This window comes from Nicotiana tabacum, chromosome 18, assembly GCF_000715075.1.
Source record: "Nicotiana tabacum cultivar K326 chromosome 18, ASM71507v2, whole genome shotgun sequence".
Classification (NCBI taxonomy): Eukaryota; Viridiplantae; Streptophyta; class Magnoliopsida; order Solanales; family Solanaceae; genus Nicotiana; species Nicotiana tabacum.
Genome location: NC_134097.1, coordinates 34,065,907 through 34,137,995, shown reverse-complemented (window position 1 = coordinate 34,137,995; position 72,089 = coordinate 34,065,907). Strand labels below are relative to the sequence as shown.

The following is a 72,089-nucleotide window of genomic DNA, read 5'->3' as shown; positions in this document are numbered from 1 at the left end:
TTTTAAATGAGCTATTTGAGAATTCAGATAAGCATATACTAAAGAACTAAAAGATTCTTCAGGAATTCTCATGTGTTGCTTGTTCTCATAATGAATTGATTATACTAGCTAAAGTTGGGACTAAGACCCCTGATTCTGAAATATATAAAAGGTGAATATGGGCCCGTTCACCTATCATGTGAACCACTTATATGTGCATATATGATATGGTTAAATGTGTAATTATTATCAACCTGCAGTTTGGCATTTGGAATTGTTTTTCTCGATTAAGAGCATAATTTTCATATTATGAAATCAAGACAGTTCATCTTGATAATGCTGGTTTATATCCAAGCTGGTTTAGCATTGAATACCTCCTATTAATGGTTAAACCATTGCTTATGAGAACAAAACTTCATGTGTTGGTCTAAGATTTTCTAAATTGCATATAGCAGCACTTGTATGCATCAGATCAACAATATATGATAAGTCCTCCCTTCACAATTGGTTTAGGATCAGAAACCAAATATTTTTACTATCTTTTGTTGCGTGGTATATGATTAATTTCTCTACCATAATACACAAAGATATGTTTCCCAAAGATGATTGGGGATATATGTTAGTTTTTCTAATATTTGGGGGATGGAATAAACAGTTGAAAAATATGCTATATGAATCGAATTATCATGATCCTCACTTAGAAGATAATTCAAGTCGAATGCCAGAAGCATTTGCTGATCCAAAATTAAATATCATATTTCAGCTGCAAATGCTCCTATTAAAATTAAAGTCCCTGAAGGATATAGTTTATTTTACGCATGAAGCGTGGTAGACCAATCGGTTCCAAAGGTAACAATCCTTGAAAAATAGTAGGAGCTAATGATCAAAATGAGGAGGAAATAAGCTCTAGAAGAGCCCACGACATAACATTTCATGAAACTCCTGAAAAAGTTCAGGTACCTGAAAATAAAGAAAGTGATGAGATCTCCACAAGTTATGTCGCTTCGGAACTGACACAAAATGATCGTCGACGATATATTTAATACAATATAGTGCACAATATTGTAAACGATTATGAGGATCAGACTAGCAGTCCAGACACTTGAAGATGTCATACCATTTAGATACAAGTCTTAACCTATATGACTTATTTGGCTAAATCTATATGAAGATCCTTGAAGGATTGAAAATTTCCGCAGCATATAATTCAAAGTCTTGAGAAATGTACTCGATCAAATTAGATCTTTGTACGGTTTAAAGCAATCTGTGCGCATGTGGTATAATCGCCTCAGTAAATATTTGCTGAAAGAGAGTTACATAAATTATGTTATTTGTCCATGTATTTTTATAAAGAAAATGTCATCAAAATTTGTTACACTTGCTATTTATGTTGGTGACATAAATCTTATTGGAACTCCGGAAGAGCTCCAAGTGGGTCTTAAAAATACTTTTACATTGACAAAGTGTACCCATTATGTACACCAATGAATATTCAATCACTTGAAGTGAATAAGGATCCGTTCCAACCTCTAGAAGAGGATGAGGAGCTCCTTGGTCCTAAAATACTCTATCTCAGTGTAGATGGTGCACTTATTTATCTTGCTAACGCTAACAAAAGTGGTGCAGATCGTATTGGTAATGCAAATGCAGGTTATTTATCTGATCCCCATAAAGCTCGATCTCAAACCGGCTACGTATTTACATATGGAGGTACTATCATATCATGGCGCTCCACAAAGCAATCTATTGTTGCTACTTCCTCAAATCACGCTGAGATAATAGTTATTCATGAAGCAAGTAGGGAATGCGTATGGTTGAGATCAATAATTCATTTTATTCGAGAAAAATATGGTTTGAAATGTGAGAAAAGACCCACAATTTTATACGAAGACAATGCTGCATGCATAGCCCAATTGAAGGGAGGATTTATAAAAGGAGATAGAACGAAGCACATTTCACCAAAATTATTCTACACACACGATCTTCAGAAAAGTGGTGACATTGATGTGCAAGCCGTTCAAGTGACAATCCAGCAGATTTATTCACTAAATCTTTGCCCTTCAACTTTTGAGAAGATGATATACAAGATTGGAATGCGGAGACTCAAATATTTGAAACAAGGTTTTCATCAGGGGGAGTAAAATACGCGATGCACTCTTTTTCCCTTACTAAGGTTTTTCCCATGGGGTTTTCCTTATAAGGTTTTTAATGAGGCACCTAGCAATGCGTATTACTAAATATGTGTACTCTTTTTTCTTCACTAGGATTTTTTTCCCACGTGGTTTTTCCTAGTAATGTTTTAATGAGACACATTATCTTTTAATGAACATCCAAGGGGGAGTGTTATAAATATATTATATTATGGATGTTCATTTAGTACTCCGTTATAAATAATTTTCCTGAAGAAGCTTATCCATATGAGACTCCACTGTAAATATGTTTATCTATTTAGTACAGCTATTAGAAATAAGCTTCCTGAAGAAGCTTATCACTTCGGTACCCAGTTATGGATAAACATTACCCTAGGTAGAAGATTATCCATATCTGGTATAGTAGCAGCTTACACAACAGCTTGCAGTAGCAGCTTACACAGCAACTTGCAGTAGCAGCTTACACAACAGTTTGCGTAGCATCTTACATAGCAGCTTGTAGTACCAGCTTACACATCAGCTTCTTTTCTCCTATAAATAGAAGAGATTTCAGTTCATTATGTACATCAATTTGAATTCGAATAATATATCAATTTCTCTCTATACTTGTCTTTACTTTATAGTCTTTATTTCATAACAAATGCAATTAAATGTATGACTTTTGGAATCCAAAAGGAGGGATATTTCATGTAGTTTAGGTTTTTTTAGAAGAATCTGGAATCAGACATGCTAATGTGTTGGGCTGATTTAAAGGGTTACTTGGGCTGCCTTGGAGGCTTAATTGGTGGGCTACTTAGTTGGTGTAAAATAGAGAAATTTTCGTAAAAATTGCATAGGGCGCCCTATTTGGTCGCCCACATTTAACTTAAACCCATTTTTTTAAAATTTTAATTTGTACCTACTTTTTAAACAACTTCAGCTCCCTTTCTCCTCCCCCTTCTCCTCCTTCATTTTCTTTTTTCTTCTTCTACAACGATGACTTCAACATTGCTCTCTTTGATTAATGAAACTTAAGCAAATATACTGAGGACTTCCATTTGGATTATTATAACATTAAAAACCAGTTTCCTCATTGTCTGGAAACACAACTCCGTCATCCATTGCTGGAAATTTACTTGATATCGTGAATGTTTCTGCACAAGGAACCCGACCTTTAACAGTAAGTTTCAAATTCATTCTTTCCCATGCACATGGAGTTTGTTCTTCTTTTTCTTTTCTCTTTTGAGTTTCTTTTTTTTTTTTGGCTATGAAACGTAGCTCTTGATATATTTAAAGCATGAAAGTTAACAGAGTACACAATAGATGGAACTGAACGATGGATCTGATTACATAAAATCTAATAACGGTAAACCAAAGTTGGGTGAGTTATCAAAAACTAGAACATCTTGATAGTGGGATTTCCCAGTTACAAAGATAAAAACTTTAGCTCTGGAGCTGAAGTTTCCCAGTTACAACACAAAAACTTCAGCTCTAGAGCTGAAGTTTTCCAGTTACAACACAAAAACTTCAGCTGTTGAAGTTTCTAGTTACAACACAAATACTTCAGCTCTAGAGCCGAAGTTCGCCAGTTACAAAATAAAAACTTCAGCTCTAGAGCTGAACTTCAAGCCCGACTACTAGAATGCTGAAGTTTTGCGTGATTGCCTTTGCTACTTCAGCCCCGTGTACTCTTGAAATTTTTTGCATAGCGGGCACAAGTTAAAATATGATACAAAAAGCGACTATAGATGCAAATGCCCGAAATTTTCATAAAGCACTATCTTTTAGTGGTAATTAACTATTTATAAATACAATTTGCTATATTACGGATTGTAGATACATTTTTTGTTGTTATAAGATGTATTAGATGTATTTAAGCTACTGTATTCATGAATACAGTAGCAAAAATATGCGTAAATCAGGGAAGTCCAGCTAATCAGTTGTTGTATTCGAGTGTATTCGACTATATTCATGGCGTGAAACATGAGATTACAATTGGATAGATTATTGTATTCGATTGTATTCGACTATATTCAAGGCGTGAAACAAGGGATTACACTATTTTTTAAACGAAAAGTGAATCAATTAACATAATAGACTCCTAATATAACTCAACAAACTCAATTATAACACATAAATTTTGTATTTCTAGTTATAAAAAAGATTCTCAACCGAAAAATACCCAAAAAATATAGCAATCTTCAGAGAAATTATATAATACATCTGAATACATAAATTATATTAATAAAAAATATATATGAATAAATTTATGGCATATAGCGAGACAAATACAATGAAATACATAGAATACATCGGGATACAATGAAATACAATTAAAAAAAAGACAGTGAATACAATGAAATACATTGAATTATAATGGGAAAAAAAGACAATGAATACAATGAAAGACAGTTGTTTTAGCTGCCGAAGGGTTCTCGATCTACGAGCAAGTAAGGCTTTGAAGTGCATTTGAATAATACGCGTTGCATCATCGCGTAGGGACTGACAAGAACGATGAGAACTAGAAGAGATATGATGGAGGGAAGATTCTAAGGTGGCAACGGAGAAGAGCAGTTAGGGAGTATGCTTGTTCCCTCGTCATTGCCTCCAAAACTTTCAGAGACAGCCTTACTTCACTTTTCCTTCAAAACAACTTCCTTCTTCGCTTTCTTCTCTTCATCAACATCACTCCTCATAGCACCAGTTCCTTCTTCTTTCGCTCAACTTCTCAGACAATTTCAAGTCTTGTATCAAAGCCAAACTCGTTGTTACCAGCGTCTTTTCACCTTTAGCAGACTCTACACTGAATGGCATGTATCAAAGTAAAAAGAGAAATAAATTAATGTAACTGAATAGCGTATTTAGTGGTTTAAGAATAGGAGGTAATCAAACATAAATATTTTGTTATAAACATTAAAAGGTATTTATAAAATATAATTTTTTTAAATAGTATTTATTTAAAATAAATAAGGTGTTAACTTTTACTATAGGAGGTAAATATTCTTATAAAATATTCTTTGGGTTATGAGAATATGGACTCATAAGAATCTGGTTGGCTCTTTTTATTAGAGCGATTTTAACATGGTTTTGGGTTGGTTTTGAACTTTAAACCCTCTCGTCTTTGTATTTCTTTGTGCTTCCAACTTAAATTAAATTACATGCAAGACAATAAGAATGGTTTGCTAGCTTTAAAATAAAGGGGACGTAAATTTATAAAAATAGAGATGTTGCTAAAGTTTAAAATCTTAATATATATTCTATAGAATAGAATGCATTAAAAGTCAATACTTTATGACAGAAAAAATATTACTTACTTGATAACTTTAAAGATTTTTCCATGATGATTAATAATAACAACAACAACAACAACAATAATAATAATAATAATAATAATAATAATAATAATAAAGATAGTAATATTACTACTAATAATAACAACAACAACAACAACTATAATAATAATAGTAAAAAAATAATACTACTGATGATGATAATAATAATTATTATTATTAAAATATTGGAAGTTTAAAGAAATAGTTTGAAAGAAAGGAGGGACAAAATTAGATGTCAACAGTAGATCCTCCCGGCCCACGAGGCTTCTTAGCCTCACTGACCTCCCTCTCCCAACCCTGCATGCCCTCTAATCGGCGAGCGATCTCTACCATCTGCTAAAATGGAACATCCGACTCCAATTCCCGAGCCATGCTGAATTAGATATCATGACTGAGCCCCTCTATGAACCTGCGTACTCGCTCTCTGACTGTCGAAACCAAAACAGGATGTCTGGACAAATCGCTGAATCTAAATCATACTTTGACACTAACATAGTGCCCTGGTGCAACTTCTCAAACTCCGCACGCCATGCATCTCGAAGGGTCTGGGGAACAAACTCCCTAAAAACATCTCTAAAAACTGAGTCCATAAAAGTGAAGGTGCATCGCTCGGCTACCCAACTCGTTCGCTCGCTACTACTGATATATATCGCTCCCTGAAGATAGAACGTAGTAAAAGCAACCTCACTTGTCTCCGCAATACCCACAGTGCGGAGAATACGGTGGCACTACATCCTCTGAAGCCAAATCACTGAAAGTATGAGGGTGATACTTCTTGAACCTCACAAGTCTAAGCTTTTCTTCCTCAGATTTGCTACCCTAATCACGGGTTGAACTGGAACAACAGGCTGTGCCGGCACCATACTCGAAGCCTGACCAATATGAGCCCGTTACTCTAGAGCATAGGCAACGGGAGTCTGAGCTCCTCCCCCGGTATGTGAAGTAGTTGGTGTAACCGGAATCAACCCCCGCCTGAGCCAATGTACCGAACATGCTCAGGAACTGTGCTAAAGTCTCCTGAAGTCTGGGGGAAACAACAGGCACCTCCGGTGCTGTCCCCTAACAGGAGCCTGTCCCTCAATAGGAGCTACTAGCGGCTCCTCAACTGCTGCTTGACAAGTGCTCTAGTTGCAGCACGTGCTCCTCATCGGCCTCTACCTCTACCTCTGTCCCTACCACCAGCAACTCCGGCTCTGAGGGTAGCATCATCAGTGATTGTCGCTCGTGTTCTCACTAACTGTGAGAGAATAGAATGACAAAGGCACAAACTCCAAGATCAATAAACTCGCACGATAAGAATGAAAGTAGTGAAATTGTCATAATAGTTCTGTAACCTCTCGAAGATAAGTACAGACGTCACCATACCGATTCGCAAGACTCCACTAAACTCGCTTATGACTTGTAGCACCTATGAACCTAGAGCTCTGATACCAACTTGTCACGACCCCGATTTTCCTCCATAGGATATCATGACGACACCTAGTCTTTAGGACTAGGTAAGCCTAATACTTACAAAAATAAGGGCAACATTTAACCAATAACTATAACTTTCGAAATGGAAATTTCTATACAAGCCAACAATCCCAAAATCAGTGGTACAAGTCATAAGCTCTACTGTGTAGCAACCCCTTTGGGAGGGTACTACTTAGAAAAACAAATCTAATTTCCTACTTACAAAATATTAAAAGAGATATTAATAAAAATATTTAGAATAATTTTAGTAGCGGAAGTAGGCCCATGCGAAAAGGTTGAAAGTGCAATATATATATATTTAAAATACACCATAATTTTATTTTAAATGAAATACAATGTCAAAACATTAACAGATTAAAACAACATCCTAACTGATTTATACAATCATTCAAAATCACCGCAAGTTTATATTGTACATAAATTTCAAACTATCGGGTATATATAAAAAACAAAGGAAACTAGTTTTCTCCTTTTCTACATATTTACAAGAGAAAGTGTAAATTCAGCATATTACAAGACTTGAGTTATTAAAACACCCTAATACAATAAAATAGGTTACAAATTCAAGCTACAAGATTTTGGTCTTTAAAATCCAACAAGCCTCCAAATAACATAAGTGTGACATATATATATATATATATATCATGTATATCATGTACACGTCCCAAAACTATGCAAACCAAGGTGCATATGCAAATGTGATCTCCATAAATTCTCCCAAAGAGACTACTTCACCTTGGCCATCTTCAGATTTCATCCCGAACATTTCCTACGATAGAAAACAACTATCGCTAAGCATAAAGCTTAGTGGTGTATAAACTTTAGGCTTGGAGTCATTAAATTCTCCAATTCCCCTTTTCAGTCATAGTTAGCTCAATTTAACATAATTTAAAACAAGTGAACAAATATATCAAACATACCAATATCAAACTTTGAAGTGTTTCCAAATATCAATATCAATAACAATGTTCAAGAGTCTAGAAAGTGTATACTATCAATTTAAGAAAGTATACCAAATATCTATTTTTCGCCCAATATGTACGTCATGCCATCACACTAAGCATAATGAGATATCAAGATGGACCGAAGCCCCCAATCAAGTAGGATCAAAACCCAATAGACAAGAGAATCAAGAACCATATTAAAAATGGCTTCCTAGTTCGTACTTAACACGGACAAGTTCCATAATTCAAGACGAACTACAAATCCAAAGTCAAGATGGCAAAAGATCCGAATCAAGAGGCATGCCAAGTGAGTGACCAAGTCACTGCCACAATAAGGACAAAGTCCCAACAAGAATGCAAAATGATCAAACAATCCGTACGAATGGGCGATTAAGCAAATTTCTTACAAGACTTGATATAATCCGAATATAACAATATAATTCGAAGACAAGAAAAATAAAATATCAGGTTATTTCAACATATTTCCAGCAAGCAAAAAGAGTACAAGTTTATACACAAACCTTGGTGTTTTACCACAAAACAGTTCAATCACAACTTGGGGACGTTCGAATCGTCTACGCCGTAAACAAACCAAATCTGTCCACTTCCTCAAACACTTCCCCTTAGATTTTTTTCAAGGGTTTATATACCTTAAATACATAATCAAATATCTAAATAAGTTCAGTGATTTAACAAGTCAACTAAACATGATATTAGTGAAAATTACCCAAAAATGTTTGAAACAGAAATTCTGGACAGTATCACTGTTCCGAGTTGTGACTCAGTTTTGAAGATCTATACGGACAAACTAGACTTTATAGTCTTCACAAAAGTTGTATATCTATGTCTTACCATTTTAGAAAATCTTGAATCACCACCATATCAATTTTGAAAAAAAGGTTATGCTAAAATTACTAACAGCAGTACATGGAGTATTTCAAGAACTGAAAATCTGGGCAGCACCTGTCCTGTATTTTTTGACCCTTTTTTAGGTATATACCCACAAAATTAGATTTTGATTCCTTCATAAAAATTATAGATTTATGAAATACCTTTCCAGAAAGTCCTGGATCACTTAAATCGGAGCTTTATACATAAAGATATGTAGAAAATACTAGTAGGTGTCTAGTATAAAAACGAGTTTAGAAACTTACCAAGAGGAGCAACTTGATCTTCACCAAAAACGAATTTTGTGCGTTGATTTAGTAGAAATCCATATTTTTTTTATGAAACTTCAGCTTCTTGTTCTTACAGAGGAGAGAGAGAGAGAGAGAGAGAGAGAGATAGAAAGATAGAGATAGAAAGAGAGAGAGGTAGATAGTTATTCTTTTTTGTTTATGAAGAGTAGAAGAATAGGGAGTTTATGGAAAAATATAAAATAAAATGGTTCCCCGACTACTAAATATTCTTAGATAAATACAAAAGGTTGGAAATCCAAAACTTAATTATATACTATATTTACTAACAACTCGTCAAAATAATATTAAGTGTTACATATAGCAACACCATGAAACTTCATTGTCAATATTAACACAACCTAAAGTAAGAAATTTTCATATCTTGACCATTCTATATTTAGGAAGTGCAAAGTAAAATATTTCCTCGTTATAAAAAAAATGCTCAATCAAGAATGCAATAATTGTAAATTGGGGTGTTACAACTCTCTCTCCCTAAAAAAAATTTCGTCTCGAAATTTACCTTGTACTAGTCCCGAAACAAATGTGGATATTGAACTCGCATATCCTCTTCTCGCTCCTAGGTAGCTTCTTCGCCTGAATGATTTCTCCAAAGAACCTTCACTAATGGGATTTTCTTATTTCTAAGCTCTTATATCTCACGCGCTAAGATTTGGATTGGTTCTTCTTCATATGTCAAATCAGGATTAACCTCAATAGACTCAATAGGAAGAACATGAGATGGATCTGAGCGGTATTTTCGAAGCATAGAAACATGAAAGACGTTGTGGATCTTACCTAATTCAGGTGGCAAAGCTAGCTTATATGCAACCAGACCAATTCTTTCAAGTATTTCATAAGGTCCAGTGAATCGAGGACTAAGTTTACCTTTTTGGCCAAATCTCATAATCTTCTTCCATGGAGAAACATTTAAAAATACCTTATCGCCCACCTTATGCTCAATTTCACGCCTTTTAAGATCAGCATAGGACTTTTGTCTGTATGAAGAAATTTTCAAACGATCCTTGATGATTTTTACCTTATCTTCAGTTTGTTGCACAATCTTAGGACCCACAAATTTTCTTTCACCAACCTCATTCCAACAAAGAGGCGTTCTACATTTTCTCCCATATAAAGCTTCATAAGGAGACATGCCTATACTTGATTGGTAGCTATTAGCGGGGAAGACAAGGTTTAGAATCTCGGTGTCAGGTGCAGCCCAGAGGAAGCTGCTTGATAATCTACTCCCGGCCAATTATAAGCAAATTCTATTAGGGCCAAATGTTTGTCCCAACTACCCTTAAACTCAATAATGCAGGCTCGAAGCATATCCTCCAAGATTTGTATTACCCTTTCAGACTAGCTGTATGTTTGTGGATGGAAAGCGGTACTAAAATTCACCTTGGAACCCAAAGCTTCTTGCAAGCTAGACCAAAATCTAGATGTAAACCTCGGATCTCTATCAGACACAATAGAAACAGGGATTCCATGCAACTTCACAATCTCATTAATGTACACTCCTGCTAAACGTTCCAGTGAGTAGTCCATTCTGATTGCCAAGAAATGAGCACTCTTAGTCAGTCTATCTACAATGACCCAAATTGCATCATGATTTCTTTGAGTGCGTGGAAGTCCAGAAACAAAGTCCATCGTTATCCTTTCCCATTTCCATTCAGGTATTGACAAAGGTTGTAGGAGACCATCTGGGACTTGATGTTCTGCCTTTATTTGTTGACATACCAAGCATTTAGAAATGAACTCTGCAATGTCTTTCTTCATACCACTCCACCAATAGTGCTCCTTAATGGTCCGATACATTTTATTACCTCCAGGATGCATTGCATAAGGTGAACTATGTGCTTCAATTAAGATCTGCTTTCTCAATTCATCATCATTAGGAACACACAACCTATTTTTATAAAATAAGGTACCATCTTTCCTTAATGAAAAATTTGATTCTCTTCCATTTTGGACTTCTTCAACCTGTTTCACCAGCTTCTCATCTAACTTCTGTGCTTCTTGGACTTGCTCAAGTAAGACTGGCTTGACTTGCAAATTAGCAATGATAGAACCATTAGAATTAAATGAAAGGCAAACATTTATGGCTCTTAATTCAAGAAGCAAAGGCAAAGGACTTAGAGTTAAACTTGCAAGAGAATTGCGACTCAACGCATCTGCAACCACATTGGCTTTACCAGGATGATAATCAATCGCGCAATCATAATCTTTGATGAGTTCAATCCATACACGCTGTCTCAAGTTCAACTCTTTTTGTGTACCCAAGTACTTCAAACTCTTGTGATCAGTAAATATGTGACACTTCTCTCCGTATAAGTAATGCCTCCAAATTTTTAAGGCAAAAACAATGGCAGCAAGTTCAAGATCGTGAGTGGGATAATTCAACTCATGTGATTTCAACTTTCGAGAGGCATAAGCAATTACTTTCCCTTCTTGCATCAAAACACAACCCAAGCCACGATGAGATGCATCACTGTATACCACATAATCTTTTCCTTCAGCTGGCAAAGAAAGTATTGTAGCTTGTGTCAATAAGGATTTGAGCTTTTCAAAGCTCTCCTGACACTTGTCATCCCATACAAATTTGGCGTCTTTCCCCAAAAGTTTGGTCAAGGGAGAAGCTATAATAGAGAAGCCCTTCACAAACCTTCTGTAGTATCCTGCTAATCCCAAGAAACTTCTTATCTCAGTTGGAGTTTTAGGGAGTTTCCAATTAACAATAGCTTGAATCTTACTAGGATCAACCTTCACACCTTCAGATGATACAATGTGCCCTAAAAAAGCCACTTCATTTAGCCAGAATTCACATTTGGAAAGCTTCACGTAGAGTTGTCTCTCTTTCAGAATTTGCATGACAATTCGGATATGCTTATCATGATCTTCTCTATTCTTGGAATAGACTAAAATGTCATCAATAAACACCACCACAAATTGATCGAGATAAGGCTTGAATACACGGTTCATTAGATCCATAAATGCAGCAGGAGCATTTGTCAAACCAAATGGCATTACCAAAAATTCATAATGGCCATACCTGGTCCTAAAAGCAGTTTTAGGAACATCTTGCTCTCTCACACTCAACTGATAATATCCAGACCTCAAGTCAAGTTTTGAGAATAAGCTGGCACCTTTCAGTTGGTCAAACAAGTCATCGATTCTAGGCAGTGGGTATTTGTTCTTGATTGTTACCTTGTTCAGCTGTCGGTAATCAGTACAAAGCCTAAGAGTGCCATCTTTCTTTTTCACAAATAAAACAGGAGCTCCCCAAGGTGAAATACTGGGACGGATGAAACCTTTCTCAAGAAGTTCTTGCAATTGAGCCTTCAACTCTTTTAATTCAGCTGGAGCCATTCTATAGGGAGTGATTGAAATAGGAGTAGTTCCAGGGACAAGATCTATAGGAAATTCAATCTCCCTTTCTGGAGGCAACCCAGGAAGATCATCAGGAAATACATCAGGAAAGTCGCACACAGTTGGTATGTCCTTAATACTTGGACTCCCCAATCGTGTATCGACTATATGAGCAAGATAGGCATCACAATCTTGACAAATCATCTTCCTTGCCAAGACCGCAGAAATAATATTAGATGTCAATCATCTTTCTCCTTGAACTACCATGTGTGAATATGCAGGAGTTTTAAATGTCACTTGCTTCAACCTACAATCAACCAATGCATGGTGCCTATGGAGCCAATCCATGCCAACAATAACATCAATCTCGGAAGGGCATTTCAAGCAAGTCGACAGGGAATACCAGATTTTGAATCATGAATGGACAATCTCGGTAAATCCTGTTAACAACGGCCTGATGACCTAATGGACTCGTGACCAGCACATCAAAGTCAAGTCTCACAGATTTAACAGTATCGGGAAATGCAAGTGATGAGCAAACATAAGAGTGCAAAGATCCAGGATCAAATAGTGTAACAACAGATATGCCAAATAAGTGAAATTTACCAGCAACCACGTCTGGGCCATCCTAGTCATTCTTCTGTCTCATAGCATAAACTCGTGCAGTAGCTCTTGACCCACCAGCCTGATTAGCTACACTCTAGCTCGTTGCTTGCATATTTTGAGGTTTATCACTACTATTAGCTTGAGAATGAGTAGTGATGGGCTTTTGAACTGATCCTTCTGTATGTGTATAAGAAAGAGGATTAGGATTAGGACAATCCTTCACTTTATGATCCATACTTCCACAATTAAAACAAGCACCAGAAGCTCGTCTACATGCACCATAATGATTCTTCCCGCACTGTGCACAAGTAGGTGTATGAGTTTTGCCTTGGCCATAACTTGGAGTACTAGCAGTAGAAAAATTTGACTTATTCTACTTATGATGTAATGATTTATGTGTACTCTCGGTCTTGGAATAGTCAAACTTTCCCTTTTTGGATGGACTGCCATATTCTGAATTACCCTTCCTAAACTTGTTTTCTTTCCTTCTAGCTTCTTCCTTGTCAATTCTTTCCCAAGTAAGTGCAGCTGAAATCAGCTTGGAAAAATCATCAAGTTGTAAGATTGCCACTGATTTTCGAATGTAACCATTCAAACCTTCTTCAAATCTTCTGCACTTGTCTCTTTCACCATCAATAATACCTTTAGCATAGCGAGAAAGTCTGAGAAAGTTTTGTTGATATTCTGCAATAGACATACTCCCTTGTCTTAAATTCAGAAACTCTTTCTTTTTAGCATCACAATAGACAGGGGGAATATATTTTGCACGAAATGATTCACAAAGTCATCCCAAGTCAGCACCGGAGGTTTTGCTTTTGTATTTGGCACACTTACCCACCAATTATAGGCATCTTTTTGTAAAAGAGAGATAACATACTTAAATTTGGCAGCATTAGTACACTCCAGTTGTTCAAAGACACTCTCCATGCGCTCAAGCCATTGTTCAGCTACCGTGGGATCTGTAGTGCCTTCAAATTCAACTCCGCCCATTTTTCTCATCTTCTCAAAATTCATTTCACTAGGTTCTGACATTGTCCCAACTAAGTGACGAAAGAATTCAACCATCTACTGGAATGGCGGAGTCATAAATGGAGTATTATGACTCATTGCTCTTGGATTACTGCTCATTTCATTTCCACTAACACGAGGATGATTTAGGTCAGGCAAGGGTTCCTCATTTCCTCCCTGAAGGTGAGGCATGGCATTATACTGGGCCTGACTTTCATCAACGGATTCAACAGCTCTATTCGAAGAAGAGGCCATATTAAAAGTCCTATAAAAGATAAGATCACACTGCATTAGGGACATGTACATGATGCATATGCACACAAAATACGATAAACTAAATTAAACAAGTATGCAAAAATTTATAAACTCCAAGTCATTTTACAGAAAGGAAATAACAACAAATACTAGGTACTATTACAACAAAACAAATCCTAGAATCACAAACCATGGCTCTGATACCAAAACTTGTAGCAACCCCTTTGGGAGGGTACTACTTAGGAAAACAAATCTAATTTCCTACTTACAAAATATTAAAAGAGATATTAATAAAAATATTTAGAATAATTTTAGTAGCGGAAGTAGGCCCATGCGAAAAGGTTGAAAGTGAAATATATATATTTATTTTAAAATACACCATAATTTTATTTTAAATGAAATACAATGTCAAAACATTAACAGATTAAAGCAACTTCCTAACTGATTTATACAATCATTCAAAATCACCGCAAGTTTATATTGTACATAAATTTCAAACTATCGGGTATATATAAAAAACAAAGGAAACTAGTTTTCTCCTTTTCTACATATTTACAAGAGAAAGTGTAAATTCAGCATATTACAAGACTTGAGTTATTAAAACACCCTAATACAATAAAATAGGTTACAAATTCAAGCTACAAGATTTTGGTCTTTAAAATCCAACAAGCCTCCAAATAACATAAGTGTGACATATATATATATATATATATATATATATATATATATATCATGTATATCATGTACACATCCCAAAACTATGCAAACCAAGGTGCATATGCAAATGTGATCTCCATAAATTCTCTCAAAGAGACTACTTCACCTTGGCCATCTTCAGATTTCATCCCGAACATTTCCTACGATAGAAAACAACTATCGCTAAGCATAAAGCTTAGTGGTGTATAAACTTTAGGCTTGGAGTCATTAAATTCTCCAATTCCCCTTTTCAGTCATAGTTAGCTCAATTTAACATAATTTAAAACAAGTGAACAAATATATCAAACATACCAATATCAAACTTTGAAGTGTTTCCAAATATCAATATCAATAACAATGTTCAAGAGTCTAGAAAGTGTATACTATCAATTTAAGAAAGTATACCAAATATCTATTTTTCGCCCAATATGTACGTCATGCCATCACACTAAGCATAATCAGATATCAAGATGGACCGAAGCCCCAAATCAAGTAGGGTCAAAACCCAATAGACAAGAGAATCAAGAACCATATTAAAAATAGCTTCCTAGTTCGTACTTAACACGGACAAGTTCCATAATTCAAGACGAACTACAAATCCAAAGTCAAGATGGCAAAAGATCCGAATCAAGAGGCATGCCAAGTGAGTGACCAAGTCACTGCCACAAGAAGGACAAAGTCCCAATAAGAATGCAAAATGATCAAACAATCCGTAGGAATGGGCGATTTAGCAAATTTCTTACAAGACTTGATATAATTCGAATATAATAATATAATTCGAAGACAAGAAAAATAAAATATCAGGTTATTTCAACATATTTCCAGCAAGCAAAAAGAGTACAAGTTTATACACAAACCTTGGTGTTTTACCACAAAACAGTTCAATCACAACTTGGGGACGTTCGAATCGTCTACGCCGTAAACAAACCAAATCTGTCCACTTCCTCAAACACTTCCCCTTTGATTTTTTTTCAAGGGTTTATATACCTTAAATACATAATCAAATATCTAAATAAGTTCAGTGATTTAACAAGTCAACTAAACATGATATTAGTGAAAATTACCCAAAAACGTTCGAAACAGAAATTCTGGACAGTATCACTGTTCCGAGTTGTGACTCCGTTTTGAAGATCTATACGGACAAACTAGACTTTATAGTCTTCACAAAAGTTGTATATCTATGTCTTACCGTTTTAGAACATCTTGAATCACCACCATATCAATTTTGAAAAAAAAGTTATGCTAAAATTACTAACAGCAGTACATGGAGTATTTCAAGAACTGAAAATCTGGGCAGCACCTGTCCTGTACTTTTTGACCCATTTTTAGGAATATACCGATAAAACTAGATTTTGATTCCTTCATAAAAATTATAGATTTATGAAATACCTTTCCAGAAAGTCCTGGATCACTTAAATCAGAGCTCTGTACAAAAAGATATGTAGAAAATACTAGTAGGTGTCTAGTATAAAAACGAGTTTAGAAACTTACCAAGAGGAACAACTTGATCTTCACCAAAAACGAATTTTGTGCGTTGATTTAGTAGAAATCCATAGTTTTGTTTCTTTTTATGAAACTTCAGCTTCTTGTTCTTACGGAGGAGAGAGAGAGAGAGTTTGATGAAACTTCAGTTTCTTGTTCTTACGGAGGAGAGAGAGAGATAGAGATAGAAAGATAGAGATAGAAAGAGAGAGAGAGGTAGATAGTTATTCTTCTTTGTTTATGAAGAGTAGAAGAATAGGGAGTTTATGGACAAATATGAAATAAAATGGTTCCCCAACTACTAAATATTCTTAGATAAATACAAAAGGTTGGAAACCCAAAACATAATTATATACCATATTTACTAACAACTCGTCAAAATAATATTAAGTGTTACATATAGCAACACCATGGAACTTCATTGCCAATATTAACACAACCTAAAGTAAGAAATTTTCATATCTTGACCATTCTATATTTAGGAAGTGCAAAGTAAAATATTTCCTCGTTATAAAAAAAATGCTCAATCAAGAATGCAAATATTGTAAAAATTTTGGGGTGTTACATACTGAGTTTACTAGAAAGTCTTCTAAGTACAACTGTTTCGGAATAGAAATAAACAATAGAAGTACAAAATCGAAAGGTGACTCCGAGACCTGCAAAAGCAACGACAGGCATACCTTGAGTCTCCAAAACAAAGTCCGACCAACTAGCTAATAAGCAACCAACTCCGAAATACCTAGATCTGCATAAAAATATGCAATAATCGTAGCATGAGTACACCACAGTGGTATCTAGTAAGTATCAAGACTAATCTCGATGGAGTAGTGGCGAGGGACAGTCAAGACACCTACTAGACTAAACAACCTGAACAAGAATGAAGGTGAACTAATGGGGAAACAATGTAAATATAAAGCTAAGCATGGTAAGGATGACAAAGCAATACTCGCAATGAAACAAAAGAACAACAACTAGCAACAAGAAGCAAACATGTAATAATGTTATAGAGCAAGCTGACACAGTCTAAGTCCACTGACACCAAATAAAGAAAAATAAGTAACAACTCAATAAGAACCATCGTTTTCACACCAGATTTATTCAAGGATTTTCACAAGGTACCAAACCTCAAAATTAGAAATCACGGAACCCTAATCACTTGGCATCTTGTGCCCACATTACAATTTATAACCACACAGACAACTCACGTGCCAAGAGGGTGATAATATCTAATATTCGCACGGGCCACTCACGTGCCAACAATAACGATGACTCATGACTGCACAAACAACTCACGCCAACAGGATAACTCTGACACTGAAGGCACGGGAGTACATGTAAATATTTAATAACATTAGGATTCATCTTCTTAAACTGATATGAGTGATTTGTTTCCGTGTATGCTTGTGAAAGTGTTCTACCACAATTCAAGTCAACAAGTTAGAGTCGAGATAATGAATGACACATAAGATACGATCACCCCAGAATGTACACGATATAACTCACATAAGGTAGGCACACCACTACACAAATATCAACAATAACAATGCCCCCAGGCCATCACAAGTTATCACAAATCATTCCCCAATATAGCCCACCTTGTCTCGCCACGTGTGCAATAATAAAGTAAATACCCACCTTGTTTCACCGCACGCACATAATAATATTCCCACCTTATCTCGCCACATACGTAAACCTACATATATAGCCCGCTTTGTCAAGTTGCATGTGCAAATATCAATAGTAACAATAGCACGAACAACTCACGTGCGAACACCCTTATAATCCTCTCGACAATATCATGTGTGCCAAAATATAACAATACAATAAAATGACTTTCACAATATGTGCCCCATTCCACAATATTTCCTCAAAATAGTTTCAATACCACAACCACACATAGCCCTCGAATCAACGATACTGGGTACAATAGCAACAATAACAATAACACAAGAATACAATAAGTAAATCAACTCAAGAACTTCAAAACACAAAGAAACAGACGAACGAGCTCACAACGAAAGAGGCAACAGAGAATAATGGTTTCAATAAGAATAGCTCAACAAGGGGAGAGATAGCGTGCAACAATGATTCCATATAAGTACAACTCGATGATAAGAGAGATAATATGAATCAGTGATTCTAAATAAGGATAAGTCCACAATGAAAGGGATAACAAAATTTCAATTAAGGTTGAGCAATTACGGAAAAGATACTAATAAATTCAATTAAGAATAAGCAATTACATAAAAGATAACAATGACTTCAATTAAGGAAAGCAATTATGGAAAGGATAATAATAATAACTTAAATTAAGTTAAACAATTTCGGGAAAGACAATAAGGCAAATAAAGAAGCAATAACTTTCATTACGACACATAAGAGTTTAATTGGCAACAAGGATAGAACATGAATCACTTAATTCCAAGTAAGATACGTAAAGGTGAATTTAGTAAATAGAGGATTTAACATGACAAAGAAACTTCATATCTAATGAACATAAGAAACTAAAAGCCTTTAACGGCCAAAGTTTCACAATTAACCTCGAGTATGTACTCACCACCACGCATACACGGCCTTCACATGACACAATTAGCACAAATGACACAAATACTAAGAGGTAGTTCTCCCACACAAAGTTAGACAAGGTACCTACCTCATAGAAGCTAAACCGATACTCTAAAGTGAACTTCTCGAGTGAAACAACCTCTGAACGACTCATATCTAGCCAAAATAACTTCAAATCATATATAAAACTCATCGGAAAAGATTTATGGATAATAAAGCTTTGATCTTTAATTAAAACAAAAGGTCAACCCCGGGACCGCACCTCAGAAATAAATAAATTTTACAAAATCCGAACACGTATTTCGATACGAGTCCAACCATACCAAAATTATCAAATTCTGATATAGAATCACCCTGCAAATCCTCATTTTATATTTTGAAAGATTTTTACAAATTTTTCCCAAATTTCCAACTTAATTTACTAATTAAATTATGAAAATAACAATGGATTCATGAAATACAGTAAGATTCGGGTAAAGAACACTTACACCAATGAATTTCTTGAAAAACCCACGAAAAATCTCCCAAAGCCGAGGTCTATAACTTTATAAATGACAAAATCCTCAAACCCTCAAAATATATGTTCTACCTAGCGTTGTTCGTATTTGCACACAAAAATGTCACGCTTGTGACCTTGCTTTTGTGAGAAAAACACCGTACTTGAGGCCTTCACTTGAGAGCCCAGAAATCACACATGCGATCCAATAATCGCATCTGCGATTGCATAGAAGTGTGACAAACACCGCAGAAGCGAATGACCACCTGGAATACCTATCGCATATCTACGATAGACCTTCCGCAGATGCGAGCTCTCACCTACGCCCCCCTCTCCGCAGTAGCGACGCCACATGACTTGCACCAACATCGCAGAAGTAACCAAGAATCCTGTAGAAACGGTCGCGCACCTACGCTCCAAAAATGCGCAGGTGCGATGTACCAGAACCACACCTGCCCTCATGACTAAAAATGATCTGAAACTTGTCCTAAACTCACCCGAACAACTTGGGACCCTATCAAAAAATACCAACAAGTTACATAACATAATTAGGACCTGCTCGAGATCTCAAATCATATCAAATAATGTCAAAACTATGAATCGCACCACAAATGAAAATTATGAATTTCTAAATCTTCCAACTTCCAAAACTCGTAACGAAACATATCAAATCAACCCGGAATGACGTCAAATTTTGCATGCAAGTTTCAAATGACATAACGAAGCTAATCCAACTCTTGAAATCAGAATTGAGCCCAATATCAACAAAGTCAACTCCTGTTCAAACCTCTCAACCTTCCCAAAACTTCAACTTTTTAATTTTCGACAAAATGCTTCAAATTATCCTACAGATCTCCAAATCCAAATCCGGACGCACAACTAAGTCCAAATTGCCATACGAAGCTATTGGAATTATCGAAATATCATTTTGAAGTCGTCTATACCAAAGTCAAATTCCAGTCAACTCTAATTGCTTAAGCTTCTAAAACAAGAATCCTTCTTCCAAATTAACCTCGAATCATCCGAAAACTGAACTTGGCCAAACATGAAAGTCATAACACATAATATGAAGCTTCTCAAGACCTTAAGCTGCCGAATGGAATGTTATCAAAACAAATGGTCGTGTCGTTACACAGAGTAAATATTTATAACCAGTTCACTTACTATCTTATAACTGACTAACTATACAGCTAACTCCAATTGTCAACTAACTACTACCAAAACTTACCAACCATACTGGTAATCCTTCAACTATGGTCTAACTACTAACTTCAATATTCCCTCTCAAGATGAAGCGTGTAAAATATTAAGCACTCTTAGATTGCCTAATAATATACATGTTGATTCTTCCCAAGCCCTTATGTGAGTAAGGGCTCATTTATTTTTTCTAAGATTAAGACGTATGAATCTAAATGCGCATATGAATTTTAAGATATGTATTAAGATTAAAATATCTGAATCTGAATGCACATCTGAATATCACAATGTGCATTAAGATCTGAATATTAAATGATTTATACTATTTGTTTTTCTAAAATCTAAATGTAAAAAATTATTTTTATTATAAAGATAATAAATAAAAAATTCAAATAATTTATGAAATACTAATTAATCTATTGTTCTATCAACATTTTAAAAAAATATATAAATTGGTAGTTGATGGGGTTGGCTAATGGTAGTGCTTGTGGATGTCGACAAGAGGCCGTGGTTGGTCGTCATTTTGGTTAATGCTGGCGGTTTTGGGTAGTAGCTAATGGTTTGACGGTGATGGTGGTAGTTGAGTTATATGTGTGGGTAGTTGAGGATGATGGTGGATGGGGTAGTGGAAATGGGTATTCGGTAGTAGTAGTTAATAATAGTGGGGGGGATGGTGGTAGGTGATGGTAGTTTATAATGATGGCAGTGGTGGTTGTCAATAATACTAGTTGGTGGCAACAACGGTTGAGGATAGTGTTGGTGGGTGGTGCATGGTGTAACTAATAATGGTGGGTGGTGGTGATGGTTAATAATGAATATAGATGATAACATCTTAATGAAATTAAGATTTTGTTATAAATCTTAGTCATTTTGACATATTCAGACTTGTTAAGTGGTGGTGAAATAAAAAAATCAAGCACACTTAATAATTAAGAACTGAATGATTAAGATTTAGACTTAGAGGGTATTTGGATTGACTTTTAAGCTGGTCAAGCCAACTTTTAAGCATTTTTAGCTTATTTGAGTGTTTGGCAAAATTTAAAAAGTGTTTAAAAGCACTTGACTTTTAAGCCAAAAAGCCCAAAACAAGCCAAAAGCAATAAGCTGAGTAATCCCAACTTATTGCTTTTTGGCTTAAAAGTTAGTTGGGTTTGACCAAGTTGTTTATCCTTATATCCCTAATTTGTTTTTATTATTCCAAAGGCCTTTCACCGCAGAAGCCCTAAATTTGTTCCTTTCTCTTTCGTTCTTCATTTCCGGCGTCTTCCCTCCATCGTCCAACAGTGAGATTTCAGATCAATTGTAGAAATAAGGAAAAAATAAAGTAATACGTGGTGCAATTTCACTATCTATGGCAACTGCGCTGAAATTTAGTGAAACTATCCACCTAACCACGAAGTGAATGTTCAGGAAATAGGTAAAAAATTTCTATGTAATCTCATGAAGGCAAGTGGACAATTTCAATTATCATTATTCTGTCAATTAGGATTTTGCTCAACTATAAAAAGCCCAATATCAAGTTTTAACTATTCCTACTATTTTGGGACTATGTTATTTATGTGTTTGTCTTTCATTTAACTTTTATTAATTGTTTGATAAAGTATTAAACTAAAATAATTTTAAAACTTGTCAAACTAATTTAATTCAACGTGGCTTGAAACATGAATTAATTGAGATTAGAATCATTTTAGAATAAAAGATCTTATAGTAGTTAACTTATTTTTAGTGTTAACAGTTTTAAGGATATTTTAGTCCTTATAACAGAAAGTGCGTTTATAAGCACTTTTAGCCAAACACATCAATAACTTATTTTTAGCTCCAGCACTTCTATCCAAACATATAACTGCTTATTTGTAAAACAATCTCCATCACTCAAAAAGTGCTTTTAAGAACCAAGTGCTTAAAAGCTACTTAAATTCAGCCAATCGAGACGGGCTCTTACAAAACTAAACATACTTAATATCTGAGATCCGAATGATTAAGATCCAGACCTTTATTAAGTGCAAACAAATAAGGCATAAGTCTGCTTGTTGATCTCTAGTGCCAATATAATGGGTCTTCAACTTCCCTTATTTGATCTTGTCCCTTATAAAGTGACAGTTAATTTCTATATGTTTAGTTCGTTCATGGAAAATAGGATTTGTTGCAATTTGAACTGCAGCTTTACTGACAGAAAACATGTCAACTGGCTGCTTGATTATCATACCTAATTCTGCAAACACTCTAAATAACCTAACTATTTCTAAAGTTGCTGCAGCTAAGCTTTAGTATTCTGCCTCAGCTGAACTCCTTAATATATTATCTTGCTTATTAGACTTCTAAGATATTAAGGAATGGCCAAATATGACTAGAAACCTTATAACTAACCTCCTAGTATTAGGGAATGCTGCCCAATCTACATCACAGAAGCAAGTGATACTACTGTCTGCTGCTCGACTATCCATCATTTTTCCCATTCCTGGTTCTAGCTTTACATACTTCACAATCCTTACTGTTACTTCCCAGTGTGACCTCTTTAGCGCTTGCATAAATTGACTAAGCATCTGCACTGCAAATGTCACAACCCAAAACCCACTATAGGTCATGATGACGTCCAACATTGCCACTAGGCAAACCAACAATGAACTACCAACTTAATTATTTATTTTATTATTTTTAAAATCATGAATCTTATTAGATAGAGAGATCAATGTATTAAAAAAATTGTAGATACGGACAATTTAATTGAAATATAAAGTAATAGTGTGTCAATGTAAATCAAACCATAAACAATCTAGAACACCCCAAAACCCGGTGTCACGAGTGCATAAGTATCTACTAGGAAGTACAATAACAATACAACATCTGTCTGGAATACAAGATAGACAGGATAATGTAAATAATTATGATGGAGACTGCGTATGCTGCGGATCGTAACATGGGATGCAGCTGACCATAAAGTCCCCGAAATAGCTGCACCTTTGCACTCAAAAGACCACCAGAAATATATATACCTGCACAATGAGTGCAAAAGTGTAGCAGGAGTACGTAAATCAACGTATACCCAGTAAGTATCTAGCCTAACCCCGGAGAAATAGTGACAAATGGGTCGACATCGACACTTACTAGTGGTTTAATAAATCAAGTACATGACAAAGTAAACAAGTATGAAGCATGGTAATTAAACAGTGAAAACAAATATAGGTACGTGATACGATCTTCATCGGAACACTAAACACAAGTCCTCACATATTTGTTACCTCCTCAAATGGAGTATATAATATGGTACCCCAGATAGATCGTCACGACTCAAGTTAGAAAAACTCAAGGAAACACTGGCTTCTTGTCAAATATTTCGCACGATTCTACCAAGGCGAACGACCCTATCCCATAAGAGTATTTTATGAAGTTGTCGAGGTGAACGGCCTGATCCCATAAGAATATGATACATTATGCTGCCGAAGGTGACCAACCCAATCCCATAAGAGTATTTTATAGAAATACCAAGGCGAACGGCCCGATCCCATAAGAATATGATACATGATATTGCCGATGCGAATGACCCGATCCCATTAGAACAAGAAACTTTAATGGGTCCTTCACCCACTAACGAATATGCGTTTGAATTATGAAATTTAAGAAAACTTTTCGATGAATACTCACAACGTGGGAGAAACTTGTAAGGGAAGCATAATTTTCCACGGCTAATCAAGTATCTAAAACAGCGAGTCCATTACTCAACGCGAGTCTAGTCTCAGGTCGTAGTGCAAATTAAAATAATTAACCAGGCAATACTAACTCAAATAGTATAATTAAAGCATGGCGTGAGTCAAAGTCTACCCGAACATAAATAGGAATTCTAGCATACGCAAGGACACTCGTCAACTCATACGTGTGCAGCTCCCATAACATGTAGCATATGACAAATATAATACATATGGGGTAAATTTCCTCCTCTCAAGGTTAAACAGGAGACTTATCTCGCTTCGAAGTTCTATAACCGGCTCAAACACTTTACTAACACCCCAAACCGATTCCAATCGATCCGAAACTAGTCAAATAGCGTACAAACTAATAAAAATATACTCCAATACTCATAATTGAACAATTCATAATAATTCCCAACTCTGCTCGAAAAGTCAACAAAGTCAACACATGGGACCACGTGCCCCGATGCCGAATTTTTCTGCAGATAAATGTTACCCATAATACCACGAACTCAAATATATAATTTATTCCTAATTCCATCTCCAATTTTACGGTCAAAATCTGAAACTACCATTTCTAGGTTTTCTTCCAAAAATTTCATAATTTCTATCAAATTTCCATGTTAAAATCCATATATAATCCATGTATTTAACTCGAAACAAGTAGGAATAACTTACCTTATGGTATATGGTGAAAACGATCTTCAAGAATCACTCCAAATCACCCCACATGAGCTCCAAGAACTTAAAAGTGATGAAATGAGCTCAAAATCCCGAAATTAGATGTCTAATACACCTGCCAGGCTTCCTTCTTCGCAATCGCGGTCAATATCCATGCGATCACGATTAACAAAAGTTCCAGCATTGTTTCCTTCATCGCAATCGTGGCCAAAACCTCGCGATTGCGATGTAAATTTTTTATTTGTTCTTTACAGACACCCTTCGATATAATGGCCATAACTTTTTGTACAAAATTTTAAATGACAAACAGTTTAATTTCTGAAAACCGGACTCAAAGAGATATAATTTTCATTTTTTGATCATTCCCAAACTTATTATAGTTTGCAAGATATGAGCTCCCTAAGTCAGACCACTGATAGCAGAAATTCCTACTACACAATCGCGAATTTCCTTCCGCTATCGTGATTCACAAGGCCTAGAACAACACTTTGCTCTTCGCAATCGTGGCCCTTTCTTCGTAATCACGAACAAGGATGCACTAGACGTCAGAAACAACAGCTCAAACATCACGAAATGACCCGTAGCCCATCTGAATCACACCCGAGGCCCCCCGTCAAATCATACCAACCATTCCCAAAACATGATGCAAACTTGCTCGAGGCCTCAAATCACACAAAACAACATCCAAACTACGAATCTACGATCCAAACCCTTCTTTCAACTTTCAAATTTCGTCAAACGCATATGAATTACACTTAAACATTCTGGAATGACGCCAAATTTTACTTACTAGTCACAAATCACAATACGAATCTATTCCAAGACTCGGAATCCCAAACAGACATCGATAACACCAAAGTCCACTTCAAATCAAACCTAGGAAATTTTAAAACCTTCAAAATTCCAACTTTCCACAATAAGCGCCGAAATGCTTTTGGGCCACCCGATAATCAACCCAAACATATGCCCAAGTCCAAAATTATCATACGAACCTATTGGAACCTTCAAATCTTGGTTCCGAGGTCGTTTAATCAAAATTCAAACCTTGGTTAACTCTTCCAACTTAATGCTTCCGAATTGAGAATTTTTCATTTAAATAAACCCCGAACTTCCCGAAATTCAATTTCGAATACGCGTACAACTCATAAAACATGAAGTGAATCTACTCAAGGCCTCAAACCACCGAACGACGTGCTAGATCTCAAAACGACCGGTCAGGTCATTACATTCTCCCCCACTTAAACATACGTTCATCCTCAAACGTGCCAAGAATCACTCTAAAATTGACCAAAACCGCTATTTAACACATCGTACACCTACCCGTGCCACCACAACCCATGTGAGCACATTAGCTCAAGCTATACTGAAGATCCTTCCTGGCACCTTATGCCCCAATCCTTAGAACTAGATTCTAACATTTGGAATCCTCTACCAGGTCTGTTTCTAACATACAGACACCATATCAATCTCAAACCGATGTACCAAATATGATCATGCACCCATGCAGAAATCATACAATGCACAATATAATTTGTATGCTCATAATAATATCCTCCAATCGTAGAAGCTGTAAATTCACTAACCTAATGCCCTAGTATACCTCATAATGAGTATAAGCCTTGATATAACCCTCGCGATACTGCAGCGATGAAAACGACATGTAGAAGCTTATAACCACCTGCCAAATCAATAAATCATGGAATCTCTCCTCTTGACAAGAACCATTTCCTCATTCTGAAACGAATAGTGACATTTTCTCTTTAATATACCTTATATAAATCTGATTGCACTAACTCCATGTCCGACCACCTTATCTCACCTAGTAAGAGCTGCTCGACCAACAAGCCACATTAAAAATCACCCACAATCTCCTACTGTGACATCAATGCGCCAATAAACTACAACTCGAATATGAATTATAAGGAAGAATGAACTCTGGCAAAGAACTACCCAGCCCGTGTAACAAATAAAATGACCAAATAAATGATATAAGCCTATCTTAGAGATGAGAAATCAGGCATATAAAATATGTATAAGGAACCGTACACAACATCTCACTGTTGCGGCGTGCAACCCAATCTACACATCATACCCGTGACGGCATGCCAACCAATCCACACATAACAATCAATAAGGAAATACCCATTAAGCCAAAATGCTCATACCCACGAAATACCCAATATCGACCACGAGCACGCCAAGTGCATAAATACAACCTTGGGGAGGTAGATAGAGCCATGCGCTACAAAACTCGAGCTCGACTAAGGTGCAATAAACGATAAGCTACATAGGACCACAACACACGTGTGAATAATCAAGTTGTCTTACAACCCACGTTGTTTTAAAAGAGTAGCACTTGAAATAGACGATGCCAAGAATGCCATCCACTACGCCCGAAGACTCGTCCATAAGCAATGTTATGCTGAATAAGCATATCTAATCTAGTATAAAATATATATGTTCACATTTGGCCTACCAACGGACCTCAAACCGATTTCGATCATCTCCAAATGGGTCTATAACCTCCTAAAGATCCACAATGACCATATCCATGATATATACGATCAACTATCAAATTAGGAATAAACTTCCACTGTCCGCAACCAGAGAAATAGAGCGCCTCCAAGACATAAACTCTCCCGTCAATGACAGTATAGAATCTCCATACCTGATTTCAATCTCTACTATATAAATGGCTGACATGTCACCCTTATACAATCATCCCACGGGAGTCACTCCACGACCTCCCGCACCAGGTAGAAAGGTCTGCACATCCATACTACCAACCACACAAATTCTATAATGCAAATCAAGAATCCGAAAATCAATATACCATGCCTCTTACACAGAACACCGTTCTCAGGCAACACTAAAATAGCGCCAGCATACTCTAAACATCTGAAATCTCCCTTCCTCCGCTTTTCCAAGTCCGTGCTCGATCCTCAACTTCTAAGCTCCATACCGCTCATTGCACATATCATGTTGCTACTCGAGAGTACAAAAATTTCATCATAATCTCTGAACCATCAGTAGAGTTAACACTTTATTGGCTCGAAACATTTAACTTAAGTCATCTCAGAAAAAGAATCGCCACCCATAACTAACTTCCCATAGCCACAGAAAATGTAAACCTCAAGTCACAATCTAAACCGCCATAACTCTTTCGGGATCCATTCACACATAACCAAGCCATCCGAATCAAATGCACGTACAATAACGAACCACTGGTAAAGCCTTACCACACCAAAAAGACTATTCATTTCTACAACCTTGTTGATTCAAACCATTACTAACTAACTCTAATTCTCCCAATTTACTCTTGACTTGCCTTCGAACTAATAGTTCTATTCAAACACATAACGGACCCCAAAATACACTTATCCCGAGTGACCCAAATCACAAGACCATATCGTCTCAATACCCATCATCCATCTCATACCATCCTTATACACTCAATAATATCTCCCGCTGATACACTAGTCTGGAAGCCCTCCTGCGAATTCGAATTGTTTCTCCCATTTCTCTAGCACTGCACCGTAGACCCGGTGATAACATAGAAATTCCCCAAGTATTCTGCACACTCTGCTGTAAAACCCAGTCCTCAGCCACATAACGAACCCAAAATCCTTAAACACCACATTTTAATTCTTGTACCAACTAGAACCATTGTTGAGAGTCACCCACTATGACCTGGTCCCGAATATATAACCAAACTCTAGTGTTATGCTAACACACGAACACTTCTAAAGAAGCAACCAGATGAATTCTTTTCCTTGCACATCACATCCATAAGAAACATAAATTTTGAGACATTTCCAACATTTGCACATGAATCGATAAGGTGAATGTAGCATATATACGTTAAATTCCTAGCCTAAAATACCCTTGATGTTTTTCTTCTCTTGGTCATAACTAATCCATTAATGCACTGATGACCAAAAATTGCACAGGCACACAACCACGCGACCCAATTGTAGATGGTGGCCTTCATCACTTAGCTTCGCGCTACAATCACATAGATCCAGACCCCACAATGACTTTTTCTTCCCAGTTACCATGATCCTGCATCGTTGCTCGGCCAACTTCTCGCAAGCTCTTATTGCACCACTCATAACACATCCCCAGTTATCAGCCACCATCGCACCCTCAACCTCCTAGGGGTCATACTGTCTTCTTCAAGTGACCCAAGCTCGCATCACAATATATGCATCCCATGTTGGGAAAAAAGTAGAACTCTTCATAGGAACCTCCTCAAAACCACACAACCCTAACCTGCTCGCAGGAGATAGCCCACATGCGTAACCTCATATTGACCTCCTCCAACATCATTGCTATAGTTACCTCCATCATGAAATCAATTATTCTCCCTGGGTCAACATTGATCTGCCAGCTGTAAGAATCCCTTCATTCATTAACATATCCCGAAGGGCTAACAACGTGTTTGAAACTCGAAGCCTGTATTGCATCCAAAACAATAATCGAATAATCACATTTTCCTATATTTCAATCATGCCCTTCTCGTCAATTCAAAATTCCTAGGCACAAAAACCACCTCAAGGATCATCTCCCTCGAACCATCAACACTAGAAACGATTATTCGATCCTGAAGTCACAACACACAACCATCTATGATAACTTTCTCGTAGGTTCCATCTCACAACACCGTGTCCAAAGGCAAACAAATGAAGGCCAACATGCTAATGAGCCTCAATGCATTCAATCAAGGACGACGACACCACAATATTAATAAGAATTCCACCAAATTCGGAAATATCAAATCTTGACAATAGGTAACTCCAACACTAGCTGAAATGACAGAACACTCCTCCACAAGGCGACGATAATGGCTCGCCCACATTCATAGGGAAAAGCATCATGCATCACATCTGTATCATCTTCATAACTCTTCGGTGCTCAACTAATAACAAATGCCCGATGTCACGTACGAATAAGTAGGAAGGAGCCGAAGGCATAAACATAACAACATCAAATCACACGATGAGGAATCATGGAAGGAAAGTTCTCCTAACAGTCATGTAGCCTCTCAAAGATAAATACAGACGTCTCCGTACAGATCTGCTAGAATCTACTAACTTGCTCTTGACTCGTGAGACCTAAGTGAACCTAGTGCTCTAATACTAAGCTGTCACAACTCAAAACCCATTATAGGTCATGATGACGCCCAACGTCGCTGTTAGGCAAGCCAACGGTGAACTACCAACTTAAATATTTATTTTATTATTTTTAAAATCATGAATCTTATTAGATAGAGAGATCAATGCATTAAAAAATCATACATACGTATAATTTAATTGCAATATAAAGTAATAGTGTGTAAATGTAAAGCAAACCATAAAAAAATTCTAGAACACCTAAAATTCGGTATCACAAGTGCATGAGCATTTACTAGGAAGTACAATAACAATACAACATTTGTCTGGAATACAAGATAGATAGGATAATGTAAATAACTATGATGGAGACTATGTATGATGCAGATCCTAACATGGGATGTAACTCACTGTAAATGCCCCGGAATCGCTGCACCTTAGCACCTAAAAGACCACCAGAAATATATATACCTGCACAATAAGTTCAGAAGTATAGCATGAGTACGTAAATCTACGTGTACCCAGCAAGTATCTAGCCTAACCCCGTATAAGTAGTGACGAGGGGTCGATATCGACACTTACTAGTGGTCCAATAAATCAAGTACTGTACAAAGTAAACAAGTATGAAGAATGGTAATTAAACAGTGAAAACAAATATAGGTACATGATACGATCCTCATCGAAACAGTAAACACAAGTCCTCACATATCTATTACCTCCTCAAATGGAGTATATAATATGGTCCCCACCAGATAGGTCGTCACAACTCAAGTCAGGAAAACTCACGGATACACTGGCTTCTCGTCAAATATTTCGCACGATTCTGCCGAGGCAAACAGCTAGATCCCATAAGAGTATTTCATGAAGTTGCCGAGACGAACAGTCTGATCCATAAGAATATGATACATGATGTTGCCGAGGCGAACTCCCGATCCCATAAGAGTGTTCTATAGAAATGCCGAGGCGAATGGTCCGATCCCATAAGAATATGATACATGATATTGCCGAGACGAATGGCCCGATCCCATAAGAGTGTGTTACAATAATATCCCGCCGAGGCGAATAGCCCGATCTCATAAGAGTGCGGTACATAATCCTGTCGAGGTGAACGACTCGATCCCATAAGAGTGTGATATATAATCTTGCCGAGACGAACGGCCTGATCCCATTAGAATAAGAAGCTTTAATGGGTCCTTTACCCTACTCACGAATATGCGTGTGACTTATGAAATTTAAGGAACTTTTCAATAAATACGCATAACGCAGGAGAAATTCGTAAGGGAAGTATAATTTTCCACAGCTATTCAAGTATCTAAAACAATGATTCCATCACTCTATGCGAGTCTAGTCTCAGGTCGTAGTGCAAATTATTAACCAGGAAATAATAACTCAAATAGTATAATTAAAGCATGGCGTGAGTCTAAGTCTACCCGGACATAAATAGGAATTCTAGCATATGCACGACACTCTTCACCTTATACGTGTGTTGCTCCCGCAACATGTAGCATATAAAAAATATAATACCTATAGGGTAAATTTTCCCTCACAAGGTTAGACAGGAGACTTACCTCGCTCCGAAGTTCCATAACCTGCTCTAATGCCTCTCTAACACCCCAAATCGATTCCCGTTGATCCGAAACTAGTCAAACAATGTGAAAATCAATAAAAATATACTCTAATACTCATAATTTAACAATTCATAACAATTCCAAACTCCGTCCAAAAAGTCAACAAAGTCAACCCTCAGACCCACATGCCCTGACTCTGAAAATTTTCAAAGATAAACGTTACCCATAATACCGCGAACTAAAATATATATTTTATTCCTAAATCCATGTCCCATTTCGTGGTCAAAATCTAAAAATACTATTTATAGTTTTTCTTCCAAAAATTTCATAATTTCTATCAAATTTCCATGTTAAAATCCATATATAACCCATGTATTTAACTCGAAACAAGTAGGAATAACTTACCTTATGATATATGGTGAAAACGATCTTCAAGAATCATCCCAAATTGCCCCACATGAGCTCCAGGAACTTAAAAGTGAAAAAATGAGCTCAAAATCCCAAAATTAAATGTTTACACCTGCCAGGCCTCTTTCTTCACGATCGCTATCAATATCCATGTGATTGCGATTAACAAAAGTTCAACAATCATTTCCTTCATCGCGATCGCGACGAAAAACCTCGTGATCGCGATGTACAAATTTTGTTTCCTCTTCACAGACACCCTTCGATATAATGGCCATAACTTTTTGTACAAAATTTCAAATGACAAACGATTTAATTTTCTCAAAACAAGATTCAAAGGGATACACCATTCAATTTTAGATCATCCTCAAATTCATTATAGATTGCATTATATAAGCTCCCGAAATCAAATCACTAATAGCAAAAATTCTTTCTACGCGATCGCGATTCACATAGCCTAGAACAACACTTTGCTCTTCGCGATCATGGCCCTTTTTTTGCGATCTCGAAGAAGGTTGTACCATATCTCAGAAACAACAGCTCAAACATGGCGAAATGACCCCTAGCCCATCTGAAACACACCTGCGGCCCCTGGGACCCAGCCATTTCCAAAACGATGCAAACTTGCTCGAGGCCCCAAATCACGCCAAACAACATCCAAACTACGAATCGATGATCAAAACCTTTCTTTCAACTTTCAAACTTCGCCGAACGCGTCCGAATTGCACTTAAACATTCGAGAATGACGCCAAATTTCACGTACAAGTCACAAATCTCAATACGAATCTATTCCAAGGCTCTAAATCCCAAACAGACATCGATAGCAGCAAAGTCCACTTCAAATCAAACTTAGAAAATTCTAACATCTTCAAAATGCCAACTTTCCACAATAAGCGCCGAAATACTTCCGGACCACCCGATATTGAATCCGAACATACGCCCAAGTCTGAAATCATCATACGAACCTATTGGAACCTTCAAATCCCGATCTCGAGGTTGTTTACTCAAAAGTCAGACCTTGGTCAACTCTTCCAAATTAAAGCTTCCGAATTAAGAATTTTCCATCTGAATCAACTCCGAACTTCCCGAAATTCAGTTCCGACTACGTGTACAAGTCATAAAATATGAAGTGAAGCTACTCAAGGCCTCAAACCGCCGAACGACGTCCTAGATCTCAAAACGAATGGTCGGATCATTACAACAAACCTTATGTCTGGCTTTGTGATTGTCAAGTCTAGCAATCTCCCTATTAGTCTTTGATAAGTGTCACATCTGCTAAGCGTTCATCTCCTGAAACCCCTATCTGATTATCATGTTCCATAGAAGTAAGCTTCTGATTGATATCTAAGGGTGTTTGAGACAAGTTTGGCTCCTCTTAGTCCCAATTCTGATATTAATTGTAGGACATGTTTCCTCTGTTCAACAATATTTCCTTATGTGACCTCAGTACATCTATTCCAAGGAAAAACTTTAGTTCTCCAAGATCTTTTACCTTAAACTTCTAATGTAGCACCCTTTTTGCCTCTTGAATGAGAATGTCACTACTTCGTGTGATTAATAAATCGTCCACATACACTAGCGCTACAGCTTTGTCGCCTTCTTCATTTTTAGTGAACGTAAAATAATCATACAAGCTTTGACCGTAGCCTACATCAACCACCGCCTTTGAAAGCTTTATGCCTCATTATTTTAAGCATATTTTAAACCATACGGAGATTTCACTAGCTTACACACTTTTGGCCCCTGCCTCCTGAAACCTTAAAGAAGCTCCATGTAAACTTCTTTAAATAGATCTCCTTTGTAGAACTGCATTATATACATCCATTTGAAATGTATTCCAGCCCCTGAAGCAGCTAATGCAATGACAGACCTGAAAGTCGCCATCTTAGTAACTGATGAAAGATTTCAAATAGTTGCAGGTTGAGGCTCCGTTGAGAGTTTCATCAAAGGTCTTGAGCTAGGTTTGAGTTTCAGCTATTATATATTAGTGGGTATATCAGTGTATATCACATAAGATTTTTATTGATACACATAGACATGTATATCACGTTGTATACCAGTGTATACCACAACATATAGATCAATATGCATGATATCTAAGGTGATATACAGAAAGGATACACGACAAGAGTTTTCTTCAACCTCGAGTTTTCAATCTTACTATCATCTCAAATTTATCTCAAGTTATCTTCAAACACATCCAAAATCAATATTCAGACACCTTAAAATGTTTCCAAGAAAATCCAAATTTACCTAATCAAAAGTTACACGATTTCAGTAGCAAAACTCTAAAAAAAAAACCTAAAATAATAATAAAAATTACAACTTAAAAGAGTGCTTATTGGATGAGCATAATATGAGAGAGAGAGAGTTGAGAGAGAGAGAATGAAAGATAATCTAGTTTGGTTATAAAATACTAATTATTAAATTAAAACATGAATGTGAGCTACAAGGTGTTAATAATCATAAGTTGAGTTTTTATGCCATTTATAAGGTTAGATTTTTAGGTAGCGCCAAATTGGAGCAAATGATTTTCTTTAATTTTATTTTTTTGTTTTGAACTCCACAAGAATTCTTTCTTTTGTTAGTTTACCCACTGTAACTGACTGCCACGTCCAACGAAAAATTAGTTCATACCATAACGATCTAAATGAAAGATTTTTTTTTTTAATTTTTTATTGATGCACTCCTTTTGAGAATAAATACAAAGAAAGATCTTCTTTTTAACAGGAAAATTTGATCTTCAAAAAATAAATAAAGTTTTTTTTACAACTTTTAAAACCCAAATTGTGTATTGTATGGGCTAGAAGAAAAACATCTCTAAGAAATTATTTGCATAAGCAACCAATTTGCACAGTGCCTTTTTAAGAGGGGGAGGGGGTGCACATACAGCCATTTTTAGGGCTACTATTCACCGATTAGTCAGTACTTATTTTCTCCTAAAAATTTGAATTGAATATCTTAATGTCAAGACAATTCAGGATATTTTTGTCCCAAAAATTTGAATTAGAAAATTAAAATTTAGGACATGTTGGCTAATTCCTAAATAACAACCCTTTAGGGTAATTACTTGGTATTATTTCTACCATTTAAGGCGCATTAACTTTTTTACCAATTTTGTATTTGTAGTCACTTAGGGGTCGTTTGGTAGGAGGTATTAGAAAAAATAATGCAAGCATTAGCTTTACGCATTGCTAATACTTTGTTTGGTACATCTTTTCAACATGTGTATAACTAATACTTGTATTAGTTATACATCATACTTGGTATTATCCTATGTATAAGTAATGCATAGAAAACCATGGTATTAGTAATACCAAGGCTATTAATACATGCATTAGTATGGTTAAAGACAAAATTATCCTTAAAGTCCCTTAAGGCTAGAGAATATGGAGGACATTTTTGTAAACAACTATTTTTCTTACAAATTATGCAATGCATTATAATTTTAATACACCACACCAAACAATAGATAAAAAATAATATCTGCATAACTAATGCTTGCATTACTAATACATGCATTAATAATACACCTTATTCCACACTATTCTTATACACCCTACTAAACGACCCCTTAAGGTTTCAGCATTAAAATCACCATTGTTATAAGTTTGATTAACTGTGTCAAATATGAGTGAGTTTAAATTAAATGGTTGTTGTTAGAAAAGCTTGCTTTTTTCTTCTTCCAGAAGTTCTCAAGATTTTATAAAGTAAGTTAAAACACCATCTAAAAGTCACTATTGCTGTAAACTTGAAGAATTGTGGATTTTGAATTTTAAATATGAGTGAGTTTAAATCAAGTGTGTATTGTTGAATTTTTTTAGAAATTATATAAACTACTCTTAGTTTGACATATTTGTTTGACCTGTTAAGCTTTTTGTTAAACTAATTAATGATGAAATAGAAGGTAAATCTTAATTAAACATAATAAATTCTAAATCTAATGTTATGAGATATTGGCAGGATAAACAGTGTTTGAGAATATTAAATAACGGATGTATACTCAATGAGTATCAATAAATATTATAACATGAACATGCAATAAATGCAATAAGAAGGAATCTATCACCCAAATGTTAGATGACTTGGGTGATTCTTTCTTCTGACAGCAACGTGGAATGATAGAAAGTGAGGATGGATAAGGAATCTTTGGATATAGCAAACAGAGAATGAATAACTTATGTTGAGCCAAGTAGTTAGTGAACAAGACAATATTTGTATATTCTTCTTAGTCAACTCTTTACAAAGTATTCTTATCAAGAAAAGTGAATATCCCTCTTTTGTTCTTTATCTCTTTCTATTTATAAGGAATATTCACAAGAAACCCTAAAAAGTACAACATAAGGAATATCCAAAGGAATATTCCTTGTGTCCATTTCTAAGCCTATCCTACCGTTACTTCTTTATTCCAGTTACTCGTCCTTGGTGATAATTCTTCTGAAGGCGACTTCTCGTTGTTACGCCGCGGTCGACCCCATCCTTGACCCTATTTATCAACCGTTATCCAAATTTAGACCAATACAATATTATGATGTCTTTGATATTTAGAACTAAAAAAAAAGAAGAATATTGAGAAACATAAGATGTTAGAACTTCACGTATAAATGCCTCAAGTTCAATCAGGAAAAAATGCAAAAATATTTGGGGTTTTCCTGCTACCAAATTGTCTACAGTTAGACTTTAACATGCCAAACTTCATTTGAGCTAGGGGTGTTCATAAAAACCCGAAAAATCGAACCAAACCGAAAACCAAATTAAACTGATAAAAAAAACTGATACTTTTTGGTTTGGTTTGGTTTTGGTTTTGAATTTTAAAAACCGATCAAATTTGGTTTGGTTTTGGTTTTAATCAAAATATAACCGAAAAAACCCGAACCAAACCGACTATAGGAGTAGCTATTTCAAATTTATTATTACACCTATATATATGTATATTTTTATACAAAGTTTCAAATAAATTATGGTGAATGTTAATCATTTGCACTTTTAGTACAGTTCTTTACCTTTATATTCTAGTTTGATTGGTAGTTTTCTTTTGTTAAGTGTAAGAATCCATTTCATGTTAAAAAAATATATCTTTAATTGAGTCCTTAAATTATTCATCACTATTTGATTCAATTATCATCAATATATTTTAGTAAATAATAAATTTCTCAAATGACAATTGATTTGATAGTGTTACGTTGAAAATATGGTCGCCGGAATATGTGTTTGGTAGTGTATGTCTTATATTTAAGAAAAAACCGACAATAACCGAAAAACTGACAAAATCTGACATAATCCGAATCGAGAAAAAACAGACTTAATTGGTTTGGTTTGGTTCTAATATTTGAAAAACCGACTTACTTAGTTTGATTTCTTTTTATGAAAAAATCGATCCAAACACATCCCTAATTTGAGTGATGAACATCCCTAATTTGAGTGCCTGAACTTCAGACTTGCGCGTCAGAAGTTCATTTGAAGCGACTAAACTTCCAAAAATTTAGGAACTTCAACTATGACTTTAAATGGGCGTCTTGAAATCAGCTATGTGTGCACTTCGCCCAATCTCAACAAAGTAACCCAATTGCCACATTAAATTCAAAAGCCCAAATATGGATCCAAATTAATGTACATCTTTTGATCTGCTTCTCACAGAGTGCCCCTCGACAAACAATGTTTCTTAGAGCTAAACTCCAACCATGTAAAATCTCCCGCTTTTTCTCAATTGAAGCAACAAAACAGGCTTTCAATAATCAACAAGGATATTCTCCCATTACTCAACAACTCTTACGCCTCTTAAAAAAATGCATAACAATCAAACAAGTCCAACAAATTCATACCCAAATGTTAATTTACTCTATAGAAAAAGCCAACTATTTGCTCTCAAACATTATAGACCTCAAATATTTCAACTATGCTACTCTTCTTTTTTCACATATTCATAGCCCCAATGAGTATGCTTTTAATATAATGATAAGAGGGCTAACTACAACATGGCAAAAATTTGATCTTTCTTTGGAACTTTACTACAAAATGAAGTCTTTAGGCTTGAAAACTGATAATTTCACTTATCCTTTTGTGTTTATGTGTTGTGGGAATCTTTTAGCAGTGGAACTTGGTAAATTAGCTCATTGTGAGGTGGTGAAAAATGGGTTGTTTGTGGATTTTCACGTTGGTCACTCCTTGATTACTATGTATTCAAGAATTTGGGAAGATGGGTTTTGCAAGGAAAGTGTTTGATGAAATGTCGCGCAGAGATTTGGTTTCGTGGAATTCAATGATTTCAGGGTATGCTCAAACGGGTTGCTCGAGAGAGGCAGTGGGATTGTTTATGGAGATGAGGAATGAGGGGTTTGAACCTGATGAGAGGACACTTGTGAGTGTTCTTGGGGCATGTGGTGACTTGGGGGATGTGAATTTGGGAAATCAGGTAGAGGAGTACGTTGTGGAGAAGAGAATGGAGCTGAATTCTTTTATGGGTTCTGCTTTAATTAACATGTATGGGAAATGTGGAGATTTGGTTTCTGCTAGAAGGATCTTTGATGGCATGAAGAAGAAAGATGTGATTACTTGGAATGCGATGATTTCAGGGTAAACACTTATTTTACCTTTTTTTTTTATCCCTGGCTATTTGCATTCTTTTTCTTTTTTAATTTGGCAGTTAAGTCGTTGACTATGTGCATTGCAAGGTCAGGTTTCGTTTTATTGAGATCATCATTTTACTATTTGGTTCACAGTGGGAAAAAAGATTTATATAGGTGATACCAGTTAGTTTGGAATATATTTTAGTCATGTTAGTACATTTACCTGAGGTCTTATTCCTGGGAGTTTTTAGCTCTATCGGAAATTTTATGCTCAGTAGAAAATATAGAGAACTTCTAGTACTTAGTTTTATTTTTATTTTGTCTAATGTTGGCCTGAGACGAATTTAAATGGAGAAACATGAGGATTCATATATCAAATACCACCTTGCTTGAGACTGAGGCATACTCGTTGTTGCAGTTTGTATCGTTTTACTATTTGGCAAGGGTACACCAAATCTGAATCAGGCATGCAGTATCTCTTTCAACAAAATCTATGTGAAAATCCATGCTAGTTGCTCGCCGATACCAATTCTATTGGCTGATCGTTTTAGTTTTTACAAATGAATGTGCATTTAGACAACCAAAAGAATAAGTTTGTTTTCCAGCATAAAAGATATGAAGCCTGCTCTGACTTATGTGTTATCTCTTTGAGTTACTTCTTTCTGTTTTACTAGTACAACTATTTTATTATTCTCCTTTGTTACTACTCTTCCATGGATCTAATTAATAATTATTACAGGTATGCACAAAATGGGTTGTCCGAAGAAACAATCTCTTTGTTCAATGCCATGAAGGAGACAGGAGTTAACCTAAATAATATCACGCTGGTAAGTGTTCTTTCTGCATGTGCTTCAATTGGAGCCTTGGATGTTGGAAAATGCATTCATGACTATGCGTCAAGAAGAGGTATAAAGCATGACATATATGTAGCTACGGCCTTAATTGATATGTATGCAAAATGTGGCTATCTGGATGATGCATATCAAATTTTTGAAAGCATGCCTAGAAAAAATGAGGTCTCTTGGAATGCAATGATCTCTGCTCTTGCCTTTCACGGAAGAGCACAAGAGGCGTTATCCCTGTTTGAGCGCATGTCACTCAAGAGTAGTGATTCCCGCCCTGATGATGTCACATTTGTTGGAGTACTCTCCGCATGTGTACATGCAGGATTGGTTGATGAAGGCAGGCGCTTGTTTGATCTAATGAGTTCATCGTTTGGATTGGTTCCAAAAGTTGAGCATTACTCTTGCATGGTTGACCTTTTGTCTCGTGCTGGTCGTGTATATGAGGCATGGGAGTTTATCGAGAAGATTCCTCAAAAGCCAGATGAGATTTTACTTGGAGCATTGCTTGGTGCATGTCAAAAGCTGAAAAATATTGATGTTGGGGAACGAGTGATGCAGCTACTTCTGGAGATGGAACCATCGAATTCGGGTAATTATATAATATCATCAAAGATATATGCAAATCTCAGGAGGTGGGATGATTCAGCAAGGATGAGACAATTAATGAGACAGAAAGGTGTTACTAAAATTCCAGGTTGTAGCTGGATTGAGATGGATTCTCAACACGTTGAATTTCGTGCTGGCAGTTCATCCCATCCAATTGCAGATGAGATTCACCAGGCACTTGACTTGTTGTATGAGGAGATGGCTATAGAAGGTTATGTTCCAAATGTGAATCTTGTATAGAAAGGTGAGGATGAAGATATTTTAATTCCTGTTATGCTAATCAGGTGGAACCTCAACATATTTATAAAGAGAGAAAACTACGAGAAAAGAAAAGAGAAAAGGTAGGCATTGAACTAATGAAAATCTGGGTCTTAAATGTTCAGTTTAAGATTTTGACAACACGGTTCAAGATAAAAAGCTATACCTCTTTAATGCGTTGCTCTAACTGCCAGTTTTCACATGAAAATGAAGTCGGTCTGTATCGCGTTATAATGCAATGTTAGTTGGGTTTCATTCAGTAATCATAAAAGCCAGTCATTTTCTCTACTTTCTTGGATAGCTGCTTGAATAGTAATGAACTTTGAATATTTTTCAAACTATAGCTGAAAATTTCTAATTTATGAGAAATTATTGAAAATTTATAATGGCTTGTGCGTCTTAATATAAAGGTTGTCGCAAAAAATTTACTGTCTTGATGAAAGAGAGTTTCTTTTTATTAAAGTTGTAGCAATGATGCCCAGGTTCTATTTCAAGCTTGGGTCACTTGTTTTCTATCTCTTGAGATGGTGAAAGAGCTTATATCTTCTTCAAGTATTATAGAATTGCTTGCTACTCGAAATTCATCTAATTTAAGATATTTTACAATTTGCCTACGCTGCAATCTGCTTTTGTGCACGAAACTTTTCTTTCTTGCTCGTCGAGGCATGTCACTAGCAAACTGCGACCTAATACTGGCGTTCTCTTAAACTCATGCATAACTGTACAAGACTTTCTCATCTTCTTGCTGGCCATTAAAAGCTACTGCAATCTCAGCCATGCTAAGTGCATATCAAGATTTTTCTCTCAAATCCAACAACCATTGTGGACATCATCAGAACATCCAGCAGGTGGATTGTCAATTTTGCTGCTCCTTGACTGGTTGATTTTGCTGATATTTTTATTTTAGTTAAAGAGTGAAAAGTTCAGAAAACAAACTAGAGAAATTGAATGTTCGCGGGTGGGGCAGGTTGAAAGTTTGCGGGTTAAGGCTTCATCCCCTCCCCCCTGCCTTGCCCGCTTGCCATCTCTACTTGCTGTCGCTCTTCCTCTCCTTTCTTTTTGCGCTAAAAGCTGTATCTCATACTGTGAAACACCTTTTAGTTCTTTGATTTCTATTGTCAAGGGAATTTTTCTCTTATGTAACAAATTGTGAGCAGTTAAGAATTTTCTTGTATATGCCAATGCAAAATAGAAGTGAATCTATTATCTTTTAATCAGCAGCTTGGAGGTGTAAAGTGCAATTTCCCCAAAAAATACGATGGAAAACTCATTTGTATATTTATTCAGTGGAAGAAAAGGTGATAAAAACCTTGGAGTATCACAACTAGTCAAAAACAGATGAACAGGTCCAAGAGTGTACAAGTAAGGGTGCAATAATTGACCTATACCCATATGTGGAATGTAGGACCCAAACACCACTAAATTCATTCTTCCAGACATGAAAGAAATGATATTGTGGTCTGTGAGTTTCAACAAGTCACGTTCCAAGGGTCATGTAGATTCTTTTTCAGGTTTCAAGAAACAGTTTGGCTTTTTTAATCATACTTTACCTTTCAGTTTCATTTCTTTGCTATTTGTAAATTTTGGTCTTATAATTTCTCAAATTCTCTTTTTAACAACAAACTGCAGCATTGATTTTGACTTTTTGCAGATTTTGTTTGAATCAATCTGCAGAAACATTCAACAGCTTCTTCCCAGCTGCTAAATATAGGTAACATTTGATGAGGCTTAGAACTCTTTATTACCTCTTGTTTTTCCTTTTATCAAAATTGATGTTTTGTTTTATCTAGGAAACTAATAAAGAGAGGAGCAAAAATTTTGCGAAGCAGTATTTTGTCCTACAGTTGCTGAGAGAGATGGCTTATGTTGCTGTGATTTCTCTCTTACGAACTCTGGAGCAACTTGTGCAGCTGCAGCCTCATTGGATAAGTGCCGAAACAAGAATAATGGCGAACTCTCTCCTTGTTAGTCTTGAATATTTCCAAAACTTTCTCGAGAACACGAGCAAGAGAAGTCAAGATCATGGACAGATTAAAGAGCTGGAGAGATATATTAGAACTGTAGTAAATGAAGCAGAGGATGTGATTGAACTAAAGATATATGAAATTAATCAACTGGATCGAATGATGGCAAGCAAGGCATTATACGAAATCTTGCCTCCATTTGTAGAAAAGATTGACCTTCTGAAAAGGGAGGTGATGGAAAGTAGTTTCAGTACAGATAAAATCCATGGCTATGGTGATCCAATGAATGAGAATCTGCAGCTGGGTCATTCATCTAGACAAGTTGCAAATCTGAATCTAGAGACTATTGTTGTAGGTCTTGAGGACGACTTGATGATAATCAAGAGAAGATTAACAGGGCCCCCGTCTACTCGAGAAATTGTCCCGATTCTGGGAATGGGGGGGATAGGCAAAACGACACTTGCTAAAAAGGCATACGATGATTCTGAAATCAGGCACCGGTTTGATGTCCATGTTTGGGTGACAGTCTCTCAAGAATACCGAATTAGAGATTTGTTGTTAGGTGTTCTTTCTTGTACTTCAAATGAGGTCAAAGAGACTGATGATCAACTGATGGATATGATATACAAAAACTTAAATCGTAAGAGGTATCTAGTTGTCATGGATGATATTTGGAGTAATGATGTCTGGGATCTTATGACAAGAACTTTTCCAGACGACAACAATGGTAGTCGAATTATTTTGACTAGTAGGCTTAAAGATCTGGCTATTCATGCTGACCCTGACAGCCCTCCTCATGAGATGAGACTCTTGAGTTCAGATGAAAGTTGGAAGTTACTTCATGACAAGGTGTTTGGGGTAGAACATGAGATTTGTCCTCCTGAACTAAAGGACATCGGGAAGCAAGTAGCACAAAAATGCCAAGGACTACCTTTAGCTCTTCTAGTTGTTGCAGGATATCTCTCTAAAATTGCTAGAACACCAGAAAGTTGGGGAGATGTTGCCAAAAGTGTAAGTAAAGTTGTTGCTCATGAATCAGATATATGTCTAGGAGTGCTTGCTATGAGTTACAATTACTTACCTAATCACCTTAAACCATGTTTCCTTTACATGGGAGTCTTTCCAGAAGATAGCGAGGTTAACATTGTGACATTGATCAACTTATGGGTTTCTGAGGGTTTTCTAGGGAAAGAAAGGCTCAAAAGCATGGAACAAGTGGGAAGAGATTGTTGGGAGGATCTTGTTAGTAGGCATCTGATAATGGTTAGAAAGAGGAGATTTAATGGCGAGGCGAGAACATGTGGTGTCCATGATCTGGTTCGCGACTTGATTTTAAGAGAAGCTGAGAAAGAGATGTTCTTGCAGGTTACTAGAACTCACGAAGCCACGAATCCTTTGGCAAAGAAGCTTCATGTTCGTCGCTACAGCTTCCATCCGTACATTTATGAGGATGATTGCTGGGAGGAGTCCAGTTTCATCCGAACAGTGCACTTACGTGGATTTGGTGGATTTTTTCATTTTGAGCACTTCAAACTGCTAAGAGTGTTGGTAATCCCTTATTATGAGTTTCGAGATTTCCCTCTTGAGATAACAGAATTAGTACATCTCAGATACCTTCAGTTCTGGTGTAATGATGATATTTACCAGTTAGTGTCAAAGCTATATAATCTGCAGACCTTCATTTTTCGTCACGAAGCTCTTAAACCTCCAACTATACCTGAGACAATTTGGGAAATGAAACATTTAAGGCATCTTCAAGTCGTCAAAAGAGTCTTTTCTCTTGCAATCCCTAAGTCTGGTTTCAAGCTAGAAAATTTGGAGGGACTTTCCTGTCTAAATTTGTCCAGCTGTACTTATGAAATGTTTTCTGCTATTCCAAATCTTAAGAGGCTGAAGATTCATGGAAATTGGAGGGAATGCAAGAGAGAGAAGATTTCCCAGCACCTAGATAGTCTTTCCTGTTTAAAAGAACTTGAAATATTGAAGTTCAGGTACCAAGGAGCCTACCGTCGCCAGCTACCAAGGAAGTTTTCTTTACCTACATCTCTGAAGAGGTTGACTTTAACAAATACTCTTTTTCCACCGGAAGACATGACAAATATTACAATGTTGCCAAACCTCGAAGTGCTTAAAATGAAAGATGTATTTGATAGTGATGAGTGGAGATTAAATGATGAAGAAATTTTCAGTCAACTTAAGTTCCTCCTAATCAGTGTGACGTTTCTGAGGCACTGGGAAGCTGGGAGTGTTAACTTCCCAAAACTACAACGCGTAGTTCTGAGAAGCTGCATAGGCCTGGAAGAAATCCCTAAAGACTTTGGAGAAATTTATAGCTTGGAGTCAATAGAATTGTATGACTGCAGTATGTCCGCTGCAAAATCAGTGGAAGAACTTCAAGAAGAGCAAGAGAGCATGGGGAATGATTGCCTTAGTGTCGTCATCAATAATTGCGTGTAAGATTTAAAAACTGTCTCAGATTATTGCTCGCTAATCAGCTCAAATTTTTTCTTGTCTTTATTTTATGTGCTCCATTTCTTACCTCATGTTATATGATTACAGTGTAAGCCGCGATGATAGTTTAAAATTTTGAAGGACAAGTCAAGGAAGTCTACAACACACTTAATATATTATATTGTCTTATGAGTTTCTTCTCGTTGTAGGTATTGATGTTTAAGTTCAAGAAAGGTTGTCATGCTTGTTAAGAGAAAATGGTGTGCGTGTGATGGCTTCAATTGGAGCTCTGGATTTTGGAAAAGGCATCGATGACTATGCATCAAGCAGAGGTATAAGCATCACAATATGTAGCTACTGCCTTAATTCATATCTATGCAAAATGCGGCAATCTGGATGATGCATATCAAATTTTTGAAAGCATGCCTAGAAAAATTAAGTCTTTTGGAAGGCAATGATCGCTGCTTTTGCCTTTCACTGAAAATCACAAGAGGCGTTATCCCTGTTTGAGCGCATGTCACTCAAGAGTAGTGATTCCCGCCCTGATGATGGCATGTTTGTTGGAGTACTCTCTGCATGTGTACATGCAGGATTGGTTGATGAAGGCAGGCACTTGTTTGATATAATGAGTTCATCATTTGGATTGGTTCCAAAAGTTGAGCATTTCTCTTGCATGTTTGACCTTTTGTCTCGTGCTGGTCGCGTATATGAAGCATGGGAGTTTATTGAGAAGATGCCTCAAAAACCAGATGAGATTTTATTTGGAGCATTGCTTGGTGCCTGTCAAAAGCTCAAAAATATTGATGTTGGTGAAACGAGTAATGCAGCTACTTCTGGAGATGGAACCATCGAATTCGGGTAATTGTATAATATCATCAAAGATATATGCAAATCTCAGAAGGTGGGATGATTCAGCAAGGATGAGACAATTAATGCTACAGAAAGGCGTGGCCAAAATTCCAGGCTGTAGCTGGATTGAGATGGATTCTCAGCTTGTTGAATTTCGTACTGGCAATCCATCACATCCAATTGAAGATGAGATTCACCAGGCACTTGACTTGTTGTATGAGGAGATGGCCATATAAGGTTATGTTCCAAATGTGAATCTTGTGTAGAAAGGTGAGGATGGAGATATTCTATATCTTGCTATGCTTATCAGGTGGAACTGAACGTATTTATAAGAACAAAATAGGAGAAAAGAAAAGGGAAAAGGTACGCATTGAACTATGACACATCTGGCTCTTAAAAGTTTAGTTTAAGATTTCGACGACACGGTTAAAGATGAAAAGCTCAGCTTTTTAGACTATACCTCTTTAATGTGTTGGTCTGACTACCACTTTTTACATGAAAATGAGGTCGGTCTGTATCGCCCAGTAATGTAATGTTTGTTGGGTTTCATTCAGTAATATAAAAGCTATATTCATTTTCTCTACTTTTTGGATGGCTGCTTGATTAGTAATGAACTTTGAACATTTTCAAACTATAACTGAAAATTTCTAACTTATGAGAAATTATTGAAAATTTTTAATGGCTTGTGCGTCTTAATCTAAAGGTTGTTGCAAGAGATTAACTGGCTTGATGAAAGACAATTTCTTTTCTATTTAAGTTGTAGTACTGCTGCCCTTTGGATAAATTTGGTTTGTTTGTTCTCAATTTTCTATTTTCTTTACTTGCTATTCTAAATCCAACTAAGTTGAGATATTTTACAATTTGCCTGCAGCATGTAACTTGCTGCACATATTGTTGGATAGGCCACTGGATACCTTTGTGTTCGTGTGGGCTTGAGCTGAATGCATGATCAGTTTGTTGGCATGCTTCCTTGCGAACTCTGACTTGCCAGGTTCATCTATGGTCTAATTTATATCTGCTCATTACCTCAAGTATATGTTCCTTTACATGTTACCTAGTTCTCATGACTCTTTAACTTAATGTATTTCTCATTGATCTTTTGTGTCTGCTTCAGAACCAAATGAGAAGCTACAAATGCAAGAACCAGACATAGTAACTTGACATAGTGATTTCACAGAGATCAAGCAAGAAGTAAAACCCTTAACCAAGATTCCCCAGATTATAAGGTGTATGCTTCTGTGCAAAATCTGCTTTAGTGCAAGAAACTTTAATTCCCTTTCTTGCTCGTCGAGGCATGTCATGTCACTATCAAACTGCGACCTAATACTGGCATTCTCTTAAACACATGCATAACTGTACAAGATTTTCTCATCTTCTTGCCGGCCATTAAAAAGCTACTGCTTACTGCAATCTCAGCCATGCTAAGTGCATATTAAGATTCTTCGTGGACATCATCCAAGAACATCCAGCAGGTGGATTGTCAATTTTGCTGCTCCTTGACTGGTTGATTTTGCTGATATTATTGGTTTTAGTTAAAGAGTGAAAAGTTCAGCAAACAGACTAAAGAAATTGAATGTTTGCGGGCGGGGCAAGTTGAAAGTTTGCGGGTTAAGGCTTCACCCCCTCCCCCGGCCTTGTCCGCTTGCCATCTCTACTGGCTGTCGCTCTTCCTCTCCTTTCTTTTTGTGCTAAAATTGTATGTCATACTGTGAATGACCTTTTAGTTCTTTGATTTCTATTGTCAAGGGATTTTTTCTCTTATGTAACAAATTGTGAGCATTTAATTTTTTTTTTGTATATGCCAATGCAAAATAAAAGTGAATCTATTATCTTTTAATCAGCAGTTTGGAGGTGTAAACTGCAATTTCCCCCAAAAAATACGATGGAAAAATCATTTGTATATGGAAGAAAAGGTGATAAAAATCTTGGAGTATCAGAACTAGTCAAAAAAGATGGCATGAAGCTTGAGGGGGCCCAAGAGTGTTGCAATAATTGAAATAAATCCACATGAGCATAATATGTAGGACCCAAACACCACTAAATCCATTGTTCCAGACATGAATGAAATGATATATGTGGAATGTCACGATAAGTAGTTTTAAAGGCGGAGTAGTCAATTACTACCTCCGTCCATAATAAGTGACTAATTTAATTTTTTATTTTGATCCAAAATAACTGTCCATTTATATAATCAAGAAAAAATTAATTTATTTTTTCAAAATTACCTCTATGTACATATCCCTAAAAAGTCTTTTACTCCTTACATTAAATTATGTTGCAACATTTAATTAAGGGTAGTTTAGTCACATTGACTATTTTTATCTAGAATTTAGTATTTCCTTAATGGGTGTGCCCAAAGCAAACTAGTTACTTATTATGGACGGGAGGGAGTATATTAAGTAAATTCAATGTGTGTTTGGCACTCAATTATGTTAAATCTATTAAACATGTGACAAAGTGTACATATTTATACTGCATCATTGAGCAAAACTACCGACAGACCAGACTACCACTTAAATTTCTCTAATACTACTCTCTCTAATACAGAACAGACTTTTAGGACCCTGCACAGCGGGAATTTAGTGCATCGGAGTATTCTTTGTTTGACTGGACATGAAGTTTAAGAAAGAAGGAATATTCTTTTTTTGGAATTGTGGTCCGTGACTTCCAAGAAGTGACATTCCAAGGGTCATGAATACAGTTTGGCTACTTTAATCACAGTTTATCTTTCAGTTTCATTTCTTTGTTATTTGTAAATTTTGGTCTTATAATTTCTCAAATTCTCTTTCAGTGTTGATTTTGCCTTTTTGCAGAAACATTCAACAGCTTCTTTTCAGCTGCTAAATATAGGTAACATTGATGGAGTCCAAAACTTTTTTGATGTTTTTTTGGACAAAAAACACTTTTCTACTACTTAAAAAAAGTTACATAAATAAGTAAAACGCAGTACTATACTGCGAACTACTTTAACGGAAATTAGTCCGTTAAAGTAAAACGCAGTATTGTACTGCGTTTTACTTTAAGTTTTTTTTTTGTAATTCGCAGTACCATACTGCGTTTTACTTGTAATTTGCAGTATAATACTGCGTTTTACTTGTATTTCGCAGTATAATACTGCGTTTTACCAAAATCTGGGCCAGCAGTATAATTATGGGCTTAGAACTCTTTATTACCTCTTGTTTTTCCTTTTATCTAAACTGATGTTTTGAAATTACATAATTTTTTTTGCGGGAGGGGTGGGGGGTGGGGTAGGGTTGGGGTGGAGGGGTAGTAGGGTGGGTGGTAACGGAAAAACTGAAATTTGAAAGAAAAAAAAACATTTTTTGAAGAGAGGGAGTAAGGTGGGTTGGTGAGGATGGGGAAGATTTACAAGGAATTTTGGAAAATGTTTTCCCTTCTCTTGATAAGGAAAACATTTTCCTCCAATTGAAGGAAAATGAGTTCATAAGAAAAATGTTTTCCAAAACATTTAAACCAACCAAACATGGAAAAATTGGAAAACATTTTCCGTCGTACCAAACACACCCTTAGTGTAAATGTTGTTGCAAGAGATTACCTGTCTTAATGCAAGAGTTTCTTTTCCATTTTAAGCTATAGCCTATAGCAATGCTGCCTTTAAATAAATTTGAACCTTTGCTTTTTTTCAATTTCGATTCTCAAGGCTTGGTCACTTGTTTTAGATCTCTTGACACGGTGAACAAGCTTGTAAATTCTTTCAAGTGATGTAGAATCTCAATTCAACTAATTTAAGATATTTTTTAAATCGTTTACAGTATGTCGTTTGCAGCACAGTTTTGTTGGATAGGCCACTGGATGCCTTTATGATCTTATTTGCTTGAACTGAATGCACAGTCAGTAGCTACATGCATGTGATGCTTATACCCCTACTTGATGCATAGTCATCGATGCCTTTTCCAAAATCCAGAGCTCCAATTGAAGCCATCACACGCACACCATTTTCTCTTAACAAGCATGACCAACTTTCTTGATCTTAAACATCAATACCTACAACGAGAAGAAACTCATAAGACAATATAATATATTAAGTGTGTTGTAGACTTCCTTGACTTGTCCTCTAAAATTTTAAACTATCATCGCTGCTTGAATTGTAAATATATATCATGAGGTAAGATGGAGCACGCCTCTCTACTCCCTCGGGTAGAGTTAAGGTCTGCGTATACACTACCTTACCCAGACCTCACTAGTGGGATTTTACTGGATCGTTGTTGTTGAGGTAAGATGGAGCACGTGAAATAAAGACAGAAAAAATTTAAGCTGATTAGCGAGCAATAATTTGAGACAGATTAAATCTTACACACAATTATTGATGACGACACTGAGGCAATCATTCCCCATGCTCTCTTGCTCTTCTCGAAGTTCTTCCACTGATTTTGCAGTGGACATACTGCAGTCATACAATTCTATTGACTCCAAGCTATAAATTTCTCCGAAGTCTTTAGGGATTTCTTCCAGGCCTATGCAGCTTCTCAGAACTAGGCGTTGTAGTTTTGGGAAGTTAACACTCACAGCTTTCCAGTGCCTCAGAGATGTTACACTGATTAGAAGAAACTTAAGTTGACTGAAAATCTCATCATCATTTAATATCCACTCATCATTATAAAATACATCTTTCATTTTAAGCACTTCGAGGTTTGGCAACGTTAGAATATTTGTCAAGTCTTCCAGAAGAAAAAAAGTATTTTTTAAAGTCAGCCTCTTCAGAGATGTAGGTAAAGAAAGCTTCCTTGGTAGCCGGCGACGGTAGCGTCCTTGGTACCTGAACTTCAATATTTCAAGTTCTTTTAAACAGGAAAGACTATCTAGGTGCTGGGAAATCTTCTCTCTCTTGCATTCCCTCCAATTTCCATAAATCTTCAGCCTCTTAAGATTTGGAATAGCAGAAAACAATTCATAAGTACAGTTGGACAAATTTAGACAGGAAAGTCCCTCCAAATTTTCTAGCTTGAAGCCAGACTTAATCGGGATAGCAAGAGAAAAGACTCTCTTGACGACGTGAAGATGCCTTAAATGTTTCATTTTCCAAATTGTCTCAGGTATAGTTGGAGGTTTAAGACCTTCATGACGAAAAATGAAGGTATGCAGATTATATAGCTTTGACACTAACTGGTGAATATCATCATTACACCAGAACTGAAGGTATCTGAGATGTACTAATTTTGTTATCTCAAGAGGGAAATCTTGAAACTCATAATAAGGGATTACCAACACTCTCAGCAGTTTGAAGTGCTGAAAATGAAAAAAATGACCAAATCCCCATAAGTGCACTGTTCGGATGAGACTGGACTCCCAGCAATCAGCCTCATAAATGTCCGGATGGAAGCTGTAGTGACGGACATGATTCGTGACTTCGTAAGCTCTAGTAACCTGCAAGAACTTCTCTTTCTCAGCTTCTCTTAAAATCAAGTCGCGAACCAAATCATGGACACCACATGTTCTCGCCTCCCCATTAAATCTCCTCTTTCTAACCATTATCAGATTCCTACTAACAAGATCATCCCAACAATCTCTTCCCACTTGTTCCATGCTTTTGAGTCTTTCTTTCCCTAGAAACCCCTCAGAAACCCATAAGTTGATCAATGTCACAATGTTAACCTAGCTATCTTCTGGAAAGACTCCCATGTAAAGGAAACATGGTTTAAGGTGATTAGGTAAGTAATTGTAACTCATAGCAAGCACACCTAGACATATATCTGGTTCATCAGCAACAACTATACTTACACTTTTGGCAACATCTCCCCAACTTTCTGGTGTTCTAGCAATTTTAGAGAGATGTCCTGCAACCACTAGAAGAGCTAAAGGTAGTCCTTGGCATTTTTGTGCTGCTTGCTTCCCGATATCCTTTAGTTCAGGAGGACAAATCTCATGTTTTACCCCAAACACTTTGTCATGAAGTAACTTCCAACTTTCATCTGAGCTCAAGAGTCTCATCTCATGAGGAGGGCTGTCAGGGTCAGCATGGATAGCCACATCTTTGAGCCTACTTGTCAAAATAATTCGACTCCCATTATTATCGTCTGGAAAAGTTCTTGTCATCAGATCCCAGACGTCACTACTCCAAAGATCATCCATTACAACAAGATATCTCCGACCCTTTAACTTCTTGTATATCATATCCATCAATTGATCATCAGTCTATTTGATCTCATTTGAAGTACAAGAAAGAACACCTAACAACAAATCTCTAATTCGGTATTCTTGAGAGACTGTCACCCAAATATGGATATCAAACCGATGCCTGATTTCAGAATCATCGTATGCATTTTTAGCAAGTGTCGTTTTGCCTATCCCCCCCATTCCCAGAATCGGGACAATTTCTCGAGTAGATGGGGGCCCGGTTAATCTTCTCTTGATTTTCATCAAGTCATCTTCGAGACCCACGACAACAGTTTCTAGATCCAGTTTTGCAACTTGTCTAGATGAATGACCCAGCTGCAGATTCTCATTCATTGGATCACCATAGCCATGGATTTTATCTGTACTGAAACTACTTCCCATCACCTCCCTTTTCACAAGGTCAATCTTTTCTACAAGTGGAGGCAAGATTTCACATAATGCCTTGCTTGCCATCGTTCGATCCAGCTGATTAATTTCATATATCTTTAGTTTAATCACATCCTCTGCTTCATTTACTACAGTTCTAATATCTCTCTCCAGCTCTTTAATCTGTCCATGATCTTGACTTCTCTTGCTCGTGTTCTCGAGAAAGTTTTGGAAATATTCAAGACTAACAAGGAGAGAGTCCACCATTATTCTTGTTTCAGCACTTATCCAATGAGGCTGCAGCTGCACAAGTTGCTCCAGAGTTCGTAAGAGAGAGATCACAGCAACATAAGCCATCTCTCTCGCCCACTGTAGGACGAAAACCTGAAAATTTTGATTCAAAGAAAACCTGCAAAAAGTCAAAATCAACGCCGCAGTTTGTTGTTAAAAAAAGAATATGAGAAATTATAAGACCAAAATTTAGAAATAGCAAAGAAATGGAACTGAAAGGTGTATGATTAAAGTAGCCAAACTGTACAGTCAAACGTCCATTGATATTTTTGCTCAATGATGCAGTATAAACATGTACACTGTGTTACATGTTCAGTATGGTAAAAATATTCCTTAATTTTACTTTACTTTAACATAAATTGACCACTACACCTTCAAAACTACTTATTGTGACATTCCACATGTATCATTTCTTTCATGTCTGGAAGAATGAATTTAGTGGTGTTCGGGTCCTACATATTATGCTCATGTGGATACTTGTCCATTATTGCAACACTCTTGGGCCCCTTCAAGCTTCATGCCATCTTTTTTGACTAGTTTTGATACTCCAAGATTTTTATCATCTTTTCTTCCACTGAATAAATATATAAATGATTTTTCCATCGTATTTTTTGGGGAAAATTGCACTTTACACCTACAAACTGCTGATTAAAGGAGCGTCGCAATGAACTATAATTGTGAAAAGATTGAAAAATTTAGCCAAAAAAGTAAAAGATAATAGATTCACTTCTATTTTGCATTAGCATATACAAGAAAATTCTTATATTCTCGCAATTTGTTACATAAGAGAAAAAGTCCCTTGACAATAGAAATCAAAGAACTAAAAGATCTTTCACAGTATGATATACTTCCTCCGTTCCAATTTATGTGAACCTATTTGACTGTACACAAGGTTTAAGAAAAAATGAATGACTTTTGAAATTTGTAGTCATAAACAAGTCAAAAAGGGATTCAGGGTATTTGTGTGGTTATAAAAGCTTCTCATTAAGGGTAGTATGAGAAGTTTAAGCTAAATTGTTTCCGGATTTAGAAAGGAGTCATTCTTTTCGAAACGGACCAAAAAGGAAAAAGGAAAAAGGTTTAAGAGAATGATGGAGGGAGTACAATTTTAGCATAAAGAAAGGAGAGGAAGAGCGACAACAAGTAGAAATGGCAAGCGGGCAAGGCAGGGGGGAGGGGGTGAAGCCTTAACCCGCAAACTTTCCAACTTGCCCCGCCCGCAAACATTCAATTTCTCTAGTCTGTTTGCTGAACTTTTCACTCTTTAACTAAAACCAATAATATCAGCAAAATCAACCGGTCAAGGAGCAGCAAAATTGACAATCCACCTGCTGGATGTTCTTGGATGATGTCCACGAAGAATCTTAATATGCACTTAGCACGGCTGAGATTGCAGTAGGCAGTAGCTTTTTAATGGCCGGCAAGAAGATGAGAAAATCTTGTACAGTTATGCATGTGTTTAAGAGAATGCCAGTATTAGGTCGCAGTTTGATAGTGACATGACATGCCTCGACGAGCAAGAAAGGAAATTAAAGTTTCTTGCACAAAAGCAGATTGTGCGCTGAAGCATACACCTTATAATCTGGGGAATCTTGGTTAAGTGTTTTACTTCTTGCTTGATCTCGGTGAAATCACTATGTTAAGTTGCTATGTCTGGTTCTTGCATTTGTAGCTTCTCATTTGGTTCTGAAGCAGGCACAAAAGATCAATGAGGAATACAGTAGTTAAAGAGTCATGAGAATTGGGTAACATGTAAAAGGAACATATAGTTGAGGTAATGAGCAGATATAAATTAGACCATATATGAACCTGGCAAGTCAGAGTTCGCAAGGAAGCAAGCAACAAACTGATCATGCATTCAGCTCAAGCCCACACGAACATAATGTTGGATTTTGTTTAATAACAAAAGAAGGTGAATGGAAAATGGTGGGAAAGAAATGGAGGAAAGTGAAATTTTGAATGAGTTCACTAATGCACTTTGTCCCTCATTGGTAGAAAGAAAAAAAGTCTTGGCGTTTATATAGAGAAGCTCATCTTTTAGCTCTTAAAGAACTAATAAGAAGGCAAGCGGTCCGACCCGTTTTTCTTTTCCGGATTACTTTAAATTCGTTTTAAATTTCCCGCAAAATTTTCCAACAGCCATGACTGTTCTGAAAGGTTGCAAACCTCTTCAGAGTGTCACACCTGTTCCAACAGCCATGACTGTTCTGAAAGGTTGCAAACCTCTTCAGAAACATCACCAAGTTGGCTATAAATAGACCTTCAAATCCCAGAATATTTACTTACGAAATTTTCTGAATCTTCTTCTTCTTCTGCACAAAATATTCTAGTGTGTTTTACGACCATTGAGTGGTTCGCCGATCACCAGAGTTTTAGGTACCGATACACTGGTGAGTTAAATCGTTCTATCCTGGGAAGATATATTCCAAAACCTCGGGTACTTGAGGGGAATAATTTCCTTAAGGACACACTGTGTATTCAGTGGGCTCGATTTGTTCCTACAACGTTTTTTCATAATTTATTTTGAAGAAGTTTACTGTTTTCAGAATTTAATTTCTACTAACTTTCTGTTTCTATTTTCAGAAAGATTATTATTTAATATATTACAGAAATACAGATTCATAACAATCTTAAGGAAATTATCATACAAATGACACCGTAAAGTATGGTTGTCGATCACTTTGAATCTAAGTGTGAAACGGTGCATGGAAGAGATAATCAAGTCACATTTGACTTGAGTTGTTATATGAATTAATTATTCTAAAGAATAATTATAATACCAAAGACTAGTGATGTGAACTTGTGAAGCAAATGGGTTCAAACAGATTGGAAGGAATCTGGGCGCTGATATCATTAAAAGTGGATCAAAGTTTCTTATTTAATTCTACAACCCATTGGTTCAAAAGAAAGGGTACATATATGAATATTGAACATTGTGAACGTGGCTTCAATATTGTGTATTCATTGGTTGGAATGCAAAAATGATGCAGCGGTTGCGTTATTTAACTCGCACGTCATCATACGATTTGCATCGTTCTGGTAAACCGAAAGTGACAACAGAAATCGGGTATATATTTGCATGCTGTGATAATTGGGAATAACATAAAAGAATTACTTTGTTATTCAGTTTACCAAATATAATCGATTGATTGGTATACTATTTGGCAGTATGCATGAAATATGTGGAAAAATATTTTTAAGGTGTGTAAGATGTGAATTAGACTTACAGTAATACTTGAAGTATCTTGACATCATGAATATACTATATATTAAGATGAACATATATGTGTTTGATTAGAGAAAGAGATCAAACTGTTTAAAGTTTTATAATGGTCCAACAATTTGGAAAGTGAATTGAAATTCTCGTGATTTTCTACACACACTATGGAGAATAAAATCTTCGTGATTTTCTACTCCTGCTTCGAGATCAAAATCTGCGTGATTTTTTACTCGTTCGTTGAGATTAAAGTCTTCATGACATTCTACTCATTTGTCGGAAATTAAAGTCTAAGTGACTTTATACTCGTTTTGGAGATTAAAATCTTAGTAATTTTCTACTCCAATTTATTATTCGGGTTGAAGATTAAAGACTTCACCGTTTATTAAATTTGATTGTGTCATATATACTCGGTTTGAAGATTAAAAAACTTCACCGACTGTTTAGATCTGCTTGTATCAGATATCATTCGGTTTGAAGATTAAAAATTTCACCATTTATTAATTCTGATTGTGTCAGATTGGTTTGAAGATTAAAAACTTCACCATTTATTCTGGCTTTGTCGTGACATAAACAATTGTTCTTGTGGTTGGCTCACAAATGTAATAGGGGCGTCGAATGTGAATCTCCTTTTGAAGAAATATGTTGGAATGTTGTATTATTTATCAAACGACGACCCCTTAGTCACCGCAATCTAATGGAATTGGAAAGAAAGAGTAGAACATTAAAGGAGATGATGAATGTCTTGTTGATAAGTTCTGGTTTACCCCAGAACTTGTGGGGGAAAAATTATTCTTACAACTAACCGAATACTCAGTCGAGTTTCCCATAGCAAGACGCAATCCATTCCATATGAAAAATGGAACGGAAGGAAGCCCAACTTAAATATTTTAAAGTGTGGGGGTGTTTCGCTAAAGTGCGAGTTCCTAAACCCAAAAGGGTAAAAATTGGACCAAAAACCATTGATCGCGTTTTCATAAAATATGCAACAAATAGTAAGGCATATCATTTTCTGATTCATAAATCAGAAAATCCCGACATTCATATTCATATAGTAATCGAATCAGATAATGCTGAATTCTCTGAGAATATTTATCCGTATAAAAAGGAATGTGAGTCATCTAGTGAAATATCTAAGCAAACTCGGTAAGAAGCAAAGGAAAGTACGTTGAATTAGAAAAATTCAAGACGTAGTAAACGTCAAAGGATAACTACTTCCTTTGTACCAGATTTTCTGACATTCTTGTTAGAAAGTGAGCCTCAAACATTTAAAGAAGCAATGCTAGAAAGAGGTAGTCAATAGTGACATAGAATCCATATTAAGTAATCATACTTGGGAATTTGTTGATCTTCCTCCAGGAAATAAACCTTTGCGTTCTATGTGGATTTTCATAAAGAAAATGAAAGGTGATGGTACTATTGACAAATATAAGGTAAGATTAGTTGTCAAATGATTTAGACAACGAGAAAATCTTGATTGTTTTGATACATACTCGCCGGTAATGAGGATTACATCTACTCGGGTGTTAATAGCGTTAGCCGCGGTGTATGGCCTTGAAATCCATCAGATGAACTTAAAGACAACCTTCTTAAATGGAGATTTGGAGGAAGAAATTTATATGGAACAACCTGAAGGGTTCGTGGTTCCTGTAAAGGAAAAGAAGGTGTGTCGACTTGTTACGTCACTTTACAAGCACCCAAACAATGACATATTTAATATTGTCAAATGGTTTCAAAAATTAATGAGTGTAAACAAATGTGTTTACGTTAAGAATACTTCAAATCATGTAGTCATTATTTGATTATATGTAGATGATATGTTGATGAAATATTTAAAATGTGGGGGGCTTTTAGCTTATGTATGACAAAAGCCAATGTTAGATGTAATGTCTAAATGATATAATTTTTGAACCCCATTGATATGGTAGTTGGTAAATTCATCAGTTGTTTAGTCTTAAATAAAGACTAGTTGGTGAAACTACTAATTCGGAAGTTGGTCACGTGCCTTTCTCTAAAGATCATTTTATTTATTGAAAATTTATATTGTTTAGTTCCTTTATGAAATGATATCACTTTGAAGCTTGTGATTTTTCATAGAAAGATACGTCTGTATGTTTTTGTATGGACATGACCGTGCATGAACGAATGTATTAATACGTTGGCCTATAATGAGGTGAACCAACCGATGAACATGACCAAAATCCATTGCAAGTTGGATTTGTTTCATGAATGGAGGTGCTATAATTTGCATATCATATAGGCGTATGAATAAATAACATACAAATGCTTGAAAATGACGGAGTGATTGATAAATGTATTATATATTAAAAGGTTGTGACCACAACTGATGTTAATCATTCCAGCTATTGTTATAATATATTATTGCTACATTAAGTGTAGTCAATAATCTGATATGCAATAGAATGTCGAGACGTATTAGTCTACGACATAATGAAGTTCGCATTGAACTGTCAGGACAATAAAATGAGTTTTGGAATATTTAAAGTATATCCATGATTATGCTTTGCACTATAATAAGTATCCCGCGATAATGGAGGGGTATATTGATGCAAATTAGATCACCGGTTCAACCGATTCTAAACAGTCGGTGAATGAGCAATGTCTTGGAAATCATCCAAACAAATATACATTGACTGCTCTACAGTGGAGGCTGAGTTTATAGCCTTAGACAAGGCCGGTGAAGAAGCTGAATGGCTCCGGAATTTCTTCGAAGAGATTCTATTTTGGCCCAAACCTTTAGCACCTATTTGTATACATTATGATAGTCAAGCGGCAATAGGTAGGGCAGGGAGCGTTATGTATAACAGAAAATCTCGTCATATTCGACGGAGACACAATACCGTTAGACAACTACTCTCTAGTGGTATTATCACAATTGACTACGTAAAGTCAAGAGATAACATGTCGGATCCACTTACAAAAGGCCTATCTAGAGAGGCGGTTGAAAGATCATCAAAGGGAATGGGGTTAAAGGCCTAGGACAAGTCATCATGGCGGTAACTCTACCTAGCAGACTGGAGATCCCAAGAGCTAGGTTCAAAGAGATCAAACAAAGTTATGAATGACGGTTCAACATTGTCAACTAACTCAACCCATTCTCGTGATGAAGACAATGTTCAAAAATGAGGTAAAACATTAAGGCTTTTTGATAAGTCAATAAAGCTTAAAGTTTTTAATGATTTGCTAAGTCTGGCAGTATATGACCAGATAGTGTGTATTTAGTATTACACGTTTAGAAATCACCTATGTGAGTGTAAAGTGTAAGCCGCTTCAAGGAGAATGAAAGTAAAGGCCTATTCTCTAAGCACTCATGAAACCAGACGGTGTTCATGGCTGAAACGAACACAACCGTGAGAACTATAGATGGTTAATGATTGATTGTGTGACTTATGTTGTCTAGGTATACAACAAAGCTCGACGGTTCAAAGATACCAAATCTACCGATTGACCGAGTATATCCGATATAAGTTCACTACGGAAAGTTCAAAGGGAAACCTACTTATCCATATGCAATTAATTCTTGCTTGTGAAACACACACACGTCCGTGCATTCCTTTAAGTTTATAGCCATTCCCCATTCATATGGGGGATTGTTGGATTTTGTTTAATAACAAAAGAAGGGTGAATGGAAAATGGTGGGAAAGAAATGGAGGGAAGTGAAATTTTGAATGAGTTCACTAATGCACTTTGTCCCTCATTGGTAGAAAGAAAGAAAGTCTTGGTGTTTATATAGAGAAGCTCATCTTTTAGCTCTTAAAGAGCTAATAAGAAGGCAAGCCTCGCGCCGTCGTCATCGTCGCTCGGCTCGGCTCAGCTTCGGTTTTGGCTTCGGATTCAGATTCGGATTCAGATTTGTCAAAGATTGATTGATTAATCTTTTTGGACAAAATTCTTTTCTAATATTTCAGTCCGGTCTGGCCCGTTTTTCTTTCCCGGATTACTTTAAATTCGTTTTAAATTTCCCGCAAAATTTTCCAACAGCCATGACTGTTCTGAAAGGTTGCAAACCTCTTCAGAGTGTCACACCTGTTCCAACAGCCATGACTGTTCTGAAAGGTTGCAAACCTCTTCAGAAACATCACCAAGTTGGCTATAAATAGACCTTCAAATCCCAGAATATTTACTTACGAAATTTTCTGAATCTTCTTCTTCTTCTGCACAAAATATTCCAGTGTGTTTTATGACCATTGAGTGGTTCGCCGATCACCAGAGTTTTAGGTACCGATACACTGGTGAATTAAATCGTTCTATCCTGGGAGGATATATTCCAAAACCTCGGGTACTTAAGGGGAATAATTTCCTTAAGGACACACTGTGTATTCAGTGGGCTCGATTTGTTCCTACAACGTTTTTTCAGAATTTATTTTGAAGAAGTTTACTATTTTTGGAATTTAATTTCTACTAACTTTCTGTTTCTATTTTCAGAAAGATTATTATTTAATATATTACAGAAATACAGATTCATAACACATAAAGGTATCCAGTGGCCTATCCAACAATATGCGCAGCAACACTACTAAAAATCCGGAAAAAAACGATCACAAAAAGCGACCAAGGCCAAAAAGCGACCAAATAGCGACCAAAATAGACTGGTCGATATTAAGCTGGTCCCTTTACCTTAGGGACCAAAGTTGGTCTCTAATTAGTGACCAACTTTGGTCTCTAATTAGTGACCAACTTTGGTCTCTAAGGTAAAAGGACCAAATATTCCTGTAAAGAAAGTAGCGACCAACGTTGGTCGCTATATTATTTTAATAATATAAATTTGGCGACCAACGTTGGTCTCTACATGTAAATTACGTTTTTTATTTATTATTAATCATAAAGAAGCGACCAACTTTGGTTTGAAAGAAAATATTATATTTTAAAATCTGGAAAATAGAGACCAAAGTTGGTCGCTTTATTATTAATTATTATAATTTTTTTTTTTAAAATAAACGACCAAAATTGGTCGCCAACTGCAAGAATTAATTTTTTTTAAAATTATAAGCGACCAACTTTGGTCGCAATATTTCCAGAAATTATTTTTTTTAAATGGAATAACGACCAAAGTTGGTCGCTTTTTTGAGAAATCTGGGTTAAATAGCGACAAAGGTTGGTTGCTACTGCCCAAAAAATTATTTTTTAAAGTGAAAAGCGACCAACTAGAGACCAAAGTTGGTCGCTTTTCTTGGTATATTTTTGGCAGAAACTGCCTGTTTTGGCAGCTACACCACCTACTAGCTTACCAAAAATCCTAAACAGGCATTTTATGCCAACAACAACAACAATTAAAAGCAACAAATTATAAAGTTCAATAGAACTAACACATTAAGCTAACAAAACTAAGTTAAAGCTTATTACAAGCCCATTCGAAAACTGGTTCTATTGTCTAGTTCAAAGTATATAAAGTACTCAAAGAGTGTTCTTTCAGCATCCTCGTCCGAAAGTTAGATTGCCTTGCCCGACTCATTAGGTGGATGACTGCATATGAATTCCCCCACATCAGCTGTGAAGCGAACCTATAAGAAAAATTATATTGAATTAGTATTTCAAAATTTATATAAAAGTAAATCAAAATACTTAATGAAAAGTAAAAAACTTACATTATAGTCGAGGCTCGACCCTCGACCCACCTTTCTGAATCAGTCTCTTCCTTCTTCTTTACAGTACGAGTTTCATTGAATATCTCATCTTGCTTCATTGGCATCATAAAGCTGTCTGGTGGCTTTGGTGATTATCCTCATGGTACTATTACTCGGGATGAACTTGGATACAGGGAATAACTTGGATACAGTACCTGACAGGGTGTGTCTTTGATCAATTGTTGTTCTCATTACCAACAATGATGATGAGAAGGCAATGACATGTGTTTCAAATAGTGATAGTGTAGATAGGAATTTAACATTTCCTAAGTAGATAAAAGAGGTTATAGAGGAATTCTCTACTTCATTTTCCAAGAGGAAAAGAAGTTTAATTGAGAGTGACAAGGTTGATAGTGATGGAATATTTTCCGTCGGTCGTGGCAGTTCCCATAAAACGGTGATCATAAGACTCTATGATGACAAAGACAAAAGGAAATTTTATTCTCAACTTTCTTCCAAGTCTGATCCGTACAAACTTAATGGGATTGGTGATATTTCTTCAGATTTAGACAATAATTTGACTGACAAAAGTATGGAAATGCTAATAAAAAGAATTAAAGGTAAAACGTTTTTCTTGGTAGAGAAGGATGCTGAACTCTGCATGAACGTGAAGCATCCTACTCTTCCAAGAAAAATATTTTACCTTCAATTCTTTTTATTAGCATACTTTTGTCACTCAAATCGTTGTCTGAATCCGAATAAATATCACCAATTCCATTAAGCTTTTACGGATCAGACTTGGAAGAAAGTTGAGAATAAAACTTCCTTTCGTCTTTGTCATCATAGAGTCTTATGATCCATGTTTTATGAGAACTGCCACGACCAACGGTAAAACATTCCATCACCATCAACCTTGTCACTCTCAATTAAACTTCTTTTCCTCTTGGAAAATAAAGTAGAGAATTCCTCTATAACCTCCTTTATCTACTTAGGAAATGTTAAATTCCTACCTACACCATCACTATTTGATACACATGCCATTGCCTTCTCATCATCATTGTCACTAATGAGAAGAACAATTAAAGGCACAACCGGGTACCGTGTCTTAGTTATTCTTGGTGGAAGTTCCATTGCATGTCTAATAAAGTCATTGTAAGCATGTGATTTTTTCCCTATATGAGAATTACTCCCAAAAAAATTCAAAATAAAATAATTTTCCTTTGTGTGCAATTTTTGAATTTTCGTGGCATTTTTTTGGATAATTATTTGTATTTTTGTTTGTGCATGTTTATTTGTTATAAAAATATGTCGCATTTGCATTTAATATTTAATTCTACAGTTAGGAGTAATTAAGTTTGTTTTACAAAATGAAAAAATCATAAAAATATGTATTTTGCATTTTTAGCATTTAACGTCCAAATTGTGTGATTTTATCGTTAATTACTATTTAATTGTGTGTTAATTGTTATTAGGAGCTAATTAGTATTTTTAGAGAATTTTGGGTTTTTATAATTTAATCTTAGCATTTTTAGCTTTATTATTTAGGAAATTGAAAAAATAGAAAAGAACAAAAATAGAAGAAATCGGATTGGGCCTTTTCTTCAAATTCTAAACCAAATACCCAGCCTTCCCCTACGACCCGGTCCATTTCAAACCGGATCGACCCAGTCCATAACCCCAAAGACCCAACCCCTTTCTTTATTTTTCATTTTCCCAACCCTAAGAAAATCCTAAGTTGTCCGCCCCCCCTCTCTTTCCCTCTTCTTCTCCAAAACTCCCAAAGCTCCCCTCCCATGGCTACCCATCAACCTCGTCTTCTTCATCACCCCCAAACCAGCAGCAACTTCCATGACCAAACAACCAAACAACACAACCACCCAACGACAACCATGAACGACCAGCTCCATCGACGACTCCCCCTTTCGCTTCGTTTTCACGTCGCAACACACACACACACACATCTCCACAGTCTATCGACGTCCAGCTCCGACACCCAGTCCATCGATCTCCAGCAGCCCCACAACCTGAAACAGTCGTCCCTCAGCTTCATCTCCTCGTCGTCAACCCGTCGTCTCCAAACATCCCTGCTGCTTCATCTTCTGCTTCGTCTTCGCCGCATCGCCATGGCTGCCATTGCTTTCTCGACGACCATGGCTGGCACTGCTTCGAGCTCCAGCCACGAACGACCACATCTCGATCGTCACGTCCAAATGAGCATCGTTGCTGCTGCTGCCCGTCCAGTTGAGCAGCGTTTGTTGTTGTTGCTTCGTTCTTCTTCTTGTCAAAACAAACGAACAGCTCCGCCACTGCTGCGTTCCTACTCGTCGAGTTATTTTCCGGGCAGATTCTAGTTATTTTGGCTTCAAAATTTCCGGGCAGATTTGTTTTCGTTCGAGTTCGTCGTTGTTCCGATCCGGTTAGTTGGTTTAAGTTTCAGTTCTGTCCGTATCTTGTTTGATATTTTCGGATTTGAAATCAGTATATGTTTGATTCATTTCTTGATTATTTCTTCAGTTTGTTTTTATGCATTTGTTCTTGTTTAGTTTTAATATGGAAGTGTGTTGGTTATAATGTTGTTAGATTTAATTTGAAGTTCAATTGATTTTTTGAGTTTAGTGATTTGAATTTACTTGTTTGTTTGTTGTTGAATCTGAAAGTAGGTTTGTTGTTAAAAGAAAAAAAAATAAAATAAAAATATTGTTTCAGTCAAAATAATTCCAGTTGTTTCTTTGTTGTTCATCATTTAGTTTGAATTTGTTGTTTGAATTTGTTTAGGAATTGGTTATAGTTTTTGTATTTTGGTTAGATTTGATTAGGCGAATTGGTTACAGCTAATGGGGGTAGAATGGTAAATTGCAGTATTTTCAGGGGGTAAAATGGTAACTTCAGTAAGTTTGGAGGGGTATTTTTGGAATTGAAAATTTGAACAATTATTTAATCTGAGTGTTCCGTCCACTAGGCATTAATAATATTACAATAATACATGGTGGGGGACAAGACATAATGGAGTGGGAATAATGCATTTGTTTAATATAGTGGGGGACTAGACATAATGGAGTGAGAATAATGCATTTGTTTAATATAGTAGGGGACACAACATAATGGAGTGAGAATAATGTATTTGTGGGGGACAAAACATATAGGCATGGGGAACAAGAGAATTAAATAAGTAAAACATTAAGTAGTGGGGGCAAGACATACAATTATGGGAATATTTCGGGTTAGCGATTCAAGACAAGAGTCTTGGTTATAAATAGAGTCATTTTTACCCATTGTAGAGGAGGAAAGAAAAAAAAAGGAGGAGGAAAAGGTTGAAAGAGTTGACTGAATTTTGAGAAATCAGAATTTGAGAGCAAAAAGAGAAAAACAAGCTGAACTTTTACTTGAATAATTTCAGGCTGTTTTTTTTCCTTGAGTGTTATTTAAAATTAGTGAACTACTGCGTCTTGTATCTATCTCTCTTCTGCTTTGACTGCGATTGCATTCTGGTACTGCTGTTTTTCAATCTGTTACTGAGTTATTCTACTGGTCGTTGCTGGTTTTGCTGTGTTGCTGAACCTGTTTGTTGTTGTGTATTTACACTACTGCTGTTCCACTGATCTTCATCTTCTTTCCTTGCTTTCCAAATACCAGGTACACAAACTGATACACTGGTACATCTTGTAAGCTACTCAAAGCATGAATGCAAAAAAATGGGAAAGATTTGAAGTTGTAGTTTAATGTAGTTTTTTCTTTCTTTTACTGTCTGTATTTAGAACATTCTATGCGCTGCCCATGTAAACTCTTTAAACGACTCACTTTCGAAACTCAACTATAATAACTCGTGAGCATGTAAATAAGTTAGAATTCTTTTTCTTTCATTATAGAGACAAACGAAATAGAAAACATAGTCACTATAGGTCGATCCTTTTAAAACAAAAATGAGGCATGCCTTGCCAAACAAAAAATGCAAATTGCGGGGCCCTCAATAATTGGTCATAATAATAAAATACTTAGAATTTGGGATGAGCCGTTTAGTGAATTTTTACGATCTTCCTCAAAGATAATAACGCGTTAGACTTTTTAGGCGCGATTTTTAATTAAATTACATTCTTCAATTCGAGTGTGCATTTATGCAACCCAAATCCAAATCTCAACAGAGTCGAAACGTGTCTATGACCACGGGTACATTGATTGTGACGAGGTTCGAGATACGTTTTCACGACGTTGCAATTCTATTAAAAAAAAATTAATAAAAGCGGTTTTAAACTTAATAAAAGCACACAGGTTATAACATATATTAAAATCAGATATTTAGCCATTATAATAATTTAAGCGACCGTGCTAGAACCACGGGATCCGTGGGTGCCTAACACCTTCCCTCGAATCAACAGAATTCCTTACTTAGAATTTCTGGTTCGCAGACTTCATTTGGAAAGTCGAATATTTTCCTCGAATTGGGATTCAAGATAAACCAGTGACTTGGGACACCAAAAACCAAACCTTTCCCAAGTGGCACTCTGAATTAAATAAATAATCCCATTTTCGAATAATGTCACTTAAAATGGAAAAACTCCCTCACGCATTTATCCTTCGGGGTAGGCGCGCAAAAAGGAGGTGTGACAGCTCTTGCGACTTTGTTGGGGACAGAACCCATAATCTCTGATTCAGGGTTCAAGAATTCGAGCTTAGAATAATTGTTATGTTTGGATTTATTATATGATCTTTATTACATGTTTGGGCATAACGTGCTAAATGTTGCCTTTTACCGCTTTGATATTAACTGAACTGTATATAAATTATGCCGAAACCCTCCTTTTCTCATCTTCGGGGATGTGCTTGCTGGTCGAGACTCCCTATTCTGTTAGTGTCATACCCTGAAATAAGAAAGAGACCGTACAAGTTACAAAACCGGACGATCTCGCGGGTCCCCGGTATGTAGCCCCCTCCTCGACTCGAGTTGTCCGCTCGGGTACACAGTTTAGAACAAATACCTAGGTTACGAACCTAGAATAACTCAGCTTCATGCCGGATCCCTAGTAGGAACGTTTGTTTGCATCATGTCCATTTGACTTTGGAGGCTCAACACAGTGGTTGGGTCTGTCTAGGACAGATGTACCAAAATGACAAAAGACCATCCTGATGCATCCAACTTGCTACTTGTGCATTTGTTTGTTTCGGATTTGCATGCCGACCAATTTTTGAATGTCTTGAGGAAAGGGACATAGAGGTAGTTAATCGCCTGCTTTGAAAAAAAAATCAACGTCCAAATAGTGTCGAATTTTTGGAAAAAAAAAAGAAAAAAAAGAGTTTTGAAAAATGGTTGTGTTTGCCAATGGAAAAAAGTCTTGTTTTTCAAAAGAAGTTTGTTTTATCTGACCGAACTACGCGGGTTTGATTCTCACCGGTTGTGAGATACGTAGGTAAACCTCATCAGTTCCGACCCCAATTTTCAAAAAATAATCCAAAAATATTTTCTTCCAGTCCCTTCTTTGAAAATATTTCCTTAAAAATTTTAAAAACAAAAAAAAAAGTAGTTTTTAAACTAAAAAAATAATGGTTTCCTTCTTTCTAATATCTTTCATAAAAAAAAAGAAAAATCAATAAAAATCAAAATATAAAATACGGGTTTCTTTCATTCTGAAGTGTTTTTCCAAAAAAATCCAAAAAATATCAGAAACAAAAATCTAGAAAAAATTGCTCTTTAGCTGTCTTTATTCTGTAAATATCCATAAAAACTTTGAAAATATGAGTCCAAAAATATTTTCGCTTTTCTTTAGAATTGCTTTTGTAAATAAATAAATAAAATTCAAAAATCCAAAATATTTTCTTAAAAGTGCCTCTTTCGAAAATTAAGAGGCGACAACCAAAATCCAAAGAAAATATTTTCTTTCTTATTTAGAAAAAGAGAGAACAAATGAAAATTCAAACAAAAATATTTTCTTTCTTACTTCTAAAATTCTCAAAGTTCCAATCAAAAGAAAAGGAATTTTTAGAAGTCTTTCTTTTAAAAAATAAAATAGAGTCAAATTCAAAAATCCAAAAATATCCTTTTCTTCTTTTAAAGCATTTTTTTAGAAAAATCCAAAAGTAAACAAAAATCCAAAAAAAAACCTTTATTCTTTTAAAGCATTTTTTTTAAAAAAAATTATTCCAAAAAGAAAAAAAAAGAGTTAGTTTACTTACTCTATTCACGATCTCCCGAACTACGTAAGATCTGATTTATGCGGGGTCATGATACGTAGGCAATCCCCATCGGATTCGATCATAGCCATAAAATAATTGAGTAAAAAATGAAAAAAAAAATGCCAAAAACAAAAAAAAGAGCGGCAAAAACAAGATCAAGAGTGGTTAAAGAGAGGCAGAAATAAAAGAAAAGAGGTACATAGTGAAGAGGGCTAGTTTAAGGCCGGGATGAAACATGCAACCCGTTCAAACACATGGTAGAAGCGTTTAACTGTTTAGGTGCATTGCATCCCAACGTGCGATTTCCTATATGTTAAATGCCTCAAAACTAACAAGGTTGTGTGTGTGAGTAAATTAGCTAGGTTCTGTTCAGGTGATTGGTTTTGTTGGTATGCGTTGATGAATGCGCAACCTTACACGCTGCCACAATATTATCCACAAAACTGAGCTCCACTTCCCAGAAATGTCCATCCTTACCAAGCTCCATACAATCTTTAATCAGATGTTCCCCGGTAGAATCCTCGCCCAAGAGAGCCTTTCAGAAAGAATCAGTTCACCCCTATTGGTGAATCGTATTCAAGCTTGTTCCAAAAGCTGATTAGGCTAGATCTATTGCAGCCAGTAAACCAAATTCGGCTGAACCCCGAGTCCCCACCGCACTGAGCTGACACTATATGTGAATACCACTCTGGAGCAGTGAGGCACAATACAAAGGACTGTTGGACCCTCAAAAGGGCAGTTGAAGATTCGATTGAAGCTGAAAGAATCGTTTTTCGGGATGAAGAAGCTCCTGATGTGATGAACAATCTGTTGCCCGCCCACAACAACAGGCCAATAGTAGGAATGATTTGTGAAGATGAGGAATTTGATCCGGCACTGAAGACCATTACAACCATTGCCGAGATAGAAGAAAAGCCATAAAATGGTTGCCAAACATGAAAGTTCCCCATCAGATGGGAGTCTCAGTAGCCAGTCTTGCTATCCTTTCTGCATCCAGATTATCTCAGGGTGTGATCCAGATGTTTTACTTTATTGTCTTACTTTCTTGTATAAACCCTTCTATCTTCAAAAAATTCAAAAAAAAAAAATTCAATCAAAATAAAAAAAAATGAAATTAATATTTCACTGTCTAGGAATGTCTCTTCTCTCAATCTTGTCATTTTTCTTTCTTATTCTCTTTTCAATTCTCTTAAATGAAGATTTCAATAACACGACATACTTGCGGACTTCATGCCCAGATCCTGAAATCCGTCAGACCTCGAAATAATGAATCAAGGATTAGATCGCAATAAAGATACGTTTAAGAAAATAAAACAAAGAGTTGGAAAAGCTAAAAGAAAATTGGGTCCAGATTGGAAAGGTACATACATTGCAACAAGAGTACTGCCAAAAGAGTGCGTTGTACTTGGGACACATCGAAGGAAATGCCCTTGAAATAACTGTCAATGCAAATGCAGTCAAAAGGTACTATGTTGGATCCTACATATAGTTCTAATATTTTCCGGTTGAGATGACGAAGGCTTTCATTCTCGCTACCCAAACACTATCAACCCTTTGCAAACCCATTTGAGCTGGTTACTCTTCTTTGATTACCCTCTTTGGAACCCGAAAGTATTATTGAAAAATAAAATGAAAAAAAAGAAATTGAAATGAAAAATAAAAATGAAGAAAAAAAGAAGAAGAAAGAATTGGAAAAATAAGAAAATATATATACAAAAAAAAGGAAGAAAAGACAATGAAAATGAAAAAAAAGGAAACGGAAGGGAAGAAGAAAGTGAAAAACAAAGCAAATTAGAAAAACAAAAGAAAATCAAAAACAAAATGTTTTCCTGAACTACGTCTGACTTGATTCCGAAAGGATACGTAGGCAACCTCTCTCTGGGGTTCAGTCACACCAAAATAAAATCCAAGATCCCCCCCCCAAAGTGAAACTGCGGCAAAATTTATAGTGGTTCGGCGATAGTTCGCCATAAAGGTTCTAAAGTTGTAATTCCATCCAAGTTCGTTTTACCCCAAATCCTGTTCAAGTCCTTACGATCAATCGATAAGAATGTTCAAGGATCAGAGGATGTAGTTACTTAGATCCTCGCAAGCAAAATAAGAGAAATAAAATGAGAGAGTCTTATTGGTGAAAGCCCACACGGGCACTATAAGGAGATGGTAAGAAATGAAATGAAAAATGCCAGCTTGCGAAAACCCACAAAGGGTGCCCATGATCAAAAATAAGATCCTCATAGCCATCGGCATCAACAGAGTCCTGGCAAGGTTCCATGGTATTCAAGGCAAAGTTGTGATGAATTTTTGAGAGTCGGACGGTTTACACAGATCAGGCATCCAGTCCAAAAGGCATGTCATGTTTATTGAAGTCCGCATGTACTCCAGATAAGTCCTTCTCTCCTTTCCCCGAAAGGGACACTTCTAGTTTTAAACTCATTCTCCATTCAATTATTTGTTTCTCTTTGAATCCCTTTTGGTCTAACACTGTTCCAAAACCAAGACAAAGAAAGGATGGCAAGACTGATTTACAGGGCTTTCGTTTGATACACGCTAATGTGCAAAAGGAACCCAGCCTCAGCAGGTGCATCAAGTCAACCTCGACTGGCCATGGCGGCCGATGCTCAGGAATCAAAACTTTTGGAAGGAGAAAATCAAATTAAAGCGCCTATAAAGGCAATTGAAGTTGAAAGGGTTGAGTTTCACATGGCTAGTCGCCTCAGCAAAGTTGAAGAAACCAAGGTACCCCCAAATGCTCTAAAATTGAGTTGGAAGAAGGAATACAGAAAAGAAAGGCCTACAAAGGCAAAATAAAGTTGGAAAGGTTAAGTCCCACGAGATTAGCCACTGCAGTTAGGTTTGAGGATCAAAAATTCTCTGATGCTCCCAAAAAAAAAATGATTTGCCTGAACTACGTTTGACTTGATTCCGAAAGGATACGTAGGCAACCTCTCCTCGGGGTTCAGTCACACCAAAACAAAAATCCAATTTTCCCTGAAAGTTGAAACTGGGGTAGATGTTATAATGGTTCAACCACGGGCACACCAAATGATTCTGAAGTTGTTCAACCACGGGGAAACCAAGAAATATCATGGTTGGAAGCCGATGCATTCTAAAATTGAGAGAAATAAAATGAGAAAGTCTTGTCGGTGAAAACTTTCGGGCACCATGAGGCGACGAGAGTAAAGAAACCAAGAATAAGAGAGTCCGTTTAGTGAAAACCCGCAAGAGGTACTATCGAGCGACGGTGAGAAGAGAAATGAGAGAGGTCGACTAGCGAAAACCCGCAAAGGGCATTGTCGGCCGAAAAGATGATTCACCACAGAAAGTTCTGGCAAGGTTCCCTGTTTGGGAAACATAGATCCGTTTTTGTTCATGAGGAAATGCAAGTTCGTGAGGTTCAGGCATCCAGTCCAAAAAGCATGTCATGTCAGTTTGAAGCAGGCATTCACCTCAGATAAGTTCTTCTTTTTCACTGAAAGGGACGCTTCTCTTTTAAATTCGTTTAGCCGCTCTTTGTTTACCTTTCCTTGAATCCCTTTCGCTTAACCCTAAATTCCAAAATGTGTTAGAAAGAAAAGGTGGCAGGACCGGTTTCACAGAGCTCCGTCTGGCAAGAGGTGAAGAAAATACCCAGCCTCAGTTGTGCGTCAGTCCAATCCCGACTGATCATGATGTTTGATTACCTCCAAAGTAAAGGCATTTGAAAAAAAGAGAGAAGAAAGTCAAAGGCAAAGGTCTGGAAAGCGGAATGAAAACCAAAGCCTTACACGGGCGAGTCATCATGAAATCCTGAAATCTGAATCTTATCAGTCTGAAAGGGGGTCGCCTTTGAAGCCAATCAATGGCGAAGTTTCTCAACAGAAATAAGGCCGAGACCAAGCAATTGGAATGATCAAGGCCACCGAACCAACCACCGTTTTCAAACTGACAATTGTTCTTTGTTTGGAAAATTGAAACAGGTGCAATCCAAAGTAACCGTGCAAGAAGCAGGTGCAACCAAAAGGGAAAAGAAATGCACAAGTGCAAGAAACAACTTTGCAGCAAGGAATCAACCCAAGAGGGAAGTTTCCTCCAAATTCTTTCCTGCATTTTTACTAAACAAAAAAAATAATAATAATAATAAAAAATTAAAATAGAAATAAGAAGAAAATTCCAAAAAAGGGTTAGTTTATAATCCCCAATATCAACCTATTTTTCGCCAACATTGGGGCTCCAATCCCAAAGTTGAGATTTTAGACATAGGGCCTCCATTCCCTAGTCGCCTTTACCAATATTAGGGCTCCAATACCTAAGTTGAAATTTTAGACATAGGGCCTCCATTCCCTAGTCGCCTTTACCAATATTAGGGCTCCAATCCCTAAGTTGAGATTTTAGACATAGGGCCTCCATTGCCTAGTCGCCTTTACCAATATTAGGGCTCCAATCCCTAAGTTGAGATTTTAGACATAGGGCCTTCATTCCCTAGTCGCCTTTACCAATATCAAGGCTCCAATCCCTAAGTTGAAATTTTAGACATAGGGCCTCCATTACCTAGTCGACTTTTACCAACATTAGGGCTCCAATCCCTGAGTTGAACCTTTTTAGACATAGGGCCTCCATTCCCTAGTCACATTTTGCCAACATTAGGCTCCAGTCCC

At 36.4% G+C, this 72,089-nt stretch overlaps 3 protein-coding genes, 1 long non-coding RNA gene and 1 pseudogene across 8 annotated transcripts; 3 read left to right on the top strand and 2 right to left on the bottom strand.

Moving 5' to 3' along the window:
* Nucleotides 1-14,712: 14,712 nt before the first annotated feature.
* On the bottom strand, nucleotides 14,713-16,568 carry LOC142172384 (uncharacterized). The gene is made up of 3 exons (XR_012701725.1): nucleotides 16,458-16,568; nucleotides 15,824-15,953; nucleotides 14,713-15,127 (listed from the first exon to the last, which is right to left on the bottom strand). It is a non-coding gene; the product is annotated as an uncharacterized LOC142172384 (long non-coding RNA).
* A 21,046-nt stretch (nucleotides 16,569-37,614) lies between these two features.
* LOC107803571 (pentatricopeptide repeat-containing protein At2g34400-like) lies at nucleotides 37,615-40,537 on the top strand (annotated as a pseudogene).
* A 479-nt stretch (nucleotides 40,538-41,016) lies between these two features.
* LOC107803570 (putative late blight resistance protein homolog R1A-10) lies at nucleotides 41,017-47,539 on the top strand. Of its 3 annotated transcripts, none has more exons than XM_016627313.2 (6): nucleotides 41,017-41,280; nucleotides 42,084-42,143; nucleotides 42,223-44,849; nucleotides 45,057-46,059; nucleotides 46,568-46,687; nucleotides 46,811-47,539. In XM_016627313.2, the coding sequence occupies exons 3-4, from the start codon at nucleotides 42,289-42,291 to the stop codon at nucleotides 45,061-45,063; spliced, it is 2,568 nt and encodes an 855-aa protein (XP_016482799.1). In that variant the 5' UTR covers nucleotides 41,017-41,280; nucleotides 42,084-42,143; nucleotides 42,223-42,288; the 3' UTR covers nucleotides 45,064-46,059; nucleotides 46,568-46,687; nucleotides 46,811-47,539. The 3 variants fall into 3 exon arrangements, with proteins under 3 accessions (XP_016482799.1, XP_075092871.1, XP_016482800.1); XM_075236770.1 differs by lacking the exon at nucleotides 41,017-41,280 and adding an exon at nucleotides 41,287-41,943; XM_016627314.2 differs by lacking the exon at nucleotides 41,017-41,280 and having other exon boundaries at nucleotides 41,958-42,143; nucleotides 45,057-45,966.
* On the top strand, nucleotides 45,119-45,932 carry LOC142172469 (pentatricopeptide repeat-containing protein At2g34400-like). The gene is made up of 3 exons (XM_075236095.1): nucleotides 45,119-45,179; nucleotides 45,438-45,705; nucleotides 45,749-45,932. Exons 1-3 carry the CDS (start codon nucleotides 45,119-45,121, stop codon nucleotides 45,930-45,932), a joined length of 513 nt encoding a protein of 170 aa, XP_075092196.1.
* A 1,486-nt stretch (nucleotides 47,540-49,025) lies between the features above and the next one.
* LOC107803572 (putative late blight resistance protein homolog R1A-10) lies at nucleotides 49,026-52,806 on the bottom strand. Of its 3 annotated transcripts, none has more exons than XM_016627316.2 (2): nucleotides 50,016-52,799; nucleotides 49,026-49,701 (listed from the first exon to the last, which is right to left on the bottom strand). In XM_016627316.2, the coding sequence occupies exons 1-2, from the start codon at nucleotides 51,238-51,240 to the stop codon at nucleotides 49,688-49,690; spliced, it is 1,239 nt and encodes a 412-aa protein (XP_016482802.1). In that variant the 5' UTR covers nucleotides 51,241-52,799; the 3' UTR covers nucleotides 49,026-49,687. The 3 variants fall into 3 exon arrangements, 2 of the variants coding, with proteins under 2 accessions (XP_016482802.1, XP_075092870.1); XM_075236769.1 differs by having other exon boundaries at nucleotides 49,030-49,701; nucleotides 50,012-52,797; XR_012701991.1 differs by having other exon boundaries at nucleotides 49,035-49,701; nucleotides 50,012-52,806.
* Nucleotides 52,807-72,089: the final 19,283 nt, after the last annotated feature.

What these genes read in the sequence shown, in the direction of transcription:
- LOC142172469 (XM_075236095.1), top strand. Translation starts at nt 45,119, where the DNA reads ATGGCTTCAATTGGAGCTCTGGATTTTGGAAAAGGCATCGATGACTAT. An exon ending in TGACTATGCATCAAGCAGAG is followed by an intron (nt 45,180 to 45,437) that starts GTATAAGCATCA and finishes GTGTACATGCAG; the next exon opens with GATTGGTTGATGAAGGCAGG. An exon ending in GATGGAACCATCGAATTCGG is followed by an intron (nt 45,706 to 45,748) that starts GTAATTGTATAA and finishes AAATCTCAGAAG; the next exon opens with GTGGGATGATTCAGCAAGGA.
- LOC107803570 (XM_016627313.2), top strand. Translation starts at nt 42,289, where the DNA reads ATGGCTTATGTTGCTGTGATTTCTCTCTTACGAACTCTGGAGCAACTT.
- LOC107803572 (XM_016627316.2), bottom strand. Translation starts at nt 51,240, where the DNA reads ATGGAACAAGTGGGAAGAGATTGTTGGGATGATCTTGTTAGTAGGAAT.